We start from the raw sequence: 72089 nt of genomic DNA on the forward strand, positions 1-72089 counted from the left end.
TCTACCATCTTATTTACTTGACTTCTCTGATGTCTTTAGCAAAACCAAAGCAGAAATACTCCCACCTCATAGAATATATGATTGTCCTATTGATCTTATTCCAGAGGCTCCAATCCCCACCGCACGAATTTATCCATTGTCTCAGCCTGAACTGGTTCATCTCAAGGAATATCTTGATGATAACCTTAAAAAGGGTTTCATAAGACCTTCTACCTCTCCGGCTAGTGCAGCCATGTTCTTTGTAAAGAACAAAGACGGCTCACTCAGACCTATCATCGATTACCGATCATTGAACAACATCACGATAAAAAATCGATACCCCTTGCCACTTATTCCAGAACTCATAGAACGACTACAGACTTCCAAGATCTTTACAAAACTAGATCTCAGGGGTGCTTATAATTTAATCAGGATTCGTCCAGGAGATGAGTGGAAAACTGCATTCAAGACTCGCTATGGTTTATTTGAGTATTTAGTAATGCCTTTTGGCCTATGTAATGCACCTGCCACTTTTCAACGATTTATCAACGATATTTTCCGTGATCTATTAGACATTTGTGTTGTGATCTACCTGGATGACATTTTGATTTTTTCTGACACCTTTGAGGAACACATCAAACATCTACGATGGGTTTTAAGCAGACTCAGAACACATTGCTTATACGTCAAGCTTGAGAAATGTGTTTTCAGTCAGTCAAGTATCTCTTTTCTCGGGTACCAAATTACCCCTGAAGGAATTCAAATGGATCACTCCAAAGTGGAATGTATTCTTTCCTGGCCAATTCCTCATTCAAGGAAAGCCCTGCAGCGCTTCCTTGGATTCTCAAACTACTACCGGAAGTTCATCAAAGATTTCTCAGAAATTGTCAAACCTCTGAATACTTTAACTAGTAAAAAGACACCTTTTACTTGGTCAAATGAAGCACAAAGGTCTTTTGATTCACTCAAGAGTTCTTACACTACTGCTCCTATCCTTCAACTACCTAATCCACTGTTTCATTTCACACTAGAAGTTGATGCATCTCACTTTGCCTTGGGTGCCGTACTTTCCCAACGTGCGACCTTATCTGAACCTCTTCACCCAGTGGCTTTCTATTCTAGGACTCTAACATCTGCAGAAAAGAATTACCCTATTGGGGAAAAAGAACTCCTCGCAATAAGAGATGCCTTAGCAAATTGGAGACACCTATTGGAAGGATCTACACACCCTATTACTATCCTTACAGATCACCGTAATCTACAACATTTGAAGGCCTGTAAAACTTTGTCCGCCCGCCAGGTGAGGTGGAGTTTATTCTTTGACAGATTCGACTTCTATATATCCTACCGCCCGGGTACACAAAACGTAAAGGCCGACTCCCTATCCCGGATGAATGAAGAACAGATTACTGAACCTCCTCCTCTTTCTATTATACCTCCAAGCCGCTTCATTGGTGTATCCACTTCCTTTAGACAGTTGCTCTCCCAGACTACGTCCGAGGATCTATCCGATCTACCAAAAGGTATCTTAAGGCAATCAGATGGTGTATACACCTTCAATAATAAATTATATATTCCTCCAAAATTAGTTGACACTCCTTAAGCAACTTCATGATTCCCCATTAGCAGGCCACCCTGGGATCACGAAAACCATTCAACTAGTTAAAAGACATTACTGGTGGCCCCGTTTCCATAAGATGGTGCATGTTTATGTCAATTCTTCTGAAATTTGTGCCACTAACAAACTTTCAAGGAAACCTCCTTCCGGTCTTTTGGCTTGCATACCAATACCAAACAGACCCTGGGAGGTCGTTTCAATGGATTTTATAGTTGATCTTCCTAGGTCAAATGGTGCCAACACAATCATGGTCACAGTTGATCTATTAACAAAGATGGCACACTTTATTCCCTTAAAAGCTTTGCCAACCTCTTTTGAAACAGCGAAAGCTTTCATTTCCAACGTGCTTAAACTTCACGGCTTACCTTCCCAAATCATTTCTGACAGAGGTTCTCAGTTCATCTCCAAGTTTTGGAAAGCTTTATGTGAAGCCTTAAAAATTGATCATCGCATGTCCACCGCTTACCACCCTCAGACAAATGGACAGACGGAACGTGTCAACCAGACTTTGGAACAATACTTACGTTGTTACTGTACCCACCTACAGGATGACTGGTTCCATTTGCTCCCCCACGCGGAATTTGCCTACAATAATGCCACCAGCTCCTCCTCTCAATTCTCACCATTCTATGCTAACTATGGGTTCCACCCAAACAGTTTACCATCCAGTTTTCTTTCAAAAGATGTTCCTGCAGTAGATCAATATCTAGTTAATTTAAAAAAGACTCTGCCAATTCTTCGTTCCAATTTAGAAACTGCCCAGCTACGACAAAAACGGAATTATGATGCCCACAGATCATTACCACCTGTTTATAAGGTAGGAGATTTAGTATGGCTTTCCACCAGAAATCTACGCCTTAAATTACCTTCGAAAAAACTTGGCCGACAATTCATTGGACCTTTCCCTATTTCACATATAATCAACCCTAACGCTGTTAAACTACTTTTACCATCTGATTGGAAAATACATCCCTCATTTCATGTCTCACTCATCAAGCCATTCATACCAAATCCTTTTCCTAACAGATATTCACGTCCTCCACCTCCGGTTGATGTTATGGGGGAAACTGAATATGAGATTGAGAAAATCTTGGATTCCAGGAAAAGGGGCTCTACTCTTCAATATTTGATACGATGGAAAGGCTACAGTCAACTTGATGACTCCTGGGAAAATGCTACACAACTTCATGCCCCCCGTCTGATTAGACAATTCCATCAAAAATACCCTACTCGTCCATGTCCTATTAAGAGCACTGGTGGTGCCCCCTTGAGGAGGGGAGTATGTAACGCCACTGGCGTTATCCTCTCTGCATCGAGCGCAGCCGTCCATCCTGCAGACAGCTGCGCTCCATTTCTCACTCGATGCGCGTCATTTCCGGCGCGCCGAGGCTTGCGTTCCACGCTGGAACGCGGAAGTGCGACGCGCCGTCCACGGCTTCTCCCGCGCTCCACGGGCTATTTAAACCTCCAGTAATGACGGCAGGATGTGCTGCTATTTTGCTGTACTCCTGCCGTCACCTGGAAACGCTGACAGGACCTCTGGACCGCCACTACCTGGACCCTGGAGACCCCTCTTGGCATTCAACAGCACCTCTAAGCCCCAGCCATCAGCACACCAGGAACTGCCCAAAGGCTCAGGCTATCTCCACTACACACATCTCCAGCTACAGGCATCTCCACCTAGAGTCATCTGTACCTACAGCCTGAACTTCTAACCACAGCCAGCCATAACCTGGGAACACAACCCAGCCTGGAAAGGTCTCCAGAACCGCAAGTATCTTATTAATAATACCTTAAACAGTCATACTGTGAACCACTTATTGTGTTTCCCTATAGGATTTGGCTTACTAAAATATTACATTGCTTGTCAGAACTTTCCTGCTACTTATCTGACTGCTGCAAGTCATTACTGTCGCTTTTTCATTACCTATATCATTTACCATAGACTCATGCATTAATCCTGCCTGTATTCAAGTCACAGCCTAGTTATTTACCGAGACAGTCACTTCTGAACATTATACCTAATTATTTACATCCGCTAATACATAGCTTATGAAGTAATAAGCATTCATGATTAAGTTGATTCTCTAAATAGAGGTTGTGATGAACTAAACCCTAAACTCTTTGACCATACAAGAGGGTGAAGTAGTGGTTTAACCCTGAGAAACCTCCGCAGCTGAGATCCAATTAAATCATAATTAAACTCATACGCAGGAGCGTTACACCATCATGGATTCTAAAAGCCCATCATCGATTCTAAAAATCCACACCAAGCTCATGCATGCAGCAACAGCAGCTGTGAGCTTGCTTTAACAAGGGAAGACAACGATGTTTACACTGCAGTGCTCTGTGCAGGCATAGCTCAGTAACAGCTACACCCTCAGCCACAGGTGTGCACACCCTATTGCATTAGGGTGTGCACTTACAATGTTCATTCAGAAAGGGAAGGGGCCAGTAAATTACATATTTACCAACCTCTTCCCCCACTCATCCTAAAACATCCCCACAGCAACAGCTGGCGGAAGAGGAGAGAAGGGAAGCCAGAGCATTGTGGGAAAAAGGAGGGGGGGACCAGGATAGTAGAGGAAATCTGTGCTGCACAGGGTGATTAGGGTGTGCCTGGGCACACCCGGCACACCCTGTGCGCATGCCTATGCCCTCAGCACAAATGCCCTTGCAGATGCTTGTTTTGCAGGGAAGGGGTATTTCTGACCAGTTCTGTCCCTCACTGCTGATTACTGAGGGCACTGGAGTATGTGACTGCACATATGTTATATTAAGCACACTGCAAACTACGGTAACAGGAATATGGATGTGCACTATAAAAACTGAATTTTCTTGTAAAATTTCTAGCTGAATGCATATCTATCCCTCTAACTTCAATTGAAAAAAAAATCAGCTGTTTCAACACAGTAAACAAACTGAAAACAAGCGTGAATGAATTAAATGTCTCAACTCTTCTTTGTGCATGAACAGTGCTGGAACACCCGCCCTTCTGATCATTATTATTTAGAAAGAAGTGAAAAATAGGTAATTACCTTATCTGTCTGTTCATGCAGTCATTGCAATGCTTTATGCAATTGCCATATTTTATAGATTTTTCTATATCGGTTAAAGTTTAAAATTGTAAACACCCAAGTTCCAGCCCAAAAATGTTTTAAGTATTGAACAGAGTGGGTAAGAGCTAGAGACGTGCAGTCAGCGGTGGCAGGTAAAGACAGAGCCTCACCTGCCATGAACATAAAAATAAAAATCCCACCCACCCAAGAAAAACAAACAAAAAAAACATTAAACTGTGAGGGGTATGTAGCTGAAGTCCTACCCCACCACTGGTAAACATTTGGGGCTCCTACCACCTATAGTTCTGGAGATACAGGGATTCTTGTGCAGCCTGTCAGAAGCTACATACAGAGCAGCCAGTTTAAATGCAAGCTGGCACACTCTTTTTGCAGTAGACTGAGAGGATGAGCTCACAGTACCTCTCCTCCTTTCTTGTCAGAGGCACTAAGCTTAATGGACAGCTTGGAGCTGTTAACAAATAGTAAAGCACCATTGGAACAAGCTGTCCAATAAAAATTCTGCAGTGGAGGCTCTGCTCTCACTACAGTGTCATAGAAGGGGGCTTGTCTAAAAGATACATGATCCCTTCCAGCCCAGCCCTCTTAACTAGAATGAAAAATCATGGGTTTATGGGTATAAGATTTACCCACAATCCCATGTTTTTCTGACACAGTTAAGAGGGAGAATGAAGATCTACTGCTGCTGAAAGGGATTTTTTTTAATCAAGCTAGATCATATATTATTATGCTATATGTTATAACATAATTTATTATTTATCTATTTACTGTGAAATTACCGGTTGGAAGTTATTACTTCAGTATTGTGTAAGTTAAGCCACCTGCTTGAGCACAGTTTTTGAAATATATAGTAAATTACCTTAAAAATAATATATAATAATTATTTATATATTACTTACGGTAATTAACCCCTCGCCACCCAGGCCAATTTTAACACTTCTCTCCTACATGTAAAAATTATAATAATTTTGCTAGAAAATTACTCAGAACCCCCAAACATAGCTATATTTCTTTTAGCAGACCCTAGGGAATAAAATTGGTGGTCGTTGCAACTTTTTATGTTACACAGTATTTGCGCAGCAATTTTTTAAAGACTTTCAAAAATGTTAAATACATTTTAAATAATCGGAAACATCCTAAAGGAAATAAAACTAATACAGGCACCACATCTAAGGACCAGTAAGCTGCAATGCAATATATAATATTTTTGTTCCTGGGTTAAAACATGCTTTTATTTATTTAAATACATTTTATTTCACTGGATTTCTGCCACAATCATTCATTTCTCTTTGATGAAAACAGTTGTTTGTTTATCAAATCGTTGCAATATTATGGCATATTTCTGAAAGATTTCATTCTCTAACAGGGCAATCACATCATCAAAAGTTTTAGTCTGTGTTTGCTTGTTTAGGCTTTCAAGTCTCCACTGTGTCAAAAACTTTGCAGAAGTAATCAGAGAGAGGGAGAGAGCCGTACAGCATGGGAGGTGATGAGTACACCTCCCAGTGGGAAGACATGATGTACAGAAGGTCTTTGGAGGATCTGCCAAGGCGGTGCAGTCATCCTTCAGTCCTCTCTTCATAGACGCCCAGTGGTGGAATGAGCCAAAGGTAAAGTAGCTGTAAGGAGCCAATTATGGATCGAAGCCTCTGGGATATACAGCTGCATGTAACTGTGTGCCAAGCCACAGTGTGGTAGAGTAGCACTTGAAAAATAATTATGTGACAAATGTTAGCGTCTGCAAGACTTAAAGTGCAACAATGGCCAAGGTAATGGGCATTCAAATATTTATACATTTTTAACAAGCAGGGCTGTTAAACAAAAACTTATTGACCTCTGTAGCTGCAGCCATAGAACAAAGTAAATAGTTATCTCTCCTGCTGGCAGGCATTGTTCCACTGCAGAGAAATCTACCTGTGAAGACCACTTGGTACACCACAGAAACTTGGAGGTGGCAACCTCCTGTGGTACCTGGAGCGCTTAGTTGTTCCTCCTGCCAACCTCCACATCACCACTGTGTCCTGTATTGATGTGGCGGTTGGCAGAAGAAACCATGAAGCACTGCAGCGGACAGAGACTTACAGTTCTGGAAGTTTCTCAGGAGACTTTGCAAGAAGAATTATCTGGAACACACCAGCATTCAGTAGCATGGGAAGTGGGAGATGCAAGTATTCACTAGTATTCACTATTTTTGTTTGCAGGTAGAGATATGTAGAGTTTTGTTTGTGCTTGTGCCCAGCCGTGCCATTCTGCCGACGTATATGTGCAGGAGGCGGTCCTTTAGTGGTTAAATTATCGTGCCTGGGGGTCTCCTTAGTCTGCTTGTAAAGTAGCACCTCTTTCCTATGTTTTTAACCTTACCACAGCAAAATGAAAGACAAAAAATGTAATTTAAATTGCTTGCAGCTGTAATGTATTGCCGGATCCTAGCAATATACAGTACATTAAAAAAAAATTGAAAAACAAAATGGCATGGGTTCCCAACAGTCCATTATCGGGTCCTTTAGGTCATTGTATGGATAGTAAGGGGAACTCCCCCAAAAATCCATACCAGACCCTTATCTGAGCATGCAACCTGGCAGGCCGCAGGAAAAGCTTTGCCTGGTGGTTGTGGGGGTCTGCTGGTGGGGGGCTTATCGGTATCTGGAAGCCCCCTTTAACAAGGGGGTCTTCAGATCCCGCCCCCCCTACGTGAATGGGTAGGGGGCAACAAAAAGTGTTAAAGTAAAAACGACAGAAGACAGTTTTTGACAATTCCTTGATTTCAAAATAAAAAAAAAAGTGTCCTGTGATGTAAATCCATTGTCAATCACGGCACTGACGGTTCAGAGAAAAAAATAACTGGAAAAACTCTGCCTCCATGGGAGGCGTCCCACCAACTGCAGCCTTTTTGCAGCGATAGCTGTTATATAGCCAAGGATGGGGCCACCCGGTGATGTAAACGGGTGACCCTGCCCCCTCTGATGTTACATCAGCATCAGGTGCTTGATAGCTGCTGATCCAAGACTGATTCATTTTTATGAATGTGAGCCTATCAACGGAGTCTGTGGACAGGCGCACTCTTTGATCCATTACAAATCCTCCAGCAGCACTGAATGTGCGTTCAGAAAGCACGCTGGATGCAGGACAAGTCAGTAGCTCGATTGCATATTGAGCTAATTCTGGCAATGGTCCATCCTCAAGACCCAGTAACCCAGTGAATGCTCAGTTGGAAAGGTCTCCAAGTTTGCTCTTGCCCCTAGATATTCCTGCACCATATAATTCAGACGCTGGCGATGGTTGCTTAAGCTGATCAGACTTTGGCGCTGAGGACTGAAAAATGATTTAAAGGCATCAGTCAGCCAGCCACCTTCTCCACTGCTCTTTTTCTGACTGAACAAAGCCTCAGAAACACATTGTTCAGCACCAGGAAATGGTAACCTCCCAGGGTCTGGAAATGTGTTTGTCACGGTCTGGAGTCAGGCTCAGAGGCCAATTGCTATAGCAGTGACAGAACAGGTATACAGGCAGTAGAGTAGTCCAGGAACAGGCCGAGGGTCAAACACAGGTGGTTGCAGATTGGGATCAGGCAATAGAGAAGTCCAGGGACAGGCCGAGGGTCAAACACAGGTGGTTGCAGATTGGGATCAGGCAGTAGAGAAGTCCAGGAACAGGCCGAGGGACAAACACAGGTGGTTGCAGATTGGGATCAGGCAATAGAGAAGTCCAGGAACAGGCCGAGGGTCAAACACAGGTGATTGCAGATTGGGATCAAGCAATAGAGAATTCCAGGAACAGGCCGAGGGTCAAACACAGGTGGTTGCAGATTGGGATCAAGCAATAGAGAAGTCCAGGAACAGGCCGAGGGTCAAACACAGGTGGTTGCAGATTTGGATCAGGCAATAGAGAAGTTCAGGAACAGGCCGAGGGTCAAACACAGGTGGTTGCAGATACAATGGCAGCAGAGCAGACAAATCGCAAGGCACTGGCTGGGAAGGCACAATAACCTGGCAAAGATGAAGTGCAGAGACAAGGCTTTTATAGGAAGTCTGTGGGAGGAGCAAGGGGTTCAAGGTTCAAGGCAATCAAGACACAAGGCAGGAATGTCCAATGGATCAGATGGGTTTGTCCAGCAGATCAGACAGGGAGCTGTCCAGCATCCCAGATAGCTCAGTGAGAAGGTTCACTGCCAGTCACAGATGAGGTCCCAGGTTCAAGTCCAGGTCCTGACAGCGTTACACAAACCTTTCTTCAAGGCCTCCTTAAGATGTTTCATCCTCTGCAAAGGCAGGATGAGTTCTGCAAGTTTACCCTTGTAACGTGGATCAGGAAGGGTTGCTAGCCACTAATAATCCCTCTTTTTGATACCACGAATCCTAGGGTCCTTTCGCAGGCTTTGCAGAATCAAGGAGGTCCTCTGGGTCACTAAGGATCACATTATCCAGAACTACCTCCTTCCAGCCACGTACAACTTGTTGGGTTTCTGGGGGCCAGTGGCGGCTGGTGCTCAACATTTTTAGGGGGGCACAAACAAATGAAAAAAAAAAAAAGACAATTACAGCCTCACTGTGCCCATCAAAGGCAGCCACTGTGTCCATCAAATGCAGCCACTGTGCCATGCCATCAATTGTCACCACTGTGCCATCAATTGTCACCACTGTGCCATGCCAAACGCAGCCACTGTGCCATGCCATCAATTGTCCCCACTGTGCCCACATCAATTGTCTCCACTGTGCCCACATCAATTGTCCCCACTGTGCCCACATCAATTGTCCCCACTGTGCCCACATCAATTGTCCCCCACTGTGCCCACATCAATTGTCCCCCACTGTGCCCACATCAATTGTCCCCCACTGTGCCCACATCAATTGTCCCCCACTGTGCCCACATCAATTGTCCCCACATCAATTGTCCCCACTGTGCTCTGTAAAATGCTGCCAGTCAGATTGCCCCCCCGCCCGGCACTTACCTTTCTGGGGTTCGCCATACTCCTTCCACGGTCCCTCGATGTCTTTTGCCACCCTCGATGACGCTTCAGCCAATCAGGTTACTGATAACCAGAATCAGTGAACCTGATTGGCTGAGACGGCCGTCAGTCTTACCCAAGGGACGTAGCCCACTACGTTCCGAGGATAAGACATCCGGGAGCTGAAGGGCTGTACTGGGAAAGCCTATAAGAGCCGCTGGCTCTGATAGGCACTTCTGTACAGCCAACCAGCTGTCCTTATTCAGATAATCGGCGCCCAATGTCCGGTTATCTGAATAGGCTGGCCACAATAACATACACTCATGCAATGCATGAGTGTATGTTATTTGCGCGGCGCTGCAATTTTTTTTTTAAAAGCCTTAAAGGGCCCGGAAGGGGGGGTGCATGTATACCGCTCCTTCCCATTTAAAATAATGGGAAACCGCGGGAATACCGCCCGTAATGCGCCTCTGCATAGGCGCATTGCGGGCGGTATTAACCCTTTATCAGCCGCTATCGGGGGTTAATAACGCACCGCTAGCGGCTGATTCCCGCGGCAATCCCGGTGGTATAGCACCGCTATTTTTACATTTCACATTGACTCCCGCTCCAATGTGAAAGGGGCCTAAGTGTGAGAGGGGGTGTGGCTGCCTTTGAGGTTGATCGTTCCTGGCTTCTTCTGGTGTGCACACATGAGCTGCATTAACAATATATATGGTGGCAATGGATCTGGATTCTCAGAGGACATCAGGTTAGCCCAGTCACATTAACTGCAATGTAAAGTCTAATGTCTATTTTTTCATGTAGCACAACTGTCCTGACTGTGAGAAATTGGGTTTTAAACTGCACTGCCCAATTTCTCACAGCAGTGCTACATGAAAAAGGAGATGCCATCAATGTCAGCAAACCCCACTATTTATTATTACTTCTATATAAATTTTTAGATCACTGGTTCACACCATGATTAGAGCTGATGCACACAGGAACGCACTGTGCGTTCCTGTGCAATTCAGATGCAGGCCTGTGCAGTGTAATTTCAAGCTCATTCATTTTGAATGTGCTAAAATTGCAATGCACTAAAAGTAGTCTATGCACTACTTTTTAAAATGCACTGCAACCAGATCACATGGTGATCCAGGTCTGCCAGGTGTAGGGCAAACGCACTATGTTTGTCACCTGCGTTTGAGGTGTCATTAACTTTTTATTGACACCTGCTGCAGATCGCAAAAACAGTGCGTTTTGCATGCAGGTTGAATTGTACAGGAATTTACAGCACATTCCTTAACAATTCAGATGCAGGCATGGTGTGAACCGGCCCTTATGCCACACACACATTGTCAGAATTCCCAACAAGAAAAGTTTGATATGAGCTTTTGGTCGGAAATTCCGACCATGTGAAGGCCCCATCGGACATTTTCTGTCGGAATTTTCAACAGCAAAAATTTAAGAGCTTGTTCTCAAATTTTCCAACGGGAAATCGTCTGTATGCAATTCTGATGCACAAAAATCCTACGCATGCTCGGAATCATTGAACTTCATTTTTCTAAGCTCGTCATAGTGTTGTACGTCACTGCGTTCTTGACGTTCGGAATTTCCGACAACATTTGTGTGACCGTGTATGCAAGACAAGTTTGAGCCAACATTCCGTCAGAAAAAAATCCACGTTTTCTTGACAGAAATTCCGATTGTGTGTACGCGGCATAAGACATAATATTTATTTTCATTAAAAGTTTATATAACACAACCCCCTAAGGGACTGCCTGTAATTTCTTGCTCATCTGCACTGCCATGACCTGATGAATATTCCAACCCACCTGACAGTATGTGTCACGGTCTGGGGTCAGGTTTAGAGGCCAGTAGCTATAGCAGCTGAGCAGGTCACCCTGGCTGATGACACGGGGTCACCTGAGGTGCGTAATCTAAGCGCTAACCGGTATTCACCAGAGCTCCTGAAGGTGGAGATGGATTTTGCTGCGTGTTAGCGCCAGGTCGCGGTCCTCAGGATTGCCCCACCAGGAGGTGAGAAAGCCGGGGTACAATAGCAGATAAGCAGGTAAGGATCAAACAGAAGCGTGGTCGGTAAACAAGCCAAAAGGTCAGTAATGAGTATTTGTAGATTGGGATCAGGCAGAAGCGTAGTCGATAACAAGCCAAGGGTCCATAACGAGTATTTGTAGGTTGGGATCAGGCAGAAGCGTAGTCGATAACAAGCCAAGGGTCGATAACGAGCAGTAGCAAATATGGACGGCAGCAGAGAAGACAGGAGCAAGATACAGGCTGGAGATAGCACAATATTCTGGCAAGGAGGAAGTGCAGAGACATGGCTTATATCAGGAAGTTGGTGGGAGGAGCAAGGGGTTCAAGGTTCAAGACACAAGGCAGGAATGTTCAATGGATCAGATGGGTTTGTCCAGCAGATCAGACAGGGAGCTGTCCAGCATCCCAGATAGCTCAGTGAGAAGGTTCACTGCCAGACACAGCTGAGGTCCCAGGTTCGAATCCAGGTCCTGACAGTACTCCCCTCCTCCCAGGACGTCCACTGGATGTCTTAGGTCCAGGTTTCTGAGGGAACCTCTGGTGAAATTCCCTTGTTAATCTAGGGGCATTGACATTCTTTGCAGGCTCCCAAGAATTTTCTTCTGGCCCATATCCTTCCCATTGAACCAAATATTGCAGTTTGTTCCTAGAGATCCTGGAGTCAAGAATTTTTCCCACCACAAATTCTTCTTCACCCTGTACCTCAACAGGTGGAGGAGGAGGATGAATTCTTCCAGAAAAGGTATTTTCATGAAACTGTTTGAGTAGTGATATGTGAAAAACAGGGTGAATCTTCATATTGTCAGGAAGTTTTAGGCGAAAAGTGACAGGGTTGATTTGAGAAGAAATCTCAAAAGGTCCAATAAACTTTTGACCCAACTTAGCACATGGAACCTGAACCTTTAAATTTTTGGTAGATAACCAAACCTTGTCACCTACCTGAAAGGTGGGAATAGACCTACGGTGTCTGTCAGCAGCCTTCTTGTAATATTCCTGCGCCTCCTTCAATGTATCGGTCAATTTCTCCTGGATCTCATGTAATGAAGTTAGTCTGTTGGTAACAGCAGGAATTGAAGTTGGGATAGGGAGATCAGGAATAAAAACTGGATGATACCCGGTGTTTAGGAAAAAAGGGCTTTGGGAAGTGGAGCTATGTTTAGAGTTATTATAAGCAAACTCAGCCGTAGGAAGGTAGTCCACCCAGTCATCCTGGAGATAACTCACGAAACATCGAAGGTATTGCTCCAGAGTTTGATTGGTCCTCTCGGTTTGACCATTAGACTGTGGATGAAAAGCTGAGGACAGATTAATTGTTACACCTAAAGCTGAGCAAAAACTTTTCCAAAATTTTGAGGTAAACTGTACCCCTCTGTCAGACACCACATCATCAGGAATTCCATGAAGTTTAAAAACTTCTCTAACCATTACCTCAGCAGTATGTTCGGCAGAGGGTACCCCCTTCACTGGAATAAAATGAGCCATCTTAGTGAGACGGTCAACGACTACTAGAATGGTGGTCATTCCTTTTGAAAGAGGAAGGTCGACCACAAAGTCCATAGAAATTGACCCCCATGGTCTTGATGGAACAGGCAGTGGTAGAAGTAACCCCAGAGGAGAAGATCGGGGTGTCTTATTGCGAGCACAGGTTAGACATGAAGCCACATATCTCTTTACATCTTTCTTGTACCCAGGCCACCAAAAGGAACGTGATAAGAGTTCTTCTGTCTTAGAAACCCCAAAATGACCAGCAAGTTTAGAGTCGTGTACCAACCTGAGGGCTTCTACCCGAACTGATTCAGGTACATAGAGGCAATGTGCTTGAGTCCAAAAACCATTGTTGTACTTGAGGTTAATGTCTTTAGGAGGATTATTAAGAAGTTGGTCATTCTCATACCCCTCCTTGAGGAGATTAAGAAATGTCTTTGAACTTGTGGCCCCTAGAAAGTTCTTTTGAGGCAGGATTGTACATTCAGAGTTTCTTTCCTGGAGGGGCCCAGGCAACATCCGTGATAGGGCATCAGCCTTACCATTCCTTGACCCAGGGCGGTACGAGATAACAAAATTGAACCTGGAGAAGAAAAGAGTCCAACGTGCTTGTCTAGATGACAACCTTTTAGCAGACCTAATAAATTCTAAATTTCTATGATCGGTGAGAACAGTTACAGGATGCTTAGCCCCTTGCAACAGATGCCTCCACTCAGAAAATGCTTCCTTAAATGCCAGCAGCTCCTTGTTTCCAATGTCATAATTCCTCTCGGCAGAAGACATCAGTCGAGAGAAATAAGCGCAAGGATGAAGCTGCATTTTTTCTCCAATTCGCTGAGAAAGGATAGCTCCCACAGCAGAATTAGAAGCATCAACTTCTACGATGAAAGGTAGTTCTGGATCTGGATGTACCAGGATTTGCGCAGAAGTGAAGAGAGTTTTAAGTTTAATAAAGGCAGTCTGTGCCTCAGGTGACCACAAAAAGGGCATCCCTTTCTTTGTCAGCTGTGTAATTGGAGCAATTACCTTGGAGAAATTCCTTATAAATCTTCTGTAAAAGTTGGCAAATCCAACAAATCGCTGTATCTCCTTAACATTTCTAGGGACAGGCCAATCCACCACTGCTTTGATCTTATCAGGATCCATGCTTACCCCTTCAGAAGAGATTATGTATCCCAAGAACTGGATCTGAGTTTGTTCAAACTCGCACTTTTCTAGTTTGATGTAAAGTTTTTTCCGCCTTAATCTCTCGAAAACAATACAGACATGCTTGCGGTGTTCTTCCAAAGTATCAGAGAAAATGAGAATGTCATCCAAGTATGCTATTACAAACTGATCAAGCAAATCTCGAAAAACATCATTAATAAAATGTTGAAAAGTTGCAGGAGCATTGCAAAGCCCAAAGGGCATGACCAAAGACTCAAAATGTCCATATCTGGTTCTAAAGGCAGTTTTATATTTATCCCCGGGACGAATGCGGACAAGGTTGTATGCCCCCCGTAAATCTAATTTGGTAAAGAGTTTGGCGGAGCGGAGTCTCTCAAGCATTTCTGGAATGAGCGGAAGTGGATAGCGATTCTTAATTGTGATGCTATTTAAATCTCTGTAGTCAATACACGGACGCAGGGTGGAGTCCTTCTTTACCACAAAGAATAAGGCTGCCCCAGCAGGAGAGGTTGAGTGTCTGATAAAACCCTTCTCTAGATTCTCATTAATCCACTCTTTAGGAACCTTCAGTTCAGGTTCTGATAAAGAATAAAGGCGCCCAAATGGTATTTCTGCCCCTGGAAGCAATTCAATGGGACAATCATAAGAGCGATGAGGAGGCAGCTGATCTGCTCCCTTTTTATCAACAACGTCCCGAAACTGAAGATATTGTGGAGGTAGCTTGTCGTATGACTTAATGGTTGCCAAAGCTGCTTGTAAATCCTGGGTTGGTGAAGGGCTTATTTGATAAGATTCTTTGCAATGTCTTTTGCAGTGGTCAGATGTAAAGCTCAAAGAACGTGTCTCCCAGTTGATGGAGGGATTATGGATAGAGAACCAAGGAATGCCTAGGATAATAGGGAATTTGGGTGATGTGATCAGCTCAAAGCGGATGGTCTCCTGATGGTCAGTCTCAATTAAGAGCTTCAGTGGGATGGTCTCGTGGGTAACTGGTCCTGAAGACAAAGGTGAGCCATCCACAGTTTCCATATTAATAGGGGCAAGTTTATTTCTTATTAGAATGTTATTACTTTGGGCAAATTCTATGTCCATGAAGTTTCCCCCGGCCCCTGAGTCCAGCATAGCAGAGCAAGGTATTTCATTGCTTTCAACGATAAGCCTTATTGGGATGACAAAATGAGTTGATACGGAATTAACTTTATTTGCTTCCTGAATCAAAGGCGAGACGGACTGAGAAATTAAGTTTATTTGTTCAGATACTGTAACATCCGTTGCTGCAATTGTTCTTTTAAATTTATTGGGACAATTAACTGCATAATGTCCGGAGTCTCCACAATACAGACATAAGTTCTCTGAACGTCGTCTATCTTTCTCCTGAGTAGTAATAGACCTTTTAATAGCATCCACCTGCATAGGTTCAGGAGCGTCAGAATCAGGAAAAACTCTTGGACCCTTAGGCGAATACTGAGTAGTAGAAAAACGCATGCCACCATTACTGCCTAAGATTCCCAGTCTCTCCTTTCTCCTTTCAGTAAGTCTCTGATCAATTTGAATACATAATTTAATGAAAGCCTCGAGGTCGTCAGGACTTTCTACTCTGGCAAGCTCATCTTTTACTTGTTCCGAGAGTCCTTGACGGAACTGACTCTTTTGTGCTGCTGGATTCCAATTGGTATCTGAGATCCAGCGTCGAAATTCAGTTGTGTACTCTGCAACAGAGCGTCTACCCTGCCGTAAATTGTGCAATTTTGCCTCAGCAGTAGCGCAGCGGTTAGGATCATCGAAAACTTGGTTCATCGCAGTCACAAAAGAATTTAAATCATCCAGGACGACATCATCTTTCTCCACATAAGGGGAGGCCCAGGCTAAAGCTTCCTCAGTCAGGAGGTTGATAATAAACAGCACCTTTTTCCTTTCAGAAGTAAATGCAGCAGGTTGCATCTGAAAGTATATACGACATTGATTAAGAAACCCTCTATAATTGCGGCGGTCTCCGTTAAACTTAAGTGGTAGGGGCATTCGTGCATTAGAATCTACAGCAGCAGTATCTCGGGCACGAAAGTCACGCAATTGTTTATTCAGATCAAGGATTTCCTCCTGTAGCGCTTTCAGTTCAATTTGTAACTCTGAAATCTTTTCCTGGGAGTTAACAGCAAACGTCTGCAACTCACCGACTTGCACTCTGAGAGGGGATACAGCAGCTGCTACAACGGCCTCCATGTTTTGGGCCAGAATATTCTGTCACGGTCTGGGGTCAGGCTCAGAGGCCAGTAGCTATAGCAGCTGAGCAGGTCACCCTGACTGATGACACGGGGTCACCTGAGGTGCGTAATCTAAGCGCTAACCGGTATTCACCAGAGCTCCTGAAGGTGGAGATGGATTTTGCTGCGCGTTAGCGCCAGGTCGCGGTCCTCAGGATTGCCCCACCAGGAGGTGAGAAAGCCGGGGTACAATAGCAGATAAGCAGGTAAGGATCAAACAGAAGCGTGGTCGGTAAACAAGCCAAAAGGTCAGTAATGAGTATTTGTAGATTGGGATCAGGCAGAAGCGTAGTCGATAACAAGCCAAGGGTCGATAACGAGTATTTGTAGGTTGGGATCAGGCAGAAGCGTAGTCGATAACAAGCCAAGGGTCGATAACGAGCAGTAGCAAATATGGACGGCAGCAGAGAAGACAGGAGCAAGATACAGGCTGGAGATAGCACAATATTCTGGCAAGGAGGAAGTGCAGAGACATGGCTTATATCAGGAAGTTGGTGGGAGGAGCAAGGGGTTCAAGGTTCAAGACAATCAAGACACAAGGCAGGAATTTTCAATGGATCAGAGCTGTAGCTGTACGTCGGCCCTTTAAGAGGCTATAGGAGGCGATAACCGCCTGGCACCCGCGATCGCCCGTGACAAAGCAAGAACCAGATCTGTGTGTGTAAACACACAAATCCTGGTTCTCTCAGGGGAGAGAAGACGGATAGTATGAACACACAAAGTATGATCACCGATTGGTCTCCTCCCCAAGTCAGTCCCATCCCCCCACAGTTAGAAGACACCTAGGGAACACAGTTAACCCCTTGATCGCCCCCTAGTTTTAACCCTTTTCTGCCAGCAACATTTATACAGTAATCACTGCATTTTTATAGCACTGATCGCTGTATAACTGTCAATGGTCCCAAAAATGTGTCAAAAGTGTCCGATTTGTCCGGCGCAATATTGCAGTCCCGATAAAAACCGCTGATCGCCGCCATTACTAATAAAAAAAAAAAGGATAATAAAAATGACAAATCTACCCCCTATTTTGCAGACGATATAACTTTTGCACAAACCAATCAATATACGCTTATTGTAGAAGAATACATATCTTTGAAAGTATAACAGTCTAGTATATACACATGTACAGTGGAGTTCTGCTTGCACCTCAAAGGATAAGCAAAGTTAAATCGTTATACTGACAATACTTCCAAGGGGGAAACCTCGGCCAGCCTATAAACCTTTAACCCTAAAGAGCAGTCAGACTTAATGGCAGTAGTATAAGAACCCTTGCAACAATAATGACAGCATTGTCCCTGTTACAGATCTGATGGTGTTCAACGGCATGTAGGAGCTCATTGATTGTATCTAAATAGCAAGCAATAAGATTTCTTGAAATTGTAGAAGCTCAAGGTGTCTATGCACAGTGTTCAAGATAAGTTCAGTAAAGTATTCTCAGGGTAAAGATGTCTATGCAAAGTGTCTGTCAGGTATGTACTCACCGAGGCCGAGATCGGTTCACCCTTGCGACTTGGCGCACTCTGCCCCTGAAGGTGAGACAGAGGGAGGATGACGCAAAGAGGCACTGGCTACCAGCAGGGAAGGTGAAGCTTGCTAGAAGATCTGGCAGTGCTGAACTGAAGGAGCAAGGTTAGGGGGAGGTCACTAAGGAAAGGGCGTGGGTCAGACACCAGAGACAAGAAGACAGTTCAGTAAAGTCCAAACAGCAGATCGGGGGCTGAAGCAGATAGCAGATCCAAGGTGCAGGCAAACGGTCAGGGGCTGGAAATGAGTAGCAGATCCCAGGTGCAGGCAGAAGGTCAGGGGCTGGAGATAAGTAGCAATCCAAGAAACAAGCCAGGGGTCAGGTCCAGGAGAAAGAGCAGAGTAGTCAAGCCGATCCGGGTCACAACAAGTTTCAGGTACAGGTAACAGAAAGTCAGGTTAAGCAGGAAGCTGACAACAAACCATCAACCTGTCATGGTGCCAGAGCTGACTTATATAGGCCTGTCAGGATTCTGATTGGTGCACAGGACAGCGGTTGGCGTTGGCACAATTGTTCCTCTGAAACCGGTGAGAAAAGGATTTGTAAAGGTGGGCGATTGCCCTCTCACCAATGACCAGGCCGATTTAAGACCCTCCGAACAGCAGCTCCTGTAGCAACACACGTGCAGCGGATCCGCCATATGAATCCCCCGATGAGGAGCTCAGAATACAGGTTGGCGGGTGACTGAAGTGGTCCTGAATTGATGTCGGACGAACAGCAAGCAGTGCTAGGCCCCTGTCGCCTGGGTTGGAATGTGATGCACCGCATGGTAGGCCACAAACTGTCTCTCCTTGCACAGAGAGGTTCGTCTTGTGTCAGGCCCAGGAAGGAAGAGAGCGTGGGGATTCTTATATAGGCTTCTTATATAGTTCCTCCCAGAAATCTCTCCGTAGGTAGCAGATTTTTCCAGGATATGTAGTCCAGTTACAGAATCATGTGAAGCAATTAACAGTCTGAGGAACTACTCATTCCACAATCCCTTTAGCTTGGCTCACAAACATGATGTCAGTTAATAACACTGGGCACTAGAGGGACATGTGATTCACAGACATACCGGAGGAACACTGTAATTTATAATTGTAATGCACATTGCTACATTTGAAAAAAAAGATTCTTTCATGTAGTACTGTTTGACTGAGATATTGGACACTGCAGTTTTAAACGCAGCACAGTGTCATCTGCATCCTACACACAGTCATCTTAGACTCCACACCCCTTTAAGCCATGCCCAATAATTAAGCCTAATTTAAACCACGTCCGTTTTTCTGCTCCGTGCGGCGCATATTTGTAAATTAGTCACGCCCATAATTTAGGCTTTGAGTATACCCTAGCCTCTCTGTATACCCTAGCCTCTCTGTATACCCTAGCCTCTCTGTATAGGGGCGGGCCGAAGGAGGGACCAGGGGTGGGGCTGCAGGGGGCCACCGACATGATTTCTATCAGCAGCCCTGCCATTAGGCCTCGAGGGACTCTGGACTTTTCTACACCTGCATGTCCAGTGATGGAAATCCAAAAAGAAATAAAAAGTGAGAAGGAATCTCTCCAGTTAACTCACAATGCAACAATATCAACCCAATGGAATGGAGTTTCTTCAAAGTGGGTCTATAACAGACCACTGTTCCCCTCCCCTGTTCTTTCAGCTACCATACTCTGCCACATTCAGGGATGTAGGAATTATTTTAAATACAGTGGAACCTCGGATTGCGAGTAACGCCGTTAACGAGCGTTTCGCAATACGAGCACTGTATTTTTAAAAAACCTGACTTGGTTTGCGAGTGTTGTCTCGCAAAACGAGCAGGATTTAAGACAAAGCGGTGTGCAATACCGCATTTGGCCTGAGGTGGGGGGCAACGGAGCAGAGCCGAACGGCGCCACTCGGAGCCCATCAGTGCCATTCGTAGCCGTTCGTAAATGCTCAGAAAATCCAAGATTTTCCTAGTTCAGCCGAGGTGTCCTCCGGCCTTTCCGAGTGATTCCGAGGCTCTCCGGCGCCCCCCACCTCTGGCCACATGTGGTATTGCATGCCAGTGAAGTAAATGCGGAACAATTTTTTTTCGTTTCCATTGACTTCAATGGGGAAACTCGCTTTGATATGCTTTGTACTTTGGATTTCGAGCATTTCCTGGAATGGATTATGCTCGTACAGTACATGTACACCCCTGTAAATTGTCCTGTTGAGATTGCTATGGCCAACAAATTTATATAGGTGTAATGGGCAGTTGTAGTATATCTAGGAACTTGATTACTTGGCCCTAGCTGAAATGGCTTAGAAGACTGATATTCAGGCAAAGGAGGCCAGTACATCTTTTTTGCCAGCAAATGAATTCCTCTCTACAGCCAGATTACTTAGGCTGATATTTCAGATAATTTTTTTTAATAACATATTATTTTGCTTAATTTGTCATAAGCATTATAGGTTAGCTTTAAATTTACATGATGGCAAAATAATTAATATGGGCACATTTTCCTTCCTTATGCTGCTTATGTCTAAAAACCTGTACCAATGCATGCTGGCACAACCAATAATGGAACTAGAATCTATGTATTATATATATACATTTGTGCCTGCAGGCGCTGTACAGGATGTTACTGATTCTTCTGCATCTAACGGCTCTTTGCGCAGAAGAGAGAGTATATTAGCAGCTCCAGCTGGGAAATGAAAGGTTGGAATTGTACATCTCACACTGACAGCGTGCTGTTTGATTAAAGCTCTGAGAAGCTTAGCAGAAGGCAGGAATTTTCTCACCAGAAACGGCATTTCATTAATTCCTCCAAAATTCCCGTCCCTTAACACCTTTGAAGCCGGAGAGTAGGGATTTACCTATGTCTGCCTCTCATGGAGCTTCTCAAAGTAGATGTTAAGAAGGTTCATCACCATGCAGCTTACATTGCTAAAGTTTAGGAAAACTGTCGCAAATTGTTTGTTAAAATGAGCTCCTTTTGGTTTACAGCTGGATTTATTTATTATACGACTTACGGTTTTTATACAAGTCACTGTTTTCGAATCGCAATGCTGTGTCCACATAAAGCAACACAATTGTGCACAGAATTATCCATTGCATGCAAGGCATAGTAAGATGTCATTTAATATGTTTCATGTCTTCTGAACATTTTTCTTCTTAATAGCAGTGTCAGTACTACATTTTTGGCGCGTCATGTTTATAAATATAAAAGCAAACCCTTATCCAAAAGCACTTTTTACTTCTCTACAGCTGTGGTCCTACAATGTACATTGGGTCCTTCTTTGAACATCCATGTCACTGCTTGCTTGACATGGACAATCCATATTGGATGTAGAGTGGCGGGGGTTCCCTTTGGAACCTCGAAGAGCAGGCTTGGGCTCTTCTAACCATAGCCACATGGAGTAGCAGTGTCATCACTACAAAGACCTGGCCTCTTCTAGAGGGGTCAACATAGCAACAGGCAGTAGCAGTGTCCTGGGGGACAGAAAGTGCAGCGCTAAACTCAATTGATCTGTGAAAATGCTGCCAAAATCACATGACATGCAAAAGTGAAATCCAAGGGGGATATACAGAGGACTGTAGGGTATTGTGAAAAGAAAAAATCACACAGCATGGGAGCAATACTGCATGGAGTCCATAAATGTGTTTCCAAACAGGTGAGTGAAAACACTACACAGGTGCAGTGAACAATGTGGATAGTTCATAGGTATGCTTCCCAATAAATGAATGAAACACTTCACAAATAAAAAGAAAATGGGTACTCTTACCAGCTGTGGTGGACTTACATGTTAGTCTTAACAGCAAGTCAGATAAGGCATGGTGGTCTCAGCAGACCCTGGGCTCTGTGCGGATGGCTCTGTAGAGATGGTCACTCTGGCTTGGATGGTGGAACCAATCTGGTCAGATACCTCCCTTCAGGAACAGGACCCCGAATGGATAAGGCCAATGGTGAAATGGCCAGGCTCATAAATCAGCACAGCATGTGTGGCAACTGGCTCTTCACCTTTGTATCCTAAACATCTTCTTTTTAGTCTTGAGTTGCCCTCACATTGACGAAAACCTCCCCGTGGTGTAACCTCACTCACAGGCGCTCCCTGCACACTCCTTCTTCTGTACGTGACACGGCGCAGACGTCCAAGCAGGCAATGTGATGGCAGTTTGCTGTACACAGTTTGAGCTGTTTGTACACAGTTTGTACACATGCTGTGCTGATTTATGAGTCTGGCCATTTCACCATTGGCCTTATCCATTCGGGGTCCTGTTCCTGAAGGGAGGTATCTGACCAGATTGGTTCCACCATCCAAGCCGGAGTGACCATCTCTACAGAGCCATCCGCACAGAGCCCAGGGTCTGCTTTTGACTTTGTTTGTTTGTGTGCTGGCTGCTATATTGTTTTCTTTTTTGTTTACTAGCTAGCGCAGTTGTTTTCCCCACATCTCTAGTAGCAGTGTCCTCACATAGACCTGGCGTCTTCTAGTAGAGTTATTATAGCAAAAAGCAATAGCAGTGTCATCAATACAGAGGCCTTACCTCTTCCAGACATGTCACCATAGCAACAGGCAGTAGAAGTGTCCTCACAGAAGCCTGACCTCTTCCAGACATGTCACCATAGCAGCAGGCAGTAGAAGTGTCCTCACAGAAGCCTGACCTCTTCCAGACATGTCACCATAGCAACAGGTATAAGCAGTGTTATCACAGAGGCCTGGCTTATTCTAGTAGAGTCATCATAGCAACAAACAGTAGCAGTGTCATCGTTACAGCAGCATAACCTTTTCCAGACATGTTACTATAGCAACAGAAAGTAGTGTCATCAACGAGACCTGACTTCTAGTGGAGTCATCATAACAACAGGCAGTAGCAGTTTCATCATTGCAGAGGCCTAACCTCTTCCAGACATGTTACCATAGCAACATGAAGTAGTAGTGTCAGTACAGAGGCCTGGTTTCTTCTAGTAGAGTCACCATAGGAACAGGCAGTGGCAGTGTCATGTCTGGAAGAGGTTAGGCCTCTGTAATGACAGTGCTACTGCCTGTTGCTATGTTGATGGCATGCGGCCTGGTACAGTTCAGGAGGGGGGGCGCTCTCTCTCGTCCCCCCTCTTTTCCTGCGGCCTGTCAAGTTGCGTGCTAGATAACGGTCTGGTGTGGATTTATGGGGGGCCCCTACGCAATTTTTTTTTATTTTGGCGCAGGGTTCCCCTTAATATTTAGACCAGACCAAAAGGGGCTGGTAATGGAATTCATTACAGCCGCGATCAGTTTTAAATTACTTTTTTTCCTTTAGAAATGTCGGGACTGTTCTAAACACGGGAAAAATTCACCACTTTACAGTCATACTATAGGCACCCCCCAGGTGCGAAATTTAAAGGAATATTTCACTTTTATTGTTTCACTTTAAGCATTATTAAAATCACTGCTCCCGAAAAAGCTGCCGTTTTTTAAAACATTTTTTTTTTTGCATTGATACATGTCCCATGGGGCAGGACCCGTGTCCCCAAACACTTTTTTTTGACAATACCATGCATATAAGCCTTTAAAATTGGCACTTTTGATTTCTCCCATATCCTTTTAAAGGATGTTCCGCGGCTTTCGAATTTGCCGCAAACACCGCAAATTGTTTGTTATTCGGCAAACAGACAAACTTAAGTTTGACTCGAACATCGGGCTCATCCCTAGTGTACATTTTGTAAAGTGTTTGTTATATATATCATCTGAATGAGAGGCAATGAAGAAGGTGTGATCAGACACAGTTTCGCTTTGTAGTGATTCATAAAGTAGGCTTGTAAACCCTAGTTTACAACCTGCAGCATATTTTGTAATAGACTTTTTTTTTCCTTATTTGAGACTTTTTTTGTCAGACTTTTTCAGCCTGGCATGCTCTGATCTGCCCTCATAACATGCAGTGAGGATCATGTGAATGCAGTTTACAAATGAGAATTTTTAGTGACATCAAAACAGAAAAAAAGACACAGCGGAGGGAAAAAATACATTTGAAATCAGTGTTTCAAAGATCACACCTTATCTGACAGTTAAAATGGAACTAAACCAATCAATTTAACTGTTTCCCAAAGTTACATTTAAGGCATGACAGGAGTGATATGTGCCACAGTTACTTGTGATGAAAGACCAGGCCCTTTTCTGACATTTGTTATTAACAAATAAAAATCTGAATTTTTTACTCAAAAACATTATATACTGTATATATATATGTGTGTGTGTGTATATATATATATATATATATATATATATATATATATATATATATATATATTTTAGCAGAGACCATAGAGAATAAAATGGTGGTCATTGCGATATTTTATGTCACACTGTATTTGCGCACTGTATTTTGCAATAATAAAAATAAAAAAAAAATACAGTTTAACCACTTTGCGTCGAATGACGGCTACAGCACAGACCTGAATTGCCAAGAGGCCGTCAATAGACGTCCTCCCCACGCGCGACATGCGCTATGATCACTGAGTCACTGAAACTCGGGTGATCATAGATCCGAGTAAGGGACCGATCCCGGGCCCCTTACCTTGTGATCAGCTGTCAGCCAATGACAGCTGATTAGTGTTGAGCAGAATATGCCATATTCGATTTCGCGATATATCTCGAATATATATTCGAATATTCGAGATATATTCGCTAAATTCGAATATTCGTGATATTTTATCGAAATATCGCAACATGCGAATGCGATATTTATTGCGCAATTTCGAGATATGCTGGAGGAGCGCTCTGATTGGCTCAGAATATTCGTGATATTTTATCGAAATATCGCAACATGCGAATGCGATATTTATTGCGGAATTTCGAGATATGCTGGAGGAGCGCTCTGATTGGCTCAGAATATTCGTGATATTTTATCGAAATATCGCAACATGCGAATGCGATATTTATTGCGCAATTTCGAGATATGCTGGAGGAGCGCTTTGATTGGCTCAGAATATTCCTGATATTTTATCGAAATATCGCAACATGCGAATGCGATATTTATTGCGCAATTTCGAGATATGCTGGAGGAGTGCTCTGATTGGCTCAGAATATTCCTGATATTTTATCGAAATATCGCAACATGCGAATGCGATATTTATTGCGCAATTTCGAGAAATGCTGGAGGAGCGCTCTGATTGGCTCACTCTGAAATCGAATATTCGAGATATTTTAACGCAATTTCACAAAATGCGAATGCGAAATTGATTGCAGATATTTCGAAAACTGCTGTAGCAGCACTCTGAAATCGAATATTTATGATATTTTAACAAAAAACATATTGCGATTGCGATTTTTCGATCGCGCATGCGCAATTGCGCGAACAACACGCGACCATTTCCTGGAGCCTTGCCAGTTTCCAACTTATGATCGCAGCGCAATCACACAGCAACATGGTTGGAAGCAATTTCACTAAGTCTGAGGAAAAGTTGCTGATTTGTGTAAGTATTTTGACCACTGTTATTTCATCATCTTCAACTGCATTTTAGTCTAGTTTAAAAGTTAGTATATATGATCAGATATTAGTATTTCACAAAAAATGTGTCTCCTGCTTTTACAAAACTACAAGTCCCAGCATGCCTGGACAGCTGCAGACACCCTGGTTGGCAAATGTGTATTTAGGCACTTTTCCTTGTTATTTAGCATAATGAATTTAACATTTTTTTGGACATAGGACGTATGCGAACGTCCTGACTTCAGTGTCCTCAAGGCCCAAGGACGTTCGAATACATATTGCCCTTTAGATGTTGCAGAACTACAACTTCCAGCATGCCTGGGAATGCTGGCACTTCTAGTATTGTAAGTTCTGCAGGCCCCCATTTTTCAGGCCTTTATGCACGGGTCTCTAAACTGTGGCACCCTAGATGCAGCAAAAGTTAAATTCTTAGCATGCACTGACAGACCGTGGCTGATGGGAGTAGTAGTTTTGCAACAGCTGGAGGTGGATTGGTCTTGAAACCCAGAGTTAGGTAACAAACCCGTAGTGTTTTGCAACCATTCTGCCTCCAGCTGGTTTTTTTCTGTTGAAAAGCCTGTGGCGTGCAAAACACAACCCAAAAACTCCACCCGGTGCAAGGAAAAATTTGCACACACCTAAAGAGTGACATCACAAAAAACTGCGACGGTTGCATACGTCAGTGGTCCTCCGAAAAGGTCCCGTCTCTGACCCCCCGGGGCGTTAGGCTCCTGACAGGGAAAAGAGTTACTGTGGTCCATACAGCCGAAGCCATATGGACCCATCTCGGTCCAAGCAGCGCAATCAACACGCGAACAACACGCGACCATTTCCTGGACCCTTGCCAGTTTCCAACTTTATGATCGCAACGCAATCGCAGAGCAAGATGGTTGGAAGTAATTTCACTGTATCTGACGAAAAGTTGCTGATTTGTGTAAGTATTTTGACCACTGTTATTTCATTATCTTCAACTGCATTTTAGTCTAGTTTAAAAGTTAGTATATATGATCAGATATTAGTATTTCACAAAAAATGTGTCTCCTGCTTTTACAAAACTACAAGTCCCAGCATGCCTGGACAGCTGCAGACACCCTGGTTGGCAAATGTGTATTTAGGCACTTTTCCTTGTTATTTAGCATAATGAATTTAACATTTTTTTGGACATAGGACGTATGCGAACGTCCTGACTTCAGTGTCCTCAAGGCCCAAGGACGTTCGAATACATATTGCCCTTTAGATGTTGCAGAACTACAACTTCCAGCATGCCTGGGAATGCTGGCACTTCTAGTATTGTAAGTTCTGCAGGCCCCCATTTTTCAGGCCTTTATGCACGGGTCTCTAAACTGTGGCACCCTAGATGCAGCAAAAGTAAAATTCTTAGCATGCACTGACAGACCGTGGCTGATGGGAGTAGTAGTTTTGCAACAGCTGGAGGTGGACTGGTCTTGAAACCCAGAGTTAGGTAACAAACCCGTAGTGTTTTGCAACCATTCTGCCTCCAGCTGGTTTTTTTCTGTTGAAAAGCCTGTGGCGTGCAAATCACAACCCAAAAACTCCACTGCTACAAGGAAAAATTTGCACACACCTAAAGAGTGACATCACAAAAAACTGCGACGGTTGCATACGTCAGTGGTCCTCCGAAAAGGTCCCGTCTCTGACCCCCCGGGGCGTTAGGCTCCTGACAGGGAAAAGAGTTAGCAACGCATATCTCCCCTATACGTGTATCCTGTGTTGTTAATAATATATTCATAATTATGCAAATGATAATGGCTGCTATATTTATGTAAAAAAGGTGGCGACCGAAATGGCAGGATATAAAATCTGTCATGTTACCCCTGTCATTGATTAATAAGGCGAGAATGCTTCCAATTGTTGAATAGCATACATTTACGTCATATATCCATAAGGCTGTCAACAAAAGTATTACAATATACTTTGTTCTTCATCTTGCAGAAGTTCCTGGAAACAGGATACGATGAGCTGCGGAGGCAGCAAGAAAAACAGGGAGTTATAAGCTCCCTGATTGAGGAACTACGCGCCCAAAACGGCCGAAGAACACACTCGCATGGCGATCCTCAAAAAGTGGTCCGACCTGAAGAGGCGCCAGATGAACCGGGTCAGGCGTATCCGGAATAAATATCATCCTGGTAAGTTATTGGTCACAGTTATGTTTTTTTTCCCCTAAAGTGTATTTTGTGCGTGTACTCGAGAGAGGAGCCGGACTGCAGGAGTTGGGAGTAGGCAGGCCTCCCCCAGAGGTAATCTGCCACCTTTCTCCGTGCCCCGGGTGGCAATGGCGGGTGTGAGGGGGTCCTCCCACACAGACCGTCCTACCTGCTCCGCTTCGAAGCCCAACGGGGCAGAGGGACTCCCTATAAGGGAGTGAGAGGATTTGCCCGCTCAACCAGCCCCGTTAGTCCTTCGCCTCTCTTTTTAGAGACCGCATGGTCAGAGTGCGTGCATGTTAACCCAATTGCGAGTGCGTGTGTAAGTGTGGTGGTTTTTGTGGGAGGGAGGTGGGCATACTAAGCGCAGGCTTACCTCGCATAGCACACCCACCGGGGGCCGAGCTGAGACCACCAAACTCAATTCACATGTAGCCGAGAGCGGGATCCGAACCCCTAGCTGCAGAGGTGAATGGCTTGTCAGCGCAGTGGCAATCGCGTTGAGCCAGCCCGGGTCCCTTGGGGACAGTTATGTAAGGTCATATGTAATTAATGTAAGGTCAGATGTTGTTAACCAAGACGCCATGTTGTTGTAACATATATCACCACCAGCCAAGGTATTCATAGTACTGTTGGAAAAAAACATGGGACAGCAGACAGGAACACAGAAGTTATGTGGGAACATACTTTTCCCATTGCTTTGCATGAGACTTTAAACAAAAAGCCCGACCCTCACCAATGGGGTTAGTTAAGGGATAAATTAACGATCCTATACTTTAAGTGGACGTATAGATAACATGTGACCAAGTGTTATCGAAATATCTACAGCTGTTATGAAGTAACATGTATTTCCCATAGAGTTGAATGGGACTTTAAAGAAAAACCCTGACCAAGGCAAATGGGGGTGGGTAAGGGTTAAACCACCAATCCTATATTTGTGGCTGACATATAAGTAACCTGTGTGCCAAGTTTCATATAAATATCTTTAGCCGTTTGGACGTGATGGTGGAACATACATACATACATGCACACACACGTTGAGTTTTATATATATAGATTCCCACTAAATTCCTGTGTTAGGCGTGGGGTTGTTATAGTAATCCCGTGTACTCCATCAAGTCCTTTTTTTAACATGAGATCGTCTGAACAAAACAAAGGAGACAAAAACAGCTCATTTTACCATGGTGGCAGCCCAGCTCACGCTCAGTCCCCTGTAGTGCCCACAAGACCCATTAATATAACATTGTCCCATTGGTTAACTGTCTATATAAATTAATTTGTATTCATATACAATACAGCAGAGTACACAGAATTTGCATACGTCATTAGAAAACATTTTTATAATATATGAACATTGTGTTATTATAGGAGCTCCGCTACCAACTGTGCGCCCCAAGCGCACAAGGCGACAGGCCGCAGAGGAGGAGCAGGAGGAGGATGTGGAAGAGGAGGAGAGGGATGAGGAGGAGCAGCCAGGGCCATCCACATCACCACCCCCAGCTCCTGTGGAGGAGCAAGAGGAGGAGCTGCACCCCCCCCCCGAAACTTCTGGTGGAGTAGTGGGTGACGAGGAAGAGGAGCAGGATGAGACGGTTAATTTTACCATCAATCAGGAGGGTAAATATGTGCACAGAGATTAATAAAATTTCAACAATAAAATGTAGCTCTAAAAATGGACAGCATTTAAAGCAGGGCTGTGGAGTCGGTAGATACATTTTTCGACTCCGACTCCTCAGTTTTATGTACTTCAGACTCCGACTCCCCGACTCCGACTCCTCTGTATTAATATGCGAATGTATTTTATAGATTCCTTGAGGGAAAGAAACGCAACCTACCACAGGACTACTGGCTGGGAAGCCAACAGTCTACTGTATTGCACAGTTTAAGCAAAAGACAAACACAATGAAAACAATCAAGTGACTGGATAGTAGCAGCAGGCTTAAACATCAGGAACATGATCTTTAACAGTTCAAAAATACAGACCACATTATTTGGCTGTTTTAGAACAAAAACAAAGCTTATCTATAATGAACCAAAAAAAAAATATGAAAAACCTAGAAATGGTTTATATTAATCTTGAAATGTAGTTCTAGGCTTAGCAAATGCAAATAAATGCAATGTAGAGTTCTAAGGAAGAGAATTGCCTCTGCCAGATCCTCTTTCATAGAGTCTCTTAAGTCCGACTTTATTATTTTTATGGCTGAAAATAATCTTTCGTAACGGTCTTTGAAATCCAAATGTTTTTTTCTTATATCCTAACAGTTATAAAAAAGCTCAAGGGGAAACAAGCTGCCATGAAAAACATGACGCAGAGAGTACTGGCAAATGAGCAGCAGATACTTTTTTTGACGCGCCAAAATCAGCAGCTGGTGCAACAACTGGCGAAAAACATGGATGAGGTGACAGAGCTTCAGAAGTTAATGTCTTAATTTTTTTTTTTTTTTTTATAAAAAATGTTATATTTTGCAAAGGTTTCATTTCTTATTGAAATTGTTAGTTTTTTAAACACATCTAACTTCACATCTAACACATCAACATCAACATCAACATCAACACATCTAGCTTAATAATAACCGAAAACATTTTATACTATTACTAGCTGAATACCCGGCGTTGCCCGGTCTTCCTATCTTAACCTTTTGGGGAGGAAAATCATAGTAATATAAATATACCCATCTTTTATATAAGGGTGTTGGTAAGGGTTAATTTAACTGTTATATATTTTTATTTGGCATATAAGTAATATGTATAGCGGGTATTATTGAAATATCTCTAGGCGTACAGAAGTTATGTGGGAACATACATTTTTCATTGATTTGCATGGGGCTTTAAAGAAAAACCCCGACCCTCACAAATGGGGGTAGTTAAGGGATAAATTAACTATCAGTGGTATCAGTGAACAGCAGTGGTAATAGGAGTATATAGAGTGGGAATTAACTTTTTACATAGGTGTCTTGACTGAGCAGCAGCAGCAGTAGTAGTAGTAGTAGATACAGAGTCATATCACTTGGGCAGGAGGTGCCATGATGAACAGCAGTGGTAATAGGAGTATATAGAGTGGGAAATTACTTTTGACATAGTTGTCTTGACTGAGCAGCAGCAGCAGCAGCAGCAGCAGTAGTAGTATTAGCAGTAGTAGTTGATACAGAGTCATATCACTTGGGCAGGAGTTGCCATGATGTACAGCAGTCTTAATAAGAGTATATAGAGTGTGAAATAACTGCTGACATAGGTGTATTGACTGGGCGGCAGCAGCAGCAGAAGCAGCAGTAGTAGTATTAACAGTAGTAGTTGACACAGAGTCATATCACTTGGGCAGGAGTTGCCATGATGTACAGCAGTCTTAATAAGAGTATATAGAGTGTGAAATAACTGCTGACATAGGTGTATTGACTGGGCGGCAGCAGCAGCAGAAGCAGCAGTAGTAGTATTAACAGTAGTAGTTGATACAGAGTCATATCACATGGGCAGGAGGTGCCATGATGAACAGCAGTAGGAATAGGAGTATATAGAGTGTGAAATAACTGCTGACATAGGTGTATTGACTGGGCGGCAGCAGCAGCAGAAGCAGCAGTAGTAGTATTAACAGTAGTAGTTGATACAGAGTCATATCACATGGGCAGGAGGTGCCATGATGAACAGCAGTAAGAATAGGAGTATATAGAGTGTGAAATAACTGCTGACATAGGTGTATTGACTGGGCGGCAGCAGCAGCAGAAGCAGCAGTAGTAGTATTAACAGTAGTAGTTGATACAGAGTCATATCACATGGGCAGGAGGTGCCATGATGAACAGCAGTAGGAATAGGAGTATATAGAGTGTGAAATAACTGCTGACATAGGTGTATTGACTGGGCGGCAGCAGTAGCAGAAGCAGCAGTAGTAGTATTAACAGTAGTAGTTGATACAGAGTCATATCACTTGGGCAGGAGTTGCCATGATGTACAGCAGTCTTAATAAGAGTATATAGAGTGTGAAATAACTGCTGACATAGGTGTATTGACTGGGCGGCAGCAGCAGCAGAAGCAGCAGTAGTAGTATTAACAGTAGTAGTTGATACAGAGTCATATCACATGGGCAGGAGGTGCCATGATGAACAGCAGTGTTAATAAGAGTATATAGGGTGTGAAATAACTGCTGACATGGGTGTCTTGACTGATCCAGAGGAGTCATGGGAGAAAATCATGTGGTCAGATGAGACCATAATATAACTTTTTGATCATAATTTCACTAACCGTGTTCGGAGGAAGAATAATGATGACTACAATGCCAAGAACGCCATCCCTAATGTGAAGCATGGTGGTGGTAGCATCATGCTTTGGTGGTGTTTTTCTGCACATGGGACAGGGTGACTGCACTGTAGTAAGGAGAGGATGACCGTGGCCATGTATTGCGAGATTTTGGGCAACAACCTCCTTCCCTGAGTTAGAGCTTTGAAGATGGGTCGAGGCTGGGTCTTCCAACATGACAATGACCCAAAGCACACAGCCAGGATAACCAAGGATTGGCTCTGTAAGGAGCATATCAAGGTTCTGGCGTGGCCTAGCCAGTCTCCAGACCTAAACCCAATAGAGAATCTTTGGAGGGAGCTCAAACTCCGTGTTTCTCAGCGAGAGCCCAGAAACCTGACTGATGTAGAGAAGATCTGTGTGGAGGAGTGGGCCAAAATCCCTCCTCCAGTGTGTGCAAAGCTGGTGTAAAACTACAAGAAAGGTTTGACCGCTGTAATTGCAAAGAAAGCCTACTGTACCAAATATTAACATTGATTTTCTCAGGTGTTAAAATAGTTATATTCAGCACTGTAAATACATCAGGTCCGGGGCTCCATCAGGGAATGCATGACAAGGGACCCTTCAGCGCCCTGAACCGACGACGGGTGCCAGAAAGTCACCGCCGATCCAGGACTCATTCATATTTATGAATGTGAGTCTGTCCACGGAGTCTGTGGACAGACGGGTCCTCTTGTCCGTGACCACCCCACCTGCCGCGCTGAATGTCCGCTCAGATAGTACGCTGGAGGGGGGGCAAGACAATAACTCCAGCGCATACTGAGCGAGCTCGCGGCAGGTGTCCAATCTGGCAACCCAGTACTCCATGGGGTCGTCGGTGCTCATACTGTCAGAAGCACCGACGGACGCCATGTAGTCTGCCACCATGTGGGCCAGCCGCTGGTGGTGACTGCTGCTGCTGCTGGTGCTGATACTGGGTCGCTCGGTTTGGAAGAACATCCTCATCTCTTCCATTAGGTCCCCTGCTCGGCTGCTGCTGGGTGCAGCCACCTGCTGGGTGAGATGAGGGGGGACAACTGGAGGCCGGGGAGTTGCCTGCTCCAACCGTCTGACAATGCCTGCCTGCAGTTCCTCCATCCGGTGCTGCCTCCGGCTGGCTGGGATGAACTGCTCCAGTTTCCCCTTGCACCTGGGATCCAAAAGGGTGGCCATCCAGAAATCATCCCTCGCCTTGATGGTCTTAACCCGGGGGTCCCTCCTGAGGCATCTCAGCATGTGGGCAGCCATGGGGAAGAGCACAGCCCGCTGTGACTCCTCAATGCTGGCCAGGTGAATGAGGTGCGACTCTTCATCCCTGAGGCGCTGCTGGTCAAACTCAGAGATGCCCAACCCCCGGACTATCGGTGCCCCCAACACCGGCTCTCCCTCCTGACCAGGCCCTGACTCCGGGACGACACCAGCAACCACCTCCTCCTCATCATCATCATCCTCCTCCTCCTCCTCGTCCTGGCCCTGGTCTCGTTCGAGCATTGCTGACTCCTCCTGCTCCACCAAGGCACTCTCCCCAGCTTCGAGCAGGCGATCTAGTGTCCTCTCCAGCATGAACACTATTGGCAGCACGCCATTGAGGCCGACGTGCTCACTGCTGACCATCTTGGTCGCCTGCTCGAAGGAGGACAACACTTGGCAGACCTGCTTTATCTGCCCCCACTCCGCACAGGCGATGAAAGGGAGTTGTGGTGAAGCCCTCTCAGTGCCTAGTTCCATCAGGTACTCCCTCACCGCCCTTTGCTGCTCCCACAACCTCTGCAGCATGTGGAGGGTGGAGTTCCACCGCGTCACACTGTCCACAATCAGCCTGTGAAGGGGCAGACTGTACTTCCGCTGCAACTTGGACAGGGACGCGGTAGCGGTTGGGGAGCGCCTGAAGTGGCTGGCAATCCCACGCGCCTTTGCCACAATGTCACTCAACCCTGGATAAGTGCGCAGGAACTTCTGCACCACCAGGTTGAGGACATGTGCCAGACAGGGCACGTGGGTCAGACTGCCAGCACTGAGGGCGGCGAGTAGGTTGCTGCCGTTATCGCAGACAACCATACCTGCCTGGAGCCTTCGGGGTGTCAGCCACTTCTGGACCTGAGCCTGAAGTGCTTTCAGCACTTCTTCTCCAGTGTGTCTCCGGTCCCCTAAACTAACAAGCTGGAGCACGGCCTGACAGCGCACGTGCCCCACACTTGAGTAGCTACAGGGGCGCTTGCTGGGAGGCTCAGCAGCTGCGGAGACAGTGGCTTGAGGGAGACCAGCAGTTCTCCCCTGGACACCCCGGGGCGGCACCACAAGATCGGTTGCCGCCGATCCCTCACCGACGCCTCGGAGGGAAACCCAATGGGCCGTGAAGCTGATGTAGCGCCCCTGCCCATGCCTGCTGTTCCAGCCATCCATTGTCAGATGAACCCTGTCGCTGACAGCGTGATCCAGCGACAGGGTTACATTCTGCACAATGTGCTGGTGTAGGGCAGGGACACCAGTCCTGGCAAAGAAATGGCGGCTGGGGACACGCCATTGGGGTTGGGCCTGCTCCAACATCTGCCTGAAGGGGTTGCTGTCAACTATGTTGAAGGGCAGCAGATGTTGGGCAATAACCCTTGCCAGGAGCCCATTGAGGGAACGCACACGTCGGTCTCCAGGGGGGAAGGGAGTGGTGCGGTCAAAGGCGTCTGAAATCGACGCCTGGCGCCGGATGGCAGTGCGGGACACAGACGCGGAGGGTGCTGTGGAATTAGAGGTCTGGCTGCCGGTACCAGTACCTCTACTCGAGGGAGTGGGGGGGCATGACCTGCTGGAAAGAGATGAAGATGTGGCAGGGGCTGCTGTACCCTGCTCACTTGTGGTGGTGGCGCTGCTACCACCACCACGCTTCATCTCGTCAAACACCGCCCAGTGGTTTATCCTCAGGTGCTGGTTCAGGGCTGTGGTACCCACCCGAGCCAAACACTTCCCTCTCTTCACCCTCACTTTACAAATCCGGCAGATGGCCACGGTAGGGTTGTCTGCCACCAGGGTAAAGTAATTCCAGACAGGTGACTTCAGCACCGCCCTCCTGTCAGATGGGGTGACGCTTACTTGCACCTGCTGGGAGCTGCCTGCTGCTGCTGCTGCTGCTGCTCCTCCTCCTGACACCTCCTGCTGCCATCACCAGTGGAGACCCTGACGATGGTCTCCCTGGTGGTGACCTGGCGCACCGTTTCACCAGGGTGCCTACCTTCCCCGTCGTCACTGACGTAGTGAGCCGACGCGTCAGATGGCAACCATGATGGGTCACCCTCTTCGCCCCCAGAGATGTCAGACCAAGGGCTGAAATGTGTTGGTCTGAGGGAACCAACTGACATGGAGCCTCTAGCCTGGCTCCGCTGTCCCCTCACCCACGCCTGGGTCTGACTAGGTGCTGCTGTTTCCTGCACCAAAACAGCAGCACCAGTTTGAAGGGATGTCTCTGGGATACTGCCAGCAGGTATCCCATCCTCCTCATCCATCCCTTCAAAAAGGTCCTGACCATCAGGACAGAGCTGAAGGTCTGCCTGATGCATGGCCTCCCCCAAGATATCCCTCTCACTGTCGCTGTCGAACAGTAAGATGCTGGACTCTTGGGGGCTGGGGGGGGGGGTACTACAGGCACCGGTGTAATGGTGGTACTACTGTGAGTCGGGACCGACGACTCAGTGGCACTGCTGTGCCCCATGTAGTCCACCACTACTTCAGCCTGAGATGGCAATATCGGGCGGCTGCCTGATGGGAAGAACTCCCAGATCAGGCGTACTCCCCTTGCACCCGATCCTCTACCACTAGTAGGGGCACGAGAGGTACCCCGTGCTGGCAGCGATCCAGCACTGGGAGTAACTCCCCTACCCCTGCTGCCACGGCCACGGATGCCGCTCATTATTGCTGATATGTGTGTGGGGGGGGTAAACTTTATTGGGGGGGGGGAATGTGAACAAAATGTGTTTTTGTGTTTTTTTTTACAAGACAGGCACGCAGACAAAGACGTACACAGACAGCTACTAAACTATAAGAAAAGTAGTACACCAAAGACAAGGACTACAAAATTAAAGAAAAAAAAAAAGCACTAAACAAACACTAACTTTTTTTTTTTTAAACACAAAACACAGACACTAAACACACACTAAGCTAAGCTAGATGAAATAAATGTACACTAACAGTGTGTACACTTACTACACAAAATTTAACTAAACTGAACACAAAACTTAGCTTTTAGAAAAGCTCTTTAGGAAAAACTAAACAAAATGTGCACTGTAAAGGCCTAGCAAATATCACTGAACAGCGAACCTGCAAGATCTAACAGTAACACAAGATGAACAAAACTTAGCTTTTAGAAAAGCTCTTTTAGAAAGCTCAGCAAAATGTGCACTGAAATCTCTAGCAAATATCACTGAACAGCGAAGATGCAGGATCAAACAGTAACACAAATGAACAAAACAGCACAAAACAGCACAAAACGTAGCTTTGAAAAAAGCTCTTGGGTCTATTGCTTTGAAAAAAGCAGTTGATATACTGGAAAAGATCCACTGGAATCACTAAATAGCAATGCTGGTGATGATATAAATCAATCAGGAACAAAGACACAGGAACACAGAAACAGCCTCCACACTCTCTAGCCAGCTTCTGAATCTGCAATGAAATGGTGCTGGGAGTGAGCTTATATAATGTCCATGCAGGCAGGTTCCTATTGGTTGCTAACCTCTGACGAGTGTGGAAGGAGAACTCTGATTGGCTCTGATGCAAAAGGGCGGAGCAAATAATCGCGCAATATTCCTATTGCCGAATATTCGCATTGCGAATATTCGGCAATATAAAATGATCGCTTCAGCTACTCGGCCCAAGGTCTCTAATCATACCAGCAATGCTTTTAGACGTCTATGGAGATCACTAGGATGTGATCTGTTTTAAAAATGAAACTGTAAAAATCGCTCTGATGCGGAAGATCGGGGCGAGGAAAATAATCGCGCAATATTGCGTTTGCCGAATAATCGCATTGCGATTTTTCGGGAAAATTCAATGAACGCTTCAGCTACTCGGCCCAGGGTCTCTAATGATACCAGCAATGCTTTTAGACGTCGATGGAGATATCTAGGATGTGATCTGTTTTAAAAAAAAAATTGTAAAAAATCGAATATTCGGAATTGCGAATATTCACTGCGAAATTCGAAATATAGCGCGATTTCTCGAATATGCTATATTCGAGTCGAATATTCGCAATGCGAATATTCGTGAGCAACACTACAGCTGATCACGTGATGTAAACAAAAGCTTGGTAATCTTTTTTTTGTCTCCTGATGCTAACAGCATGAGGAGAAAAAAAGGCTGATTACTGGCTCTCCAACAATCTCGGCGATACCTCACGTGTGGTTTGAACACCGTTTATTTATGAGGGCGTGACTTATGTATGAGTTCGCTTCTGCACGCAAGCTAGAAGGGATGGGGCCCATTTTAAAAAATTAAATAAAAATGGCTCATTTATTTTACTTTTTATTTTCACACTGTCTCTTTTTTTTAACACTTTTATTCCTACCGGTATTACAAGAAATGTAAGCATCCCTTGTAATAAGTAAGTTAGCAGCAAAGGTCCTCTTTAACCTGCATAAGGACTGCCGCACAACATTTTACCTCGATAGAATGGCACGGCTGGGCAAATGGGCATACAGGTACGTCCCCAACGGCGACCCTGTCGCAAGCTCCATGACTCGATGTCAGCCGGTGTCCCGGGATCATGTCACACAGGGGCGGATCCAGAGTCTAGTCTCGGGAGGGCACTACCAGAAAATATTTTTTTGGGGGGCAATTTATCAGGGAAATGACTGGTGTTAAAGCTTCAATGATCACGGCACCATAGTTGTTATGGTATCAGGATGATTGAAGCACATTATTTATATTATTACATTGTAATATACAATGAAATGGTTCAACTCACCATAATGCAGAACAGTGGGAGCCCCGCTGCCACCTGCCACCAGATGCAACTTGTCACTTGCCACGTCACCTGCCACACGTTGCAGGTTGTCACTTGCCACCTGCCACACATTGCGGATTGTCACTTGCCACGTCACCTGCTACGCGTTGCAGATTGTCACTTGCCACGTCATCTGCCACATGTTGCGGATTGTCACTTGCCACATGTTGCGGATTGTCACTTGCCACATGTTGCGGATTGTCACTTGCCACATGTTGCGGATTGTCACTTGCCACGTTACCTGTCACATGTTGCGGATTGTCACTTCACCTGCCACATGTTGCGGATTGTCACTTTCCACAAGTTGCGGAATGTGGCTCTGTCACTCACACACGGACTCGCGGAGCCACGGACCCGATCAGACTCTCCGGTGCCCGCAAATTCCGCAACTTGAAATTAGCTAATTTATCATTTCTAATTAGCTAATTTATCATTTCTAATTGGCTAATTTCTCGGGGTGGCAATTGCAATGCTGATCGCCGCCATTACTAGTAAAAAAAAAAAATATTAATGTAGCACTACCCCCGGAGGAGCTGCTGGTTGTTTTGGGTGGCACATTTACCTCGTAGCTCTTCCGAATTCCTAGGGGTGAATGGTGCATATATCAATAGTAAAGGAATGTCCGCAACAAGTGTCTTTGCTGTGCTCTTTATTACCCAGCCGGGTAAAAACAATGAACTGGTGATGAAAGGGATAGAGTTTGCAGGAAGACGGAGAACAGCAGATTCAGGCGTAGTATTTGGAACAGTCCTGTACCCATATGTAACACTTTCCGTACCACTCCTACCTGAGTGGGTTTAGTGTACCCGGACAGGCCCCTCTCACTGACCTGGCAGCCGGAGTATGACTCGAACATTTGTAGGATAAAGTCTCTTCCACAGACCCTCCTGAATGTACTTCAGGGTGACACCTCTGCCACAGGCCCTCTCTGGTTGCAGTTATGGAGGTAATCCTCCTTAGGTAAATTACACCTGGATCTCCTTCTTAATGTCGCCCAGGTACCGACTGACAGGTGATCAATCCTTCAGTGTCCGGCTACCTTGATCCCCGGTGGTTTGTCGAAACCCTTTTGGATCGCCAGCCTCTCATTGGCGCTTCTCAGATGGACTCCCCACCGAACAGCAATACCACTTGGGATCCTCAAAGGTGGGAACCCAGTCGCTCACTGGGTCCCCGTCGCTGCTCAGATGTTCCAGGCCAACATGTCTCCGGAACCAGGGACACTGTGTGGCACGCGCTCCCCCCAGCCAGGTAGGCCATAACACCGGGGGGCGCCGTGATGTGGCCACCCTAAAGGTGGGTGCCACACTGGACGAAGAAGACCCAGAACCAATGGTGTCTGCCCCATAAATACTCTCCCCCAGCATGCACAGCGAGGCTACACCCTCCTGATTGGCTGCAGGGGAAGAGCACCTTGACTCCACTGCTGCCATATACTGCACAGGGGTGGGAAGAACACCCCAGTACAACAGAATGAGCCCACAGCACAGCCAAGCTGAAACAGAGACCCTGTTTTAAGCATAACAATTTGGATCAGAGTTTAACTACACTCTGATCTCCCTTTAAATGTAACTAGCACCGGTACTTCAAAGTAACCAGGCGCTACATTACAAAAAAAAATGCCATAAAACTATCCCCTATTTTGTAGACACTATAAATTTTGCACAAACCAGTCAATAAATGCTTATTGTGATTAAAAAAAATAAAAACCGCAGAGGTGATCAAAGGGGGTCACCAGAGCAACAGGCAGAAACTGTGGGGCCACTACAGAGGCCTGACCTATTTGAGACATGTCACTATGTTTCCTAGTTGGGTCACCATGCCAAGTGGTGGCAATAATAGGATTTTTAGAGGCCTGACTCTTGCAAGACAAGTCACCACAGCAACAGAGAGAAGTGGTGTCATTACTACAGAGGCCTACGGTATCTCACTAAAGTGAGTACACTGCTCATATTTTTGTAAATATTTTATTATATCTTTTCATGCGACAACACTTAAGATATGACACTTTGCTACAAAGTAAAGTAGGGAGTGTACAGCTTGTATAACGGTGTAAATTTGCTGTCCCCTCAAAATAACTCAACACACGCCATTAATGTCTAAACTGCTGGCAACAAAAGTGAATACACCCCAAAGTGAAAATGTCCAAATTGGGCCCAAAGTGTCAATATTTTGTGTGGCCACCATTATTTTCCAGCATTGCCTTAACCCTCTTCACCAGAGCTTCTCAGGTTGCAACTGCAGTCGTCTTCCTCTCCTCCATGACCACATCATGGAGCTGGTAGGTGTTAAAGATCTTGCACTCCTCCACCTTCCGTTTGAGGATGCCCCACAGGTGCTCAATAGCCATGCAGACTAATTTGATGTAGTGTGCAGAGTATGGTCTGAGCAGTGACAAGCTGACCCCCCCACCCCTTCAACCTATGCAGCAATGCTGGCAGCACTTACATGTCTATTTCTCAAAGACAACCTCTGGATATGGTGCTGAGCACGTGCACTTGATTTCTTCAGTAAACTATGGCAAGTCCTGTTCTGAGTGGAACCTGTCCTGTTAAACCGCTTTATGGTCTTGGCCACCATGCTGCAGCTCAGTTTCAGGGTCTTGGCAATCTTTTTATAGCCTAGGCCGGGGTAAGCAATTATGGCACTCCAGCTGTGGTGAAACTACAAATCCCATCATGCCTCTGACTTTTGGAGACATGCCTGTGATTGTCAGGGTCTTGCAATGTCTCATGGGACATGTAGTTTCACTACAGCTGGAGGACCGAGGTTGCCTACCCCTGGCCTAGGCAATCTTTATTTAGAGCAACAATTATTTTTTTTCAGATCCTTTGATTTCTTTGACATGAGGTGCCATGTTGAACTTCCAGTGACCACTATGAGAGAGTGAGAGCGATAACACCAAATTTAACACACCTGCTCCCCATTCACACCTGAGACCTTGTAACACTAACAAGTCACATGACACCCAGGAGGGAAAATTGCTAATTGGGCCCAATTTGGAAATTTTCCCTTAAGGGTGTACACACTCTTGCTGCCAGTGGTATAGACATCAATGGCTGTGTGTTGAGTTATTTTGAGCGAATAGAAAATTTGCACCGTTATATAAGCTATACACTCACTACATTGTAGCAAAGTGTAATTTCTTCAGTGTTGTCACATGAAAATATATACATTATTTACAAAAATGTGAGGGGTGTACTCACTTTTGTAAGATACTGTAGCCTTTTCTCTTATGGTCCATGGATGGACACAGCTCCTTAAATCTTGACAAGTGGGTTATGTTCCCTGTTTACAGGAGAGGACTAGGCAGAAACATGTTAGATAATTAAATACATGTTACATTAACAGAGTTGAACAGCCCCGCCCAGGGGGCGGTCCCTCCAGACATAACCCTCCTCATTGCAGCATGCAGCCTCAGTTACGTTCTGCCTAGCAAGGAGAAGGACGTATGGCTCCCTTTGGGCCCAGCGCTCTGAGGAGAAATTTTATTTTACTTTTTCTTGAAGAATCTTCTTTCAACTGTCGGCTGAGAGACAGGCTGAAAAATATAGATCCTTGTAGTCTACTCAGTCCGACCAGCAAGCGTGGGCACACCTTTGCAAAGAGGCTGGGTCTGCCACGCCATACCCCATGACTCCTGGGGTGGCCGGTGAGCTTTGCTCCGAGGTCCACATTTGACTGGGCTGTGGTGTTGTCTCATTCACAGTGGACCAGGCCGACAGCTACCTCCATTGCGGTTGTAGTTCTGTCAGGAATGCGTCAGTGAGTCCTCGCTCGGACGGGTAAGTACAGTCCCTCCTGCTTCGGTGGGTTGGTACGGCTGGGCATTTCTGGGGTTCGGGGGTCCTCTTCTCCTCCCTTCCCTGCTCCTTTTCCCTGGAGTCAGTATCTGGGTCCTTCCCCACATGCTGATGGTGGCAGCAGGTGTTAGCACCTGGGATCTTTATTTTATTTATTGTTAGTCCTGGACACGTTTGTGCCAGGGTGGGGCTGGACTGTGGACAGGCGGTAAAAGAGTGCCCCCTTCCCCCGTTATCCCCTGGGGAATGCTCTGTTATGAAGCCATGGGCCAGGTACCTGGGTAGTAAAAAAAAAAAAGCAGGATAAGGCATTTATGGGTGCGCTTTTTACTGCTGCAAGGGACTCTCTTAAGCTGGATAGTGCAGCTGGGTTTCCGCCGAGGGCTCTGTCTTTTTTGGATCACACAAATCAGACCGCTCTGTGTAGGTTTTTTCCTTCTGTGCCCTTCTTTGATAATTTCTGAGATGCGGAATGATAAAAGCCGCTGAGGGCTTTTGAAGTCCCTCACCGCCGGATGGTTCAGTGCCCCTTTGAGGAGAGCCTTTTCAAAAGGTGGGCATCTTCTCCAGTGGTGGACCCTCCAGATGTCATGTATAGGTGACCACTCTCCCTATTGAGGGAACCCCCGCTTGTATAGATCTGACTGATAGAAGATCCGAAGTACTGACCCGTTCCATGTTTACCATGCTGGGGTCTGACTTGCGGCCCTATTGTGGCCACTACTCTGGGGTCTCAGTTGGCGCTTACGCCATTTTTTGGGAGGTTTTTTAATTACATTGAAAACTCCCGTTGGCGGCTATTTTGTCGTAGCCGCGCTATGGCGCAGCTTACATTGCGGTCGGCCATTTTCCTGTGGCTGTGTTTTGAACGCTCGGCGGCCATCTTGGAGTAGTCCTTACCCCTAGTGCTGTATACAACTCACGGAGTGAGCATTTTGCACCAGACAGTGGAGGAGCACCAACTCTCCCCCTAAGTTATTAGACTAGCGGACCAGCTGGTCCAGGGCCTCATATAGGTCTGTGATGATTAATTGAATGCTGCGCCCTTGTTATCCAGGGCTTCTGTTTCAGAATGGTTTTATGCACATGGTGGTGTAGTGGTAAACTCCATTACTTGGCAGCAAGAGAGTCATTGGTTCGAATCCAGACACTGACGCCAATCTGCCTGGAGCTTGCATTGTCTCTCCCTGTGTCTGCGTGGGTTTCCTCCAAAGGCATGTGTGCATACACCTACATAATATACATACACACTATGTGTGTGTATTATTTAGGGGCAACCCACCCAGGCCGTCAAAGGCCCAGCTGGGGGACTAATCTGTCCCTGGGTGCGTAAGCCGATCACGCCGGCACCCAAATCCTGCCAATGTATGTAGCCTTCCCTCCCTGTCTCTAGGTGGGAGGGGCGGCTTGCAGGTTCACAATTCGGTGAAACCTCCCTGCTCTCCGACCAGTGGGTCTGCAAGGTGGTCTCTTCGGAGTACTAGATAGGGTTTCCTCCTATCCACAGAACAAAGTTCTTTCCTCGTGTCTTCCTCTCCCGGCCCGTCGGTCTGCCTTGGGCAGTGTGGTACTTGCTAAGCTGCGGGGTAATTTTACCTTTCCTGCAGGACGAGATGTTTGGGGTTTTCTATGGGCCTCAGGCCCTAAATACCTTTGTGAACGTCGAGTAGTTCCGCATGGAATCCATTTGTTCGGTGGTAGCTGCGCTCCATCCGGGGAACGTCCTGGCGTCCTCGGGCATCAGGGACGCATACATGCATGTCCCATTTTGTGCATGTCACATTTTTTTTTTCTGTGCTTTGTGATGAGAGAGGGTCTCTGTCAGCCTGTGGCCCTCCCTTTTGATCTGGCGTCAGCACCATGAGTTTTCAGCTAGGAGCTCGCACTTATCCTAACTTTGTTGGGACAGCGAGGCTTTGCCTCATTGGCTACTTGGACGACTTTCTTCTGAGAGCAGCTTCTGTCTCCGACCTAGTGTATGTGTTATTATCATTCAGACCCTCCGAATATTCTCGTGGGTGTTAAACGTTTAGGCCAGAAGGTGTAGCTCAGTGGCAGCAAGCCTGCCCTCCATGTGTGCGACCCAGGGTTCAAATCCTGGGCATGCTAGGTTCCGACTTGGAGTATATAGTGTTGATCCGGACTCCTCTGTGGCAAAGGTCCTTCTTCCCCTGGAGAAATTAAAAACTCTTCAGTCTGCAGTGAAGGTATTGGCATCACGCAATCGGTCTTCTCTCCGGGCGCCTGCTGGTTCGGGGCCTGTGGGTAGCCTCCTTCAAGGCTGTACTGTATGCCCAGTTCCACACTCTGGTTTTCCAGGGGAAATTCTGTCCAGGTGGTAAAAATCTCTGGTCTCTGAAATCATGAGATTCCGTGGAGGCACCTAGTCAGAGTCTCTGAGTTGGTGACGGAGATCCCTGACTCTTCGGTCCGGGAAGTTGTTCATTCTTTCCAGTGGTCAGTGTTTACGACGGATGCCGGCTCACGGGTTGTGAACCTGGGGGGGCCCTGAGTCGCTGGACTTGCGTGGACCTACGGCCACACCTTCCTGAATGTGTCTGGTCTTGGTAGCCACCCAGGGTCAGGCCTGGCTAGTGGGGAGACCGCCTGGGAATACCAGGTGCTGTCTACTGTTCATTTTCCTACTATTTCAGGTGATCAGGCTATGCTTCTCCTCGTGGTCGACCGATCTGGTTTCAGACAACGCCACGGCCATGGCTTTGGTCTACCATCAGGTATACCGGCAGGCGGACTACTGGAGTCGCCAGATGCTGGACCAGGGCGACTGGTCTTTGTGCTTGGAGTGTTTTGGCTCCCTTGCAGGAGGTGAGCCTCACAGGGCATGGATCTCCTGGCCCCTCGTCTCCGCCGCAAGGGTGTCGGAAGTTAGTGGCCAGGTCTAGTGATCTGGTACAGACGCGTCAGTCACGCTGGTGGCCCTGTGGGGTCTGTATCGGCGACTTTTTTCCTTTCCTATATGGTAGTTGCTTCCTCGGCTGCTCCACAGAGTGGAGGCTGAGGAGATCCCAATGATTCTAATCACTCTAGATTGACCTTGGCGTCCTTGGTAGCGGAGGTACCCTGGCGGTTGCCAGGGCAGCAGGTCCCTCTGTCTCGAGGTCCCATACTTCCTCCTGTTGTACAGTCACTGGGTCAGATTCACATAGATCGGCGCATCTTTACGCCGGCGTAGCTCAACTCATATGCGCTACGCTGACGTAACTTAGAGAGGCAAGCACTGTATTCTCAGAGCAAATGCGACCAACCTTGCGCTGTAGGAAGGAAGTGGGCGTGATCCATTTAAATGAAGCGTGCCCCAATGCAAATGAAGGGCCGAACGAACGGCGCATGCGCCGTGACGTGGTCGTATGTCCCGCACCCCTCTGCGCATGCTCACAACTACGCCCGGCATAACCCCTGAGATGCGCCGGCCCACTGCTTACGCCCAGTGCATAAATATGCCCAGACATGCGCCTGTCGAGTGCAAAAGTACACCCGTTTGGTTTTTGGTGGTGTAAGTACTTTTGCATTGTGCCATGTCTGCTCCAGCATCTAGGAGGGATAAGAGCAGGAAGAAGAACTTCTCCCCACAAGAGAGGGCCATTGTGATCTCGGCCATGGAGAGGTACAATGCTCGCCTCCAAGGGGCAGAGAGTAAAACAACTAGTAAGGCCAAGAGGGATGAGGTCCATATGGATCAGGAGGTGTGTCTCTATTTGTAGGATTCCTCCCTATTGGCTGGGCCGTCTCACAATTCCACCCCCATCTCGTCAAGCCCCTCAGGATTCATCGCCATCAGATCCAGTCCCTCAGGGGCCTCCCCATATACAAGGTCCCAAGCCTCTTCTGGCCCCAGGAAGGCTACCAGTAAGACAAGGGGGGTTCCTGAATTCCTGCCGGAACATTTAGCGAGGGAACAGGACCGCCAGACCCGGCATATGGGGGCAGTTGCCGCGGAGATGTGTCATGTGGCAGACAGCCTGGCCTCCACGGGCCACATAAATGACGCACTCCTGGATGTCAGTGGCAACAGTGCAGCGATGGTCACCTGCCTGGGGCTGGGGGAGCTGCAAGCCACAACGGCAAACCTCGTGGCAAAGGTAAAGTCCTTGGCAGAGGCCGTACAGGGCAATACAGCTGCCATCAAGGCGGAGGGGAGGCAGACACGGCTGGTGCAGGCAGAGACAAATGCCATACTCACCCGCATTGCCGTGGCTTTGGAGGGCAGGCAGCCAGCCAGGGAGAGACCAATGGATGCTCCTCCACCTGATGCCCCACCCCCCCACCCTAGGCTCCCACCAGATAATTAAGGGCCCGTGGCACCAGGCCTGGCCCACGACAGGGAATTTTTTTTTTGTTTTGTTTTCCTTATATTTGCTCAGGTGATGAGCTTTTATTTTATGTTTGCTCAGGTGATGAGTTTTTTTTATTTATTAATTAATGCACATGGTCAGTAGTGCAGGCTACAGTGTGACTGGTGTGTGAATGTGGTATGAATGGACAGCGACATAATTGGGGCCTTGGTGCGGCGTTGCTGCTCCCAAGTCCTGCATGGTAGACTTGGGCTAATCCAATGTGATGTGGATGTGGTGTGTGTGAGCTAGGGACCACAGTGGTGTGCATGTGTTCATTCTCCTTGTGCCATGATGAATGTGTGTGATTAACGTGCAAAGATGTGTTCCACGAGGCAATTCCTGACTGCTGTTCCCTCAGCAGATGGGGTAGCCTTGGTTAGGGGGGGAATGTCTGGTTCGGGGGTCAGGTCATCACATATGTCAATCTCCAGGCCCTTTCTCATGGCGAAGTTGTGCAGCATGCAACATGCACAGATGATCTGGCACACAAGGTTTGGGGAATACAACAGGGTACCCCCGGACTTATCCAGGCATCGGAAACGGGACTTCAGGAGGACAAATGTGCGCTCCACCACTGCACGGGTACGTATATGTGCATCATTGTATCTTCTCTCTCCTCTGTTTTGGGGATTCCGGAATGGAGTCATGAGATGGGGCCCAAGTGCATATGCAGAGTCACCTGGAAGGGAAAAGACAGGAGGATGTTAGTCGTGCATGTGCCCCTCGTGATGTCTGCATCATGGGGTCGGACAGTCATGCTTGACTCCCATGTCACTCACCAACCAGCCAGCTGTCCCCGTACACGTTCTGTTCAAATTCTGTTGGGATGTTGCTTTGACGGTATATGTAGCTGTCGTGGCTGGCCCCTGGGTGTTTGGCACGGACGTGCCATATGAGGCATTGGGCATCGGCTATCACCTGTACGTTGATGGAATGCCAGTGCTTACGATTGCGGTATATGTGCTCTGTGGCACAGGGGGGCCGTAGTGCCACATGGGTGCAATCAATGGCCCCCACGATGCGTGGGAATCCTGCAATTCTGACAAAATCATTCCTTGCCTTCTGCCGCAGATGCTCATGGGTGGGTCTGATGATTTGGTGGGACATGTGTCTGAGGATTGCGGGGACAACCTGGTGCAAACATCTGCTCATGGTGGTTTGTGACATCCCAGTCACTATGCCACTTGTACGCTGGAATGATCCACTGGCGAGGAAATGCAGTGTTGCCAGTACCTTGACCAGTGGCTGCACTGCATGTGAGCGGTGTGTCTGGCTGGTGATGTCATCATGCAGGGTTGCGGCTATTTCCAGGATGGCAGCAGAGCTGTCTCTGAAGATGCGATACACCTCCGAATCCCCCATGCCAAAGACGTTCATGCGCGTTCGGTATATCCTCTCCTGTGCCCTCCTCCTTCTACGCGCCTCTGAACACACTAGTAGTGCGATGACCATGCCTGCCCCTGGCATGTTGGCATATGGATGTGTTGTCCTGCAAGTGTGGTTGCTCAGCTCGTCCGTAACGGTGCTGCTGAAGCTGCTCTCCAGCTGACCTAAGCACGTCTGGTGCAAAGTTACCCTTGCTTTATGAAGGGTAACTTTAGGCCAGACGTACAGCTTACATGCAGCGAACGTAGCCTGCGGACTGGCACCAGTTCCGGTGACAGGCGTGCACATGCGTGCCTGTGCACACGCATGCGCATCTGCAGATGCGGCCACTCTGAGCATCCTTGGTTGGCGCCTGCACACAGGCGTGCACCAGGGGACAGCAGCTGTACTCTGCAGACATCTTCTCTGATAATAAGATGCAAACAAATTACCTTTATTAAAAACAAAGTGCAACACAGGGCCTAGTGGCACTACTCAGCGCCTTGGTCCGTATACCGATCTGCAGTCTGATTGACAAATCTGACTAAATAATATTGATCATATGGGACAAAGTGATTATCTCCATATGTCAGTATTAAGAGACCTAGATCAAAATAACAAAAATATGTTACCGGGTTCAGATGACAGAACTGGTTAACAATTGTGTGGACAGCAGCTATTTAAATACATTGTCAATTGGCAATGCAGCAAGCAATTACAAAAAAGAATCAAACAGAAGGAACAGTAAAGTTCAAATTGATAAACAGCGCTCAGTATTGGTAATAATGTCCAATTGGATAAAGTGCATTCATTGGGGTGCAGGTTTTATAGATCGCAGATGTGAAGATAGTCCTACACCTTTTCCCGAAAGAGACGGGAAGTTGGTGGGAAGTTGCCCCTCAAGATGGCTTAACTGATCTAGTCTCTATGTCTGAGTGGCTAGATATTTTTAATAAAGCAGGACGTAAACTTCAGGAACTTATTTTAAAAAGGAAAAAGAAAAAGATGTCTGTTAGAAACTTAGATTTATGAATTACAAAAGCAACTTGACCGCATTAAGATGTCACAACAAATTATTGACTTCAATGCACGCATAAAAAAGAAATTGGAAAAAGTCGATAAGGAGACACAACAAAAAAAGAAAATTAAAAAGTTTCATCGGGATTTGAATGACAGGATCAAATCAGTTTATGCATGGCAAGCTGTACATACAGTCTCTGCAGGCGAGGAAGATGACCCTAACATTATGGAAATCCAACAGGGGCCAAATATGGGCGAACTACAAAGTACAGCCCACCAACCAGTTAATGCTGTCAGAGCTAAAGTACCTACCATGCAAAAAGTTCCCACACACCAGTCTAGACCAAATAGAAAAGATAATAGTTCTGGAAGAGGCAGATCTGGAAATTTTGGACCGTCTAATTATTCCAATGGACAACACCCAAATGACTATTATCCTCCAGTTTATAATAGGTTTGAACCCCTAAGAGAAGACAACAGTAGACATTACTACCAATCTCCGAAGCCTTTTTTAGGAAGGCAGAGGCTGGCACAAAAGGGGCAGAGGTTCAAACCCCCACAGGGGAGATCCTCCTTGCACCCCCATCAGAGCCAACACTACAGAGACCCTCAACCCATATACAACGAGAACCAGAATTGGAGAGACCAACCCCAATGGGAGAGAGAACAACAAGCACAACAGAGACCTACGAGAGTAGAAGAAGAGGATGTAGGGCAGGTCGGTTCGTCCAAAAAAAGAGGAAGGAACGAATACGAAAGGAATCACGATTAAGCGGTATCTTTAATCTAACAGACATCGCCCTATCAGATAAAGAGACTAATGTTTTGAATCTAGGATTAAAATGCGGCTTGCATCGTCCGATTAATAAGTTTGAGACCTTTATTGACGTGCACAAATATGCACAAAGGATAAATATGAAAAAATATTTCTTGAATAAGAATCTCAATATGATTACTAATCGCGATACCATAACCAGTTCAACATTAACACCGATAGACTCTGGACTTCGGAATAAGTCACTTTTCAATCCCCTCGTAGGGTCTAATCAACCATTAGATGTCTTTAAAGGCCTTGTAATACGAGATCTGGAGAAAATTATTCCTAAGAGAAATGTTAATCCTCGATACATTAAGGAAGGTATAGAATCGCTTGAAAAAAGAAAACAAATAGTAATACGACCAGCCGATAAGGGTGGAGGGGTGGTGATTATGACCAAGATGAATTATCAAGATCAACTAACAAATATGCTGATGGAAGATGCTACCTACTCGAAGTTAAAAAAGGATCCCACCATACAGTATGAAGCTGACCTTAGAATTTTGATAGATAAAGGATATCGGACAGGTGTTCTTTCGAACAGAGAGAAAAAATACTTGGTACCAAGTAACGGAAGAATTCCAACAATTTATACCCTTCCCAAAATTCATAAAGACAAGCTCCACCCTCCAGCAAGACCCATTGTGAATGGGATTGGGTCACTAACATCCCGTACGGGGCAATATCTCGACCATTTTCTACAAGATAGTGTGAAATGCCTACTTAAAAGACACTAAAGATCTCCTACTACTGTTGAAAAATATTGACCCTGTTGAAAACGAGGAAGTGTATCTGGTAACCGCAGACGTCGCCTCATTATACACAATTATACAGCATGACGACGCTCTGCTGGCTCTTAATTGGGCATTGAGTAAAAGGGATGACCTGTGCCATGCTCAAAAAGTTTTTTTGCACAATGCTCTTGATTTTTGTTTGAGTCACAACTTTTTTTGGTATAATGGCTCTTTCTGGCGTTTAGCCCCCATTGCAACTGGCGTTGCAATGGGGGCTAAATTTGCCCCCAGCATCGCCAATCTCTTTATGTCTGAATGGGAAGATAAGACGATATTTAACGTAGAAAGAATTGAGCTATTAGTATACCGGAGGTATATTGATGATCTCTTTTTTATATGGAATGGTACCCTCACATCATTAGAGAATTTTCTAGGTGTACTGAACAATAATAATCAGAACATTAACTTGACATGTGAATATAATCGAGAGAGTGTGCATTTCCTTGACCTACAGATTTACAGAGATGGTGATAAATTAGGGACAAGAGTCTATTTCAAGCCGACAGACGCAAATAGTTTCTTACCAACGCAGAGTGGACATCATCCCACCTGGTTAAGGAACATACCGAAAGGCCAATTTATGAGGGTGCGTCGGAATTGTTCAAGTGACGAGGATTATCTTTTACAGTCCACGATTTTGAAAAATAAATTTGTGGAAAAAGGTTACTGCGAAAAGAAATTAGATGTCATTATAGAACAACTGTCATCCATACCATCACTGCCTGACCTGAATAACAGGCCAGCTACCAAACTGCGGACTAACCATGAATGGAGCTTTGTCTCGGGCTTCCATTCACAGTATAAAGAAGTCGAAAATATTCTCTCCTCTCATTGGCATATTTTAATGTTAGACAAAGTTTTAAGAAACGTGATTTCTATGAAACCAACCTTCATCTACAGAAAAGCACCCAGCTATGGAGATAGGATCGTTAAAAAGATTCTCGATCCTCCAAGTAGAGCTGCAACTTTCCTAGAAAAAGATGGTTTCTTTGCGTGCAGAAAGTGGTCCTTGTAAAGAAGTTGCTAGTCTTGTTCGAGGTATGGAATTTTTTATGTCACGTAATAACGTGACTTTTCAGATAAAAGATTTCATTACTTGTAATACCACCCACTTTGTATATGTACTAGAGTGTCCATGCAAGCTCCTCTATGTAGGTCGTACAAAAAGGAAGTTGAAGATAAGAATCGTAGAGCATATAGCCAATATTAAAATCGGCTATAAAGATCATAATGTGTCCCTTCACTTCAAACTTTACCATGATGAAAATCCGACTGGATTGAGGTTTTGGGGGGCCGAACACCTCAGCCCAAATTGGAGGGGTTGCAATCGGATAAGAGAGTTATCTAAGCTTGAAACTAAATGGATCCATTCGCTTGATACTCTTGCTCCGAGAGGTTTAAACATAGAACTGGACATTAACTGTTTTATAAGTGATTTTTAATTTTTGCTCTGTTTAATGACCAATCTCTTATGAACACCTCTCTCTTGGTTTTATTATTTCATAGACACTCTTTCTCTTATATATATCGTATAGATATTTATACTCTTATATATATATCTGTATTTTAATATATATTTTTTATCTGTACCTCCAAGACGTTTTAATACGATTTTTATGTATATATTTTAACATATATCATAATCAAGTACATTAATATGAATTTCCTAACATGAGTAATTCCTGTATTATATGAATATATTGTTTTATATATATATATATATATATATATATTTACTATAATTTTATTTTGTCCTATTTATGGACTCCTCACTATTGTTTCCTACTTATAGGAACGAGTGACTTTTAATTACAATCTGCATTATCCATTTTAATTTTAATATTAATTTATATATCAAAATACTTCTATGATAACCATATATTCATATAGGAACTACTCGTGGAGATCTGTGTATATTGTCAAATGCACTTTAGATTCTCCACTGACAGTTTTACATAAATTATGTCAGCAGGAAGTAGTTCCGACTGGTGACCCGTGACCCCAGTTTACCTTTATAATATTTTTAATATATTTGGTTATTTTTATTAATTATAGTTAACTTATGGCAGCTCCGCAGTGTCGGGACAGTAAATGTGCGCCGATATCGTATGGAGACTGTTTTTGTGCCTTTATACTCTCTAGCGCATTACCTTGTGAATCGTTTGTTTACTTCCGCCTTTAGGGCGGATGTGTAACTCTCTGATAACTAATTATGCGCTGCTCCCGTCCATTGATTGGATGCCGAGCTCTATTTGAGAGAGAGACTGACACCGCTGGTCCACGCCCTCTGTGGAAGTTGACTGGATTAATGGCACTTCTGGGACAGTTAAAGGACAAAAATTTAAAAACCTATTGCAGGACAATTTTATGGTGCAGTTTATTGAGGCCCCAACTAGGAATGATGCCCTGTTGGACCTGATAATCTCAAACCATGCAGAGCTTATTACTAATGTTCAGATAAAGGAACACCTGGGTAGCAGTGATCATAACATGATTTCATTTAATATTAACTATAAGCAAGAAATACATACAGGAAATATTAAAACACTAAATTTTAAGAGAGCAAATTTTCCAAGGATGAGGGCTGCTCTCCAGGACTTGGACTGGGAGGGACTATTGGCACAGCTGAACACAGAACAGAAATGGGAATTCTTCAAAAAGACTGTGTGGAACCTCACTGCAAAGTATGTTCCCATGGGCAATAAGTTTAAAAGGCTAAAAATAAAACCTATGTGGCTCACGGTCAAAGTTAAAAAAAGCTATAAACAAAAAGAAAGCAGCTTTTAAAAAATATAAAAATGAAGGAACACTAGTGTTGTTTAAATGTTACAAAGAATATAACAGGATATGCAAAAAGGAAATCAAGGAAGCAAAAATTCAAAACGAACGACAGATTGCAAAAGATAGTAGGACAAACCCCAAAAAATTCTTTAAATATATTAATAGTAAAAAGGTGAAGTCTGAGCATGTAGGCCCCTTACAAAATAATCTAGAGTGGGTGACTGGGGACAAAGAGAAGGCAAATTTATTAAATGTTTTCTTCAGCTCTGTGTATACAATGGAGCATGGGGGAGCTCATGTCCAAAATGGGGGTGGGAGTGACACAGCCTCAAATCCACAATGGCTCAAAAGTGATATGGTCCAGAAATATTTAGACAGAATAAAGGTGGATAAAGCACCTGGACCTGATGGCATCCATCCACGGATCCTAGGTGAGTTGAGCTCTGTCATTTCAAAGCCACTGTATCTAATATTTAGGGACTCATTAAAGACAGGAATAGTACCACTGGATTGGCGCAGGGCCAATGTGGTGCCCATATTTAAAAAGGGAACAAAGTCTTTACCAAGTAACTATAGACCTGTTAGTCTAACTTCTATAGTTGGGAAGATACTGGAACGTTTAATAAAAGACCACATGGATGAGTTCTTGCAGGAAAAAAACTATTTAAGCAGCAGACAACATGGATTCATGAAAGACAGAAGTTGTCAGACAAACCTGATTTCCTTTTATGAAGAGGTAAGTAAAACCCTGGACAGAGGCGTGGCTGTGGACGTGATATATTTGGATTTTGCAAAAGCGTTCGATACAGTTCCGCACACACGGCTCATGTGTAAGGTAAGGTCTACAGGATTGGATATATCAGTTTGTAAATGGATAGAAAATTGGCTGAAAGACAGAATTCAGAGAGTCGTGGTTAATGATTCTTACTCTGAATGGTCCAATGTTATCAGTGGTGTACCCCAAGGTTCAGTGCTGGGACCCTTACTTTTCAATATATTTATAAATGATATTGGGTCTGAGATCAAAAGTAACATTTCTGTCTTTGCAGATGACACCAAGCTATGCAGTGGAATAACGTCCTTGCAGGATGTCTCCAATTTACAAGCCGACCTCAATGCTCTGTCTAATTGGGCGACTGAGTGGCAGATGAGGTTTAATGTTGATAAATGTAAAGTTATGCACTTGGGGGCTAAGAATATGCATGCATCATACATACTAGGGGGAGTACAACTGGGGGGATCTGTAGTGGAGAAGGATCTGGGGGTTTTAGTTGATCATAAGCTCAATAATGGCATGCAATGCCAAGCTGCGGTTTCCAAAGCGAGCAAAGTCCTTTCTTGTATTAAGAGAGGTATGGACTCCAGAGACAGAGATATAATTTTGCCCCTGTACAAATCATTAGTAAGACCTCATCTGGAATATGCAGTTCAGTTTTGGGCACCAGTTCTCAAAAAGGACATCGGAGAACTGGAGAAAGTGCAGAGAAGGGCAACCAAACTGATAAGAGGCATGGAGGAGCTCAGCTATGAGGAAAGATTAGAGGAACTGAATTTATTCACTCTTGAGAAGAGGAGAATAAGGGGGGATATGATCAACATGTACAAATATATAAGAGGTCCATACAGTGAACTTGGTGTTGAGTTATTCACTTTACGGTCAACACTGAGGACAAGGGGGCACTCTTTACGTCTAGAGGAAAAGAGATTTCACCTCCAAATACGGAAAGGTTTCTTCACAGTAAGAGCTGTGAAAATGTGGAACAGACTCCCTCCAGAGGTGGTTCTGGCCAGCTCAGTAGATTGCTTTAAGAAAGGCCTGGATTCTTTCCTAAATGTACAGAATATAACTTGAGTATTAAGATTTGTAGGTAAAGTTGATCCAGGGTAAATACGATTGCCTCTCGGGGGATCAGGAAGGAATTTTTTCCCCTGCTGTAGCAAATTGGATCATGCTCTGCTGGGGTTTTTTGCCTTCCTCTGGATCAACTGTGGGAATGGAGTTGGGTGTATAGGATTTTACTGTGTTTTTTATTTTTGTTTTTTTATTTTTTGTGGTTGAACTGGATGGACTTGTGTCTTTTTTCAACCTGACTAACTATGTAACTATGTAACTATGTAACTATGAAGTTGATTGGACAACGAAACCGGTCAGGGCGGAACTACAGCGGCGATCCGGAAGTGACGAGTGCGTTCCAGCCGTGCGCTCCACCAGCGCTCTATCCAGGAAGGGACTCAGCGTTTCGATTCTCGACCGAACCCCTGGGGATACGAACACCGATTGGAATCTGCTTACACTGCTTTTAATGAGTGTTTACATCTACTTAATGGTACGTGCATTGAGAGCGGGGTTTTGATTGTGAAGGGGTGTATATATTGTATCAATTAAACGGGATTACACTATTTTTGGCATCCTCTTGTATTTTATATGGAGCTTTACCTTCACTGATCCCTACTTTGGAGCGGATGATCCAGCACAAAGATACCTTTTAGTGCCTGTTTTTACTTAGCCTTCTGGTGAGTGAATACCCCAAAGGGGAGTGTGCCCCACGTGTGGTGTCTCTTTCGGGAAAAGGTGTAGGACTAACTTCACATCTGCGATCTATAAAACCTGCACCCCAATGAATGCACTTTATCCAATTGGACATTAATACCAATACTGAGCGCTGTTTATCAATTTGAACTTTACTGTTCCTTCTGTTTGATTCTTTTTTGAAATTACCTTTATTGGCCTTCAAAATAATCATCATCCTTCACAACACACTTTTGGCAATGTTCATAACGTTTCTAGAAACTGTCAGCAAAAGCCTCTTTAGGAATCGATCACAGAACCACTGCCACATCTGCAAAATGTGCGCTTTTCATGACACTCTTCAGGCATGGAAACAGAAATCTGCAGACCCCAGATCAGTGGAGTATGATCGAGAACAGGTATGCCGCCCTGATCCAATAATTGGTGTGCACGGGTCGCACCAGGTCTCATCCCTGTAACGATGGTTTGCAGAAACGATGAAACCTGGTCACACATGGTAATGAAATTTCCAGAGATTTCCATCAGTATTGCTTTCTGTTCGTCTGTCAGCTTGTATGGCGCAAGCTGGGAACATTTCTTACGCTTACCGAAATCTTTGCGGTTGATGGTGCGCATAAACTATTGCTAATAAACAATTCCTCTGTCATCAATCGCAGAGTCAGTCGCCATTCTCGTGTCAGCATTTGTTGCACTTGCCTGATCATGTCTGGGGTTCTGCTTGTCAATAGCCAACCCGAACGTGGCTCAGGCGCTTCCTTCACGTTTGAATCAGTCATAAACACTGTAGCACTACCCCTGAAGGAGCTGCTGGTTTGTTTTGGGTGGCATGTTACCTCTATTTCCTCGCCGTCTAGGGTATCGGATGAGAGTTGAGAAAAAGTTCAATGTCCACACTTTAGACTTCTTTTTCTTTGCTTTATTTGCTGAACTTGGTAAAAGAATAAAATAAGTAGTTGAAAAGGTGGAAGGGTAACACATAATAAATTCAGGTGTACAACTTCTGTCCGGAAACACTCCTGCTTCCAGCAACACAGCTTTCGTCGCCACTCTAGCCAGAGTTGGTATTGCGCACCCGGATAGGCCTCTCTCACTAGCCTAGCAGCCGAGATGGCCTGCGGCCCCCCCACCCCAAAGCACCCTGCCCCCATGTTGATGAAGACAAGGCCTCTTCCCGACAACCCTGGCCGTTGGTTGTCAGGGTCTGCGGGCTGGGGGCTTATCGGAATCTGGGAGCCCCCTTTAACAAGGGGGCCCCCAGATACCGGCCCCACACCCTAGATGAATGAGTATACCCATTCACCTGGAAGAAAAGTGTAAAAAAAAATAAACACACTACACAGCTTTTTAACATATTTTAATAGTCAGCTCCGGGGGTCTTCTTCCGACTTCTCCGCTCTCCTGGGATCTTCTTCTGACTTCAGGGGTCTTCTTCCGCTTTCTCCGCTCTCTTCTTCTGCTCTCCGCACTCCCCGGTTCTTCTCCCGCTCTCCGGTGCCTTCTGCCGGGCTGTGCCGCTGCTATCTTCTTTGTCGCTTTCTTCCTCGTCGCCTTCTTCTCTTCTTGGATGTTGACTCGGCGCTCCCTCCCGCTGTAATGCTGGGTGCGCGACGATTTATATAGGCCTCTTATGACGTCACAGTCCCAGAATGCTCCGGGTGGTGACGTCACCACCCGGAGCATGCTGGGACTGTGTCGTCATAAGAGGCCTATATAAATCGGTGCGAGCCGCGCACCCAGCATTACAGCGGGAGGGAGCGTCGAGTCAACACCGGAAGAAAAGAAGAGGGAAGAAGAAGGCGACGGAAAAAGACCGGGCTGGCCGCCGCTAGTAAGAGAGCTACAAAGAAGATAGCGGCGGCGCAGCCCGGCAGAAGGCACCAGAAAGCAGGATAAGAACCGGGGAGAGCGGAGAGCAGAAGAAGAGAGCGGAGAAGATGGAAGAAGACCCCCAAAGTCAGAAGAAGACCCCGGGAGAGCGGAGAAGTCAGAAGAAGACCCCCAGAGCTGACTATTAAAAGATTTTAAAGCTGTGTAGTGTGTTTATTTTTTTGACACTTTTCTTCCAGGTGAATGGGTAGGGGTACGATGTACCCCATACTCATTCACCTAGGGTGGGGGCCGGTATATGGGGGCCCCCTTGTTAAAGGGGACTCCCAGATTCCGATAAGTAGATCAAAACCCCGGACAAACGTGGTCCCGGAGCCAGGAACACTTGAACACGCACCCCCGGCCAGGAGTTCCACTCACGGCGGGTGGTGGGACGACAGAACAGGATCGGCGACCCCGGCCCAATGGCATCTGTTCCTTAAGTACTCCTCCCCAGCATGCACAGCGGGACAATCAACTTCCGCCCCGTACACTTGCACCAACATTTCATGTGTTTTTTTTGTCACTGGTTTCCCCAATTTATAGCAGAACTTGATGTCCACTCGGTGCTTCATTACACTATGACCCTAATTCTCACACTGTCTACGTTCGACTGCCCGCATCGGATTTACCTTGATGGTCACATGTACTCCATGCTAGGTGGCGCTTCTTGACGTGTCTCTGGATAGCAATGTGCATGCGTGAGACCTGGCCCATGTTGTCATTGAGATATTGGAGCATTCACCAAACTTTAGACACACTTAGTAAATAATCAAAGGCGTAAAAAGTTCCACCAAATTGAAACCTAATGATCATTTCCTTTGTTGTGTTCAATGACCAATTTTTTTAAAACGTCAGATTTATGATTGCTAAATTGTATGTATATTGCTTACGACAACATGAAATCCTGGGCATAGCGAAAAAACAACGTGTTTTTCATATGTCTAGCTATGTAATCAGGATTATTTTATTGTTTTCAGTATTTAACATTCTTTTATTTAGGGATTCAGGTTTGCCCGCTTTATACATAATTATATACAGTATAAAGCACAATGTACTGAAAAGGCATTTACCAAGCCCTGATTAAATACATAGCAGTGTGCACACTCTAAATAGCTACAACAGCTCAGAAAATAATAATTTTGTGTTCTACAATAACAGAACAGATTTCAATATTTTTTTTTTCTAATCTCAAGATTAAATTGAAGGCTTTGTGAGTGGTCTAAGCCACAATAAACACAATATTCCATGAAATGCTCAGTATAATATTCAGTATAGTAGATAGTGATTAGCAGAATGGAAAATAATGCAGTGTAATGCTGGGATCCACAATATTCAAGGTTGAATTATGCAGCATTTTTGTTTATGACGAATGAAGGCAAAACTCCATTAAAATGTTGGGGGGTCAACTTGATATAGGGGTTTTGGATGCGGCCCCTGGAATCACCAAAGGCCACACACGATACTGATAAAAATATTGATACCGAAAGTCATCAGAGACTGCAGACATTCAACAGGAGATGACAGGCATGCTACAAGAGATGGTCAGAGACTAGACATGTACGGTCCTTGTGTACGAATCAATTTGCTATGCTTCCGAATTTTACAAAATACGAAATTTCGTTGTCGAATTTCGGATCCGAATTTCTTACAACAGTTGGAAACGTGACTGGTGTTTTGTTGACCAATGGAGGTTTTCTTCTGCTGAGGGTTGGGAAATAACCTTTTTTAATATGGGAGTGGGAGACTGGTACTGGTAGTCGATGTGAGATTCAGATTCAGACAAAATAAGAATGTTCATTAATATCATTTTATCATTGTCATAATAATTACGATTATTCGTTATGATGAAGTTAAAAACCCAGAAAGTCAGCACAGGGATGGTGGTAGCCCCTCATAATGAGTCGACGACTGCCATTGGATTAAATATGAATTTTCGTTGAATGTTTGTTAACTTTTTTTTTATGGGTGGCTCCTACCATCCCCGTGCTGTGCTGACTTCCTGGGTTTGCTTATTCATTATAACGAATGTTCATAATTTTTTACGAACAGTTAACGAACATTCAATGAAAATTCGTATTTAATCCAATGGCATTCGTCGACTAATTATGCTTATTATGAGGGGCTCCATCATCCCTGTGCTGCGCTGACCTCCTGGGGCTGTGCCCCTGCTGTGCTCATTATGAGGGGCTCCCACCATCCCTGTGCTCATTATGAGGGGCTCCCACCATCCCTGTGCTATGCTGACTTCCTCCTGGGGCTGTACCCCTGCTGTGCTCATTATGAGGGACTCCCACCATCCCTGTTCTGTGCTGAGTTCCTACCGGGTTTGTTTGTAGCCCGTTACTTTGTTTTTTATAATTTGTGTCCGAAATTCAATTTGGATTGAATACAAATTTTTGTTAGGTACGTTACCTTTTCGTAAAATTAAGAATATTCGTTATGATGAATTTAAAAAGCATTTAAAAGTTTAATTTAAAAAGAAAACCCAGAAAGTCAGCAGCACTAATCGTAATTTTACAAAAATTTAACAAATCTAACGAAAATTCGTATTTCGTACAAATCCAAATTGAATTTCGGACACAAATTACGAAATACGAATTAGCAAAAGAAATAGAGAGCACAGGAGATCGTTATGGATGGGAGACGCGTTACATGAGAATGTTTAAGATCGTTGCTATTACTTCACATTTACAAATCAATGCTTCCCTATAGCCACCTTAAAATGATTTGAGCCATATTTGATATTTTTCTGAGCAAGACCCATTATAAAAGATCAGAGGGTAAAAAAACATAATTTTGACATCACAGTAAGGTGGTCCTACTGTGACTCTAACGTTGTGTTAACAGATGTGTAGGGTGTCTAATTATAACTGTGCAGTACAATATGAACCAGTTAGACCCAGTGCACTCAATAATTAGCACTCAGTAACAGACCAGGTTAGACATACTCCATACTGGTCCAAAGAAAGTTTTATCAAAGCATTTCCAAGCAGAAATCAGTCATGAGAGCGCAGGACAATATTTGGATAAAAAAAGGTGTGGGACATCAGTTCGACTTTAAGTGGATTGTCTAAAGCAGGGGTGGACCGCATTAGATTAGGATTAGATGTCCAGCGCATCCCCTCCCCTTACATTAGATGCCAAGAGCCACCCCACCATCAGAAGTTGACTCCCCCACTCTCCCTTACATCACAGTGCACCCCCCTTTACTTATGCTGCTGCTGGGAAGAAGCTGGATGCATTGCTTAGAAGCAGAAAGTAAGGTTCTGGAGGAGGACCAGAGGAGGGCTGGAGGTGCGAGGGCCACATGAAATGGCCTGGAGGGCCGTATTCGGCATGCAGGCCTTGTGTTTGACACCTATGGTCTAAAGGAACCATTTTCAGCCAGGGCTTGGAACCCTACGGATCCTTCAGAAGTTGCCAAGAGTTTCTTGCATATGAATTCTCATTTGATGGTGCCTGCATCATTCCAGGTCCAACTCTACTCAAAGCCAAGTAAAGATGACATTCTGGCAACCACTGTAATGGGGGCATTCTTCCCACTGGCTACCAATGCAAAGGACATTTTCTCAATGCCACCCAGTGGACTAATCTTGGCAGCAGTTCCCTGAGACCTGAATTATTTCAAGGGTTCCTCTGGAGTCAAAAGGTTGAGAAAGGTGAATTTAAAGAAATCCATAGCAAACTCAGGCCAGGAATGATGGTATCTGTCTTGGCTTGTCACAACCATGATGGAAGTTTAGGAGATATACTGCCATATTTCTGTACAGAAATAAAATCACTGTGAATGATAGCATCCTACTAGACTGCACTCCAAATGGAGACATCTCTTTCGGCTTTCGGTTGGAATAAAGCTCTGACTGAATAAATTCAATACTAAAATAAGGTCAAACAGCAGTTAAAAGATGAATACAGAGAAAGGATGGGAATTAGGACAAGAGAGCAGCACAGTGCGCAGACTGAAAAATTAGTATGTAAAGGCTTCAGTACATTATGGAGAGAAATATTCTGTATTGTCACTGCTATTGATTTCCTGTACGCTAAGATATTCTGCTGGATATGTTGTTTTATGCAAACTTAATTGTGTTTTCCAACTGCAGTATTTGAGCCTCTGACAGATAGCTGGGCTTTCATTTCTGTACTCAATCAGCTAATAGCAGCTTCGCCAGTTCACTGATCTAGCAAATGACCAATAAATGTGACCTGCCAGAGTACAGGGGGCATAAAGTGAGCTACGGGCCACATTCCTTTTACAAGAACCTTTTTTTTTCTGGCTCTTGATTAGCTACACTGCAGTAGATTAGTGATTTTTTTTTTTTACCTGGTGACAGTACTTTTAAGATAATTGAATAGTATTAATGGCACTCTTAAAATTGTAAAGCCTTGGGCCCAATTTCATGACCAGCTTGCACAAATAACTGATAAAGCATTTCTTGTACCACAAAATGTATGAGAAAAATGTATTCTTTACAAATGAGATGGGGACATGGCCAGAGTGATGATGTGAGTGGACATGCAACTCCGCTCTTGTAATGAGTCCCACTCTGTGATCTTATGCCTGGTCCGGCAGCACAGTGAACTAGTCTAATGCCCCGTACACACCATCACTTTATGTGATGAAAAAAAATGACGTTTTTAAAAACGTCACTTTAATTGACTGTGTGTGGGGGAAAACATCGTTTTATGTCTTGTAAAAAACGACCAAAAAAAATTGAAGCATGCTTCAATTCTATGTGTCGTTTTTCAAAAGTGCACTTTTTACTTCACAGAAATTGACCGTGTGTAGCAAAAAACGTTGTTTTCTAAGACGTTTTTTCATCCACGCATGCCCAGAAGCTACTTATGAAGCAAGCTTCAATGGTAAAACGTGGTGGAAGGTAACCTCACTTTGCAAGATCATTGTGAGAAAACGATGGTGTGTAGGCAATTTCGTCTTTGAAAATTGAAGTTTCAAAAACGTCATTTTTTACTTCACAGAAAGTGTCGTTTTTTTTCATCACATAAAGTGATGGTGTGTACGCGGCATAAGGATGGCCTTAAGACTTTTGATATCCCCCTAAGACTAAATGCTTTGTTTTTGACTCTCCCTCATTGCCTCTCTATTTTTTCATTCCCTCTCTGGTGGCTTCCTTTGTTGTGGCTGAGATGCCTAACAGAGGGCCAGGAGGAGGCATATGCCTCGTTTCCACTGAGCAGAACAGTTAGGGTTGGTACAGTTTGGAACGCTTAGAATGGTCTGGTCTATTCTGGTGAGCATTTCCACTGCAAGTCGGACCGTCGGGGGACATACAGGGTTTAGAAAAAATGCCTAGCATGTCCACCAATCAGTGGAATGTATTGTAGCTCCGCCCTAACCGAACCGTTCCATTTTCTATGCCCCCACATCTGAAGCAGGACCCATAATGGTGTGGCACGGTTCGTTTTTATGGCACACTTTCATAATGGAAACACCCAAAATAGCGTACCGTACCAAACGATCCGCTCAGTGGAAACGAGGCAACACACTCCAGAAAGGACTAAGTATGAAGGTGATGACATGCTGAATAGTGGTAAGAATGCTACAGAGAAATGTCAACAGCGGGCAGCCAGGTTGGGATGGTTTGCACATGGGTAAAGCAAGGGGACATCTTGCAAATTGTTCTTAGCTGCAACTCCATCTGAGATCCCCATGTTCACTCCTAAGTTGCCTTGTCAAACCCATGACCAATGTAGTCAAGATAGTAGTCAAGCTATCCCCAAATTTCTTACCACCCCTTTAACCCCACAAACTCCCCACACTCACATTCCCATACCACCATCCAATGATGAGACCAGACAAGAGTTTGGAGTATAAATGGCCATAGCAGTCTTTTTATTAACCAAAATATTTTAATAATTTCCGAATAACCTTTGTAACGACACTTTTAAACGCACAGCCTGTTGGTCTTTGATGGCACTCCGAAACTTAAAATTGTCCACCACTACACTGTGGGACCTTTTTACCATACCAGGCCACCAGCCATATCAGCAGCTCGGAGACAACCCCTTTCCCGCAGTGCAACCAATACCGTTTTCCAGCAGACACCGTTCCACTGGAATACCTCAGAGGGGTCCATACCATGGATGAGCCCCCACCACTTCTATCACATCTGTTTTCTTTATCGTTACATCACGGGACACAGAGCGGCATTCATTACTATATGGGTTATATGGAGTACCTTCAGGTGATGGACACTGGCAATCTTCAAACAGGAAATGCCCCTCCCTATATAACCCCCTCCCATAGGAGGAGTACCTCAGTTTTTACGCCAGTGTCTTAGGTGTTGGTCATGGTTTAGCTTGCCTCCGCATCCTTGGGATTAGGTGAGCTAACCGGTTCTGTCCAAAGGCCTCAGCGCTAAAGTGGTCAGTAACCGGGCCCCAAACCCTTGGGGTATAGCCCATAATGCTTTTCTTTTTAGAGAGCTGGACCCTGGGCCCAGAACTTAGAAACCTTTGGGGGCCTAATGTTTCTGTTGCCAGGGTGCTATATGGGCCCAGGACAGTGGATCCTTCATAGGAACCCAGGGCCTGAAGGTCTAGACATCCCCACGGAGATGGGGGAAGATTGGGCCTCTTGCTTGGCAAAGTCCTGCGGCATGGAGCAGGTAAGTGAGGGGAAAACTTGCGGAACTTGGTTCTTAGCAGGTTTTTTCTGGGGGGTCACAGGGGACATGCCTAAAGTTATGCGCTGCATCTGGCAAACTAGTCACATATCTTAATGATAGGATGGCTCTATGTGTATTATTCCCCATAAGAAGTGACCTCCCTTGTAGTGTTGGAAAAGCATTGAGTGGGGCCTGTGTGATATAATGTGTATGTGTGTGTCAGAGAGCTGTGCTTACCTGCAAGCCTCCAGGCGATGCTCCATCAGTCTTCCTCCTCAGAGGCAAAACGCTGACCTCCTCGTGGTTCCAGGATGGAGCAGAGAGGCTCCCTTCCCCCCAACCCCCCCCCCCCCCTGTCGGCGGGCGCGCGCGTCCCCATGTTATAGGCGCAATTCGCGCCGTTTAGCTGAGGGGGGAAGGGCGGGTCAGTGGCTTAAGGAAGGGGCGGCCCTTCCTTTTTCGTTCCAACAGCTCATTCTAACATTGGAACTGAGGAGGAAAAGACCAGAGCGGCAGCACGGGGCGCCGAGGACACACAGTGGCCAGAAAGGATATTGCAGTCTTCAGAAGACTGTTTTCAAGCCTAGAAATAGGCTGTTTCTTTTCCATCTCATAGTTTTTCTTTGCAATACTACTCAGGGGGACAGAATGCTTTTTCTTTCCTGGATTTGAAAAAAAAAAGAAAAAAAAAAAAGTCATCTAGGGGAGAGGAGGCATTTTTTATCCCCCAAACAGGTGTTTGGGCAATTAACTATTTTTAGTTCCAAGTACCAATAAGCTAGCAGGTGTACCTCGGTATTGTACCATGGCATCCGGGTCAGAGGGTACAAGAGGTGGGGATTCCCCCAGAGAGTCTGAGGTCTCGGACAAAGTTATGCCGCTGCTTTCCCCAGAAGGAGCCTTGGGGCCATCGGGATCTGGGGCTGGAGCTGGCGCGGGTCAGTCCAACCCTAAGATAGTCACGGACGAGGTATTACTCACCTCTTTAAAAGTGATGGAGAAAAGAATGGGAAAAATGATAGCCACAGCTATGCGGGGCAGTAAACGGATTAGATCTCCGTCGCCCGAGCGCGGACCCTCAGAAGAGGAGGTCCTTTCCTCAGGGGAATTGGACGACCTCTTGGACAAGGACCAAGTGGGTTCAGGGATCGAAGATCCGGATACAGAGGAATCTGGAGCAGTCTCCCAAGGGGAGAGCTGGTGGATTCAAGCCTTAACGGACTTGGTCCATAGTGCATTCAACTTGCCAGTACCAGATCTCCAGGTATCGACGGTTTCAGCTTTGGGCTCACTGAGGGCGCCTCAAAGCAATGCAGTGTTTCCGATCCATCCCCTACTAGAGGGAGTTTTGTTCCAAGATTGGAACAAGCCAGATAAGATCTTCTTACCACCTAAAAAATTCTCTGCCCTATATCCTATGGAGGATAAATTTTCCAAGAAATGGGCTACTCCTGCAGTGGACGCAGCCATCTCATGTGTTAACAAATCGTTAACATGCCCTGTAGAAAACATACAGGTGTTCAAGGATCCAGTTGATAAACGCTTGGAAGCACTACTTAAGAACTCCTTCACTACTGCAGGGGCAGTAGTACAGCCAGCTGTGGCTGCGATTGGGGTTGCTCAAGCATTATCGGATCAAATTAAGCAGATGCTTAAACTTATTCCTGCCCAGCAGGCAGAAGAATTTTCGGATGTCCCTAGGGCCATATGTTTTACGGTAGACGCAATTAGGGATTCTATCCAGCAAGCGTCACGTTTATCGTTATCCCTTATCCATATGAGAAGACTCTTATGGTTAAAGAGCTGGGAGGCCGAGCCCCCATGCAAGAAGCTCCTGGTAGGGTTCCCCTTCCATGGAGGTCGACTCTTCGGAGAAGACCTAGATAAATACATTCAGACCATTTCAAACGGCAAAAGTACTCTCTTGCCAACTAAAAAGAAGTTTCAGGGGCCTGCGTTTAAACGACAGTACTCCCCTGGGCAGGGGCCCTCTAATGCCAAACAGTATCGACGGCCTCCTGCGAAAGCAAACTTCGGCTTCAACAGCAAGTCGCAAGGACAGGCTGCTAGAGGCAGAAAGCAGTGGTTTCGCAAACCAGCAAAACCAGCCCCCAAGCCGACCTTATGAAGGGGCGCCCCCACCCACTAAGGTGGGGGGAAGGCTGCGACTCTTTTCAGAGGTTTGGGAAGCCAGCATTCCCGACGAGTGGGTACGGTCTTCCGTGGCCACGGGCTACAAATTAGATTTCCTAAGGTTTCCTCCTCCTCATTTCCAGGAGTCGAGGATTCCAAACGATCCGGAGAAGGGAGCCGCATTAATGTCGGCATTAAATCATCTACTTTCCCAGGAAGTAATAGTAGAGGTACCAGTCCTGGAACAGGGGCTGGGTTTCTACTCCAACCTTTTCATCATCCCAAAGTCCAATGGAGATGTCAGGCCAATTTTGGACCTAAAGATGGTAAATGCATACCTAAAAGTCCGCTCATTTCGGATGGAATCCGTGCGGTCAGCAGCTGCCACACTCCAAAAGGACGACTTCATGGCGTCCATAGACATAAAGGATGCCTACCTTCATGTTCCAATTTATCAGCCACATCAAAGATATCTACGCTTCATGGTGGCTTCGCGTCATTTCCAATTCGTGGCGCTTCCCTTCGGGTTGGCTACGGCCCCCCGGGTGTTCACGAAGGTCCTAGCTCCAATCCTAGCCAAGCTAAGGATCCAAGGGGTCACGATCCTAGCATACCTGGACGACCTCCTAGTCATAGATCACTCGTCTCCCGGCTTGGAGCGAGCAGTGGCCCTCACGGTCCAATACCTTGAGAAGTTCGGCTGGGTCCTAAATCGAGAAAAGTCAGCTTTCCTGCCCACAAGGCAGTTGGAATATCTCGGCATGAGATTAGACACAGAACAACAAAGAGTGTTTCTACCTCTGAGGAAGGTCAAAGCCATCAAGGAATTAATCCTACTGGTTCTAAGCAAGAAGGAACCGACTATTCGCCTATGTATGAGGTTACTAGGCAAGATGGTGGCCACATTCGAGGCGGTACCATACGCCCAGAGCCACACTCGCATCCTGCAGGCAGCCATCCTGTCAGCATGGAGCAGAAGGCCACAGGCCTTGGATATCCCGTTGCCGCTCTCATCAAGAGTCCGACAAAGTCTGTGTTGGTGGTTAGACCCTCAGAATCTACTGAAGGGGAAGTCTTTCAGCCCAGTGGCTTGGAAGATAGTGACCACAGACGCCAGCCTGACGGGCTGGGGAGCAATTTTGGATGGTTGCACTCGCCAAGGTACTTGGGCAAAGCCAGAGAAGCAGTTGCCCATCAACATCTTGGAGCTCAGAGCTGCTCGACTAGCCCTCAGGGCTTGGACGTCAAAATTGCAGGGGTTCCCGGTGAGAATTCAATCAGACAATGCCACGGCCGTGGCATACATAAATCACCAAGGGGGAACCAGGAGTCAAGCCGCTCAGAGAGAGGTGAGCTTGATTCTCCTATGGGCAGAGGCTCATGTGCCCTGCATATCGGCAATATTCATTCCAGGAGTGGACAACTTTCAGGCGGACTTCTTAAGCCGCCAGACTCTATGGCCGGGGGAATGGTCTCTGCATCCACAAATCTTTCAAGCACTCTGCCAAAGATGGGGAGTGCCGGACGTGGATATCATGGCATCGAGACTCAACAAGAAGCTAGACAGGTTCATGTCCCGCTCAAGGGATCCGATGGCCTGCGGAACCGATGCGCTGGTTTGCCCTTGGCATCAGTTCAAACTTCTTTATGCGTTTCCCCCGCTCCAGTTACTACCCCGCCTGCTGCGCAGGATCAGGGTGGAGCACATACCAGTTATCCTGGTAGCTCCAGCATGGCCCAGAAGGGCATGGTACTCACTAATCTTAAGGATGGTAGTGGGAGACCCTTGGACTCTTCCTCTACGGCCAGACCTGCTATCGCAAGGTCCGATCCTCCACCCTGCCTTACGGCATCTAAATTTGACGGCCTGGAAGCTGAATCCCTGATTCTCAGGGGTAGAGGTCTGTCTCAGAAAGTAATCTCTACCCTAATCAGAGCCAGGAAACCGGTCTCTAGGGTGATTTATCACAGGGTCTGGAAGGCCTATGTAGGCTGGTGTGAGTCCAAGCTATGGCTTCCTCGCAAGTTCACCATCGATAGAGTTTTAAGTTTTCTCCATCTAGGAGTGGATAAAGGATTGGCATTAAGCACAATCAAAGGACAGATTTCTGCTCTGTCAGTGTGGTTTCAGCGGCCGCTGGCCACCCACTCGCTGGTTAAGACCTTCCTTCAAGGGGTCTTACGTATTTAACCTCCAGTTAAATCCCCGCTTTGCCCGTGGGATTTAAATTTTGTTCTGTCAAGTTTACAGAAACAACCGTTTGAGCCGTTGGCTGAAATTCCTTTGGTTTTACTGACAAGGAAGTTAGTATTTTTGGTCGCCATAGTTTCCGCAAGAAGAGTTTCGGAACTGGCGGCCTTATCCTGTAAGGAACCATATCTTATTTTTCATAAGGACAAGGTCGTTCTCCGCCCTCATCCTTCCTTCCTACCGAAGGTTATATCCAGTTTTCATCTAAACCAGGATTTGGTATTACCATCCTTCTTCCCTAAACCTACTTCCAGAAAGGAAGGGTTGCTGCATACCTTGGATATTGTCAGGGCCATGAAGGCCTATCTTAAAGCTACAAAGAAGATCCGAAAAACGGATGTGCTGTTCATTTTACCGGATGGGCCCAAGAAGGGGCAGGCAGCTGCAAAGTCCACCATCTCTAGGTGGATTAAGCAATTAATCACTCAGGCCTACGGCTTGAAAGGGTTGCCTCCTCCAGTATCATTAAAGGCTCATTCTACTAGGGCCATGGGCGCCTCCTGGGCAGCACACCACCAGATCTCTATGGCTCAAGTTTGCAAGGCGGCAACCTGGTCTTCTGTCCACACGTTTACAAAATTCTACCAGTTGGACGTAAGAAGGAATACTGATACAGCCTTTGGGCAGGCAGTGCTGCAGGCTGCAGTTTGAGACCCTCGGATTCCGGGGGCTCCTCTTTTTTTGAGTTAAATTTAAAATTTAAGATTATTTTTCTCAACTAAGTTGGATTTATTATGATTTGAGTATATCTCTAAATTAAATCCTTTTGTCTTGGAGATGTTCTCCCTCCCCTCATTGTAAGCATTGCTTTGGGACATCCCATATAGTAATGAATGCCGCTCTGTGTCCCGTGATGTAACGATAAAGAAAAAGAGATTTTTAATACAGCTTACCTGTAAAATCTTTTTCTTGGAGTACATCACGGGACACAGAGCTCCCACCCCTCTTTTGGGGACCATTTTGGGAGGCATACTGCTTGCTACAAAACTGAGGTACTCCTCCTATGGGAGGGGGTTATATAGGGAGGGGCATTTCCTGTTTGAAGATTGCCAGTGTCCATCACCTGAAGGTACTCCATATAACCCATATAGTAATGAATGCCGCTCTGTGTCCCGTGATGTACTCCAAGAAAAAGATTTTACAGGTAAGCTGTATTAAAAATCTCTTTTTCTGCCACCATCAAAGACACCACCATTACACCGCTGCTATGACGACCCGAAATCCATTGAACCTGAAATAAAAAAACAAACAAAGACAAACAACAGGGAGGGTGGGTGGGAAAACTGCTTCCTTCTGTCTCCCTCACCAACTGAACTGTTCCAGAAGTCCTTGCTTCCACCTTTTGTACAGCCCCCCCCCCCTTCCAGCACTTTACTCCTGAATCCTCCCCTTCCATTTTCACCAACTTAATCATTTGTTGACTCTCCTTTCCACCTTGTCTTGCCCCGGCCCTTCACTACTTGTTCCTTTGTTTTTTTCCGTTCTGGGCCTCCCTGCCTGCTATCTCATACTTGGATCATACTATGTGTGGTGACTGGCTTATCTCTGTACATGATCAACACCAGTTGCTTGCAAGGGTGCATAGAAAATAATTGTAAGTAAATGTACTAATGCGCAAACCAAAATAAGCAATAAAGAAGCTAATCAATAGCTGCCAACATATGAAGGTGTTCACACACTAAGATGAGTAAACAAGGTAGAGAAATGTGACACTTACTTGAAATGAAATACTAAACACTAATCTATAATCAATAAAGTGCAATAATTACAGAGGGCAATCTTCATAACAATGCAAAAACAGTAATAATGAGTCCTCATTGACTGTGCAAAAATGACATAAAGTGCAAAGCAATGTATTCCAAAATGTGCAAAAAAGCAGTCCAATATGTGCTTTCAACAATAAAGTGCACTATGCGCCCAAAAAGTGACAAGTAATGTAGAAGTATAAAGAAGTCCATACAGAAACAACAGTTCATGGAAAAAAGTGCATGTGCATACAGCGGTGAAATCTAGTTCATCGCAGTGTTTCCACCATCCACGGTGCGCTTAACAGTTTGCCCCAGCCTCTCACCTCATCCAAAGACCCCTACAGGTCTAGTCGAGCTTTCAAAGCATACTAATGATATCCAGGAATATCCAGAACCAGCCAATCGGTGACTGAGAAATCACTTTCTAAACTCCTCAAATGCTTGTTAACATGTAATGAAAGAAGGGGGCTCCATAGTGTAGTAATTTAAAGTAAATTTAAGTAATCACTCACAGTTAAAATTGCGCTATTCAGCTCCAAACAAATGGGGTACTTCCGGTCTCGGCCACAACCGGAAGTGACAACACCCTGGCACGTTGCGTCACTGAACATGTGACATTTTTGAACACATTGCTTTGCACTTTTTTCTTTTTGCACAGTCAATGAGGACACATTATTACTGTTTTTGCATTTTTATGAAGATTGCCCTCTGTAATTATTGCACTTTATTGATTTATATAATATACTTTAGTATTTAATTTCAAGTAAGCGCCACATTTCTCTACTTTTTTTTTTATAGAAAATATATATTTTTTCTAGGCTTCCTGATTACACTACAAAACTGCCAAAGCATTGCAAGAATGTAAGAGTATGCTGCATAATTCTGAAACACACCAGAGCTCACTTGAAGGCACCTTTTTTTCCCACTGTAGTTCCACTGTGGTGCATAAAAATATATAAAATGTCAGTTTGACTTTTCATAAGTTCCCCACCGCCAGCACACAAAGGATACAAGGCCACATTCTAAAACAAATCATTTTAGCATGCTGTTAGCATGAATGAGTACAGGGGGCATAAAGAACATTTTTAATAAATAGAGTAAAGGGTTCATTGTATACAGATTACTCTTTATACACTTAAGAAAATTAATAAACGGCTGCAAAATATAAAATTGCCATATGCTATGCTTTATTTGGTAAGATTAAGAATTGGTGTCAGGGGAGAAACCCATTTTTCTAATACACCGGTTACAACTTCTTGGCTTAATAGGAAAGGGCTTAATAGGTATGAAAAATATTTACGGTATCCTTTTTTTTTTTTCTTGAGACAGTGGCAGGTTGGGTATTACTAATTGATATTTTTTTTATTTTTTATTTTTTTTTACGGGGCTGACAGTTTATAACCCTTTTTCGGCCGCTAGCGGGGGTTAAAACCTCACCGCTAGCGCCCGAATATCGCGGTAAATACGACGGTATAGCCGCGCTACAAATAGCGCGGCTATACCGTCACCACGGCTGCACGCCTCAGTGTGAAAGCAGCCTAAGTGGCAGGTTCAACAAGAACAACTGATCATGGCTCTGCTGAGCAGAAGCATATATCAACAATCTATTACCTATATATAAAAAAGAGAAAAGAAAAAAGGGGAATCATCCTATACGAATCTGTAGGGGATATGGGCAATGGGTAATCAGTTATGGTGGGGTGGAATGAGGCTCTGTGTTAAAATCAGAAGAGTCCCATCTCTCCTAAATAGCTTCGAATCTGGGTAGAGAATCATCTATGTAAAAGACGTTCCATCCTTCTAATATCGGCAATTGTCAATAAATTATCGACAATTTCCTCATATGTATATGAATGGGTGTTTTCAGAGAGGGGAGAAGCTGAATGTAAGATTTTGTAGATAGTGGGGATCTGGTGGAGTTTGTGAGTGCCTCTAGAACACATCAGTTCAAAGTCAGTAGGGACGTGAAGGGTCAGTTGGGGGGACAAGGATGTAAAAAAATGCCTAATCTGAAGGAAGGAATAAAAAAGGGTTTTTGGGATTTTATGCTTTGACTGTAGGTCTGTGAAAGATA

This window comes from Rana temporaria, chromosome 13 (genome assembly GCF_905171775.1).
Source record: "Rana temporaria chromosome 13, aRanTem1.1, whole genome shotgun sequence".
NCBI lineage: Eukaryota > Metazoa > Chordata > Amphibia > Anura > Ranidae > Rana > Rana temporaria.